At 42.9% G+C, this 71,234-nt stretch overlaps 4 protein-coding genes across 4 annotated transcripts in view; 2 read left to right on the forward strand and 2 right to left on the reverse strand.

Moving 5' to 3' along the window:
* Positions 1-21,224: 21,224 nt before the first annotated feature.
* Rnf113a (ring finger protein 113A) lies at positions 21,225-22,217 on the reverse strand. Its single transcript, XM_004673181.2, is given in 4 exon segments — positions 21,225-21,721; positions 21,723-21,843; positions 21,846-21,968; positions 21,971-22,217. Coding segments are annotated over 4 exon segments (786 nt in total). The 5' UTR covers positions 22,086-22,217; the 3' UTR covers positions 21,225-21,294.
* Ndufa1 (NADH:ubiquinone oxidoreductase subunit A1) lies at positions 21,404-25,182 on the forward strand. Its single transcript, XM_045139991.1, has 3 exons — positions 21,404-22,740; positions 23,391-23,480; positions 25,046-25,182. The coding sequence occupies exons 1-3, from the start codon at positions 22,639-22,641 to the stop codon at positions 25,064-25,066; spliced, it is 213 nt and encodes a 70-aa protein (XP_044995926.1). The 5' UTR covers positions 21,404-22,638; the 3' UTR covers positions 25,067-25,182.
* An 11,013-nt stretch (positions 25,183-36,195) lies between these two features.
* On the forward strand, positions 36,196-55,735 carry Akap14 (A-kinase anchoring protein 14). Its single transcript, XM_004672613.2, has 6 exons — positions 36,196-36,258; positions 44,469-45,652; positions 45,746-45,837; positions 50,925-51,104; positions 52,437-52,489; positions 55,615-55,735. The coding sequence occupies exons 2-6, from the start codon at positions 44,479-44,481 to the stop codon at positions 55,733-55,735; spliced, it is 1,620 nt and encodes a 539-aa protein (XP_004672670.2). The 5' UTR covers positions 36,196-36,258; positions 44,469-44,478.
* A 6,700-nt stretch (positions 55,736-62,435) lies between these two features.
* Positions 62,436-71,234, reverse strand: part of LOC101610412 (NFKB activating protein) — a 21,704-nt gene continuing 12,905 nt past the window's right edge. Inside the window, exons 6-9 of the mRNA XM_004672597.2 lie at positions 70,578-70,687; positions 70,409-70,484; positions 68,020-68,169; positions 62,436-62,740 (exon numbers count right to left, since the gene is read on the reverse strand). Coding sequence (XP_004672654.1) covers positions 62,566-62,740; positions 68,020-68,169; positions 70,409-70,484; positions 70,578-70,687 — 511 coding nt within the window. The 3' untranslated portion in view covers positions 62,436-62,565. The remainder of the gene's footprint in view (positions 62,741-68,019; positions 68,170-70,408; positions 70,485-70,577; positions 70,688-71,234) is intronic.

Consider the following 71,234-nt stretch of genomic DNA (forward strand, 5'->3'; position numbering starts at 1 on the left):
TATTTTGGTGGGGTTCTTTTCAAGGTAGAGTCTCACTCTAGCCCAGGCTGACTGGGAACTCACTCTGTAGTCTCAGACTGGCCTCAAACTGACAGTGATCTTCCTACTTCTTCCTCTCCAGTGCTGAGATTAAAGGCATGTGCTACCATGCCTGGTTGTGGGTCGTTTTTTTTTTAAAAAAAAAAAAACTTTAAATTTTTTTTAAAATTTTTATTTGAGAGAGAGAGAGAAAGAGAGGGAGAGAGAATGGGCATGCCAGGGCCTCCAGCCACTGCAAATGAACTCCAGGTTCATGTACCACCTTGTGCATCTGGCTTACGTGGGTCCTGGGGAATTGAACTGAGGTTATTTGGCTTTGCAGGTAAGCTCCTTAACTGCTAAGCAATTTCTCCAGCCCTGGCTTTGGGTATTTTTTCTACACACACACACACACACACACACACACACACACACACACACACGCACGCACACACACACACATGCACACACACACACACACACGCACGCATGCACATTTTCTCCACTCCTTTCTGGTCTCCAGTGTTTCTGATAAAAGTATCTTTTGGGGGCTGGAGAGATGGCTTAGCAGTTAAGCGCTTGCCTGTGAAGCCTAAGGACCCCGGTTCGAGTCTCGGTTCCCCAGGTCCCACGTTAGCCAGATGCACAAGGGGGCGCATGCATCTGGAGTTCGTTTGCAGAGGCTGGAAGCCCTGGCGCGCCCATTCTCTCTCTCCCCCTCTATCTGTCTTTCTCTCTGTGTCTGTCGCTCTCAAATAAATAAATAAATAATTTTAAAAAAAAAGTATCTTTTGGGCTGGAGGGATGGGTTAGCAGTTAAGCGCTTGCCTATGAAGCCTAAGAACCCCGGTTCAAGGCTCGATTCCCCAGGACCCACGTTAGCCAGATGCATAAGGGGGCACATGTGTCTGGAGTTTGTTTGCAGTGGCTGGAGGCCCTGGAGCGCCCATTCTCCCTCTCTCTGTATCTGCCTCTTTCTCTCTCTGTCTGTTACTCTCAAATAAATAAGTAAAATTTAAAAAGGATCTTTTAATCCTACTGAGGTTCTTTTATATTTTAAGTTGTTTTGGAGGTAGGGTTTCACTCTAGTCCAGGCTGACCTGGAATTTACTATGTAGTCTCACAGTGGCCCTGAACTCTCAGCAATCCTCCTACCTCTGCCTCCTAAGTGCTGGGATTAAAGGCGTGTACCACCATGTCTGGCTTATTTTAAAATATTTTATATTTTATTATTACCTTCAAGATTTTTTCCTTGTTCTTGGATTTCACCCCCCTTCCCCAGTACCAGGGATTGAATGGAGGGAGGGCCTCATGTATGCTCGGCAACACTCTATGGAAGGCTACTGACTGTGACAGTTTTATGTGACTATTGATCTACCAGGGCCTTGGCTTCTGACTTATTGTCCAACCAAGAGCCAAGGTAAGGATCTGTCAATATCAAAGACACCCCAAATTCCTGTATCACTACCTCCAAACTCCACCTCAGTCCAGCTCTACCTACATTATTTTGAAACAGATTGTTGGCTGGGTGTGATGGCACACTCCTTTGAAAAACAAAACAAGGACTGGAGAAATGGCTTAGCGGTTAAGGTGCTTGCCTGCAGAGTCTAAGGATCCATGTTTGACTCTCCAGATCCCACATAAACCAGACACACAAAAGGTGAGGAAAACACAAGGTCACACATGCCCACTAGGTGGCACAAGCATCTGGAGTTCGATTTCAGTGGCTGAGGCCCTGATGCACCAATTCTATCTCTCTGTCTCTCTCTAAAATAAAAAATAAACAAAACACCCAAGAATCCTATATTCGGCAAATCTTTTTTTTTTTTTTGGTTTTTCGAGGTAGGGTCTCACTCTGGTCCAGGCTGACCTGGAATTAACTCTGTAGTCTCAGGGTAGCCTTGAACTCATGGCGATCCTACCTCTGCCTCCCAAGTGCTGGGATTAAAGGCCCAGCTGTTATTCAGCAAATCTTTGTCTTTTATTTTTATTTAGAAACTTGATTTTTCTGTTTTAAAATATTTTATTATTTTTATGTATTTGAAAGAGAGGGACAGATAGAGAGAAAGGACATAGCAGGGCCTCTAGCCACTGTAAACAAACTCCATATGTGCCACCTTATGCATCTGGCTTTACATGGGTCCTGGGAATTGAACCTGGGTCCTTTGGCTTTGCAGGAAAGTGCCTTAACAACAGAGCCATTTTCTCCAACCCTTTATGACTTTTAGAAAGATCATTTAGAAATGAAGCAAAGGGGGCTGGAGAGGTGGGTCAGTGGTTAAGGCTTTTGCCTGCAATGCTTAACAACCCAGGTTTGATTCCCCAGTACCCATGTAGAGCCAGATGCACCAAGTGATGCATGTTTCTGGGGTTCATTTGCAGTGGCAAGAGGCCCTGGCCCATTCTGTCTCTCTCTCCTTGCAAATACATAAATTTTTTTTAAATAGTTTTTTTTTAAATATTTTTTGTTCATTTTTTATTTATTTATTTGAGAGCAACAGACACAGAGAGAAAGACAGATAGAGGGAGAGAGAGAGAATGGGCGCGCCAGGGCTTCCAGCCTCTGCAAACGAACTCCAGACGCGTGCGCCCCCTTGTGCATCTGGCTAATGTGGGACCTGGGGAACCGAGCCTCGAACCAGGGTCCATAGGCTTCATAGGCGAGTGCTTAACCGCTAAGCCATTTCTCCAGCCCCAAATACATAAATTTTTAAAAGATAATAGAAATGTATATTCCTCTTAATTTATTTTAAAATAATTGTATAAAATTACACATACATGGACTTAAGATCATAACTCAGTGGTAGATAAGTTCCCTAGCATATTTGGGACCTGGGGCTCCAGGTTCCATCAAAGCACCAAGAAAAAATAGGGGCTGGGGTGATGACTCAGCAGTTAAACACTCTTGCTTACAAAACCTCCTGCCCCAAGTTCGATTCCCAAGTACCCATGTAAAGACACACACACACACACACACACACACACACACACACACACACACACAGTAGCACATGTCTGAAGTTTGTTTATAGCAGGAAGAGGCCCAGGCCTACCAATAAACACACTCTCTCATCAATAAAAAAAATAATAATGCAAAGAAAATAGGGCTGGAGATGTGGCTTAGGTGTAGAAAACTTACTCAGCATGAAAGAGGCCATGTGTTTGAGCCCTTAAAGTTGGGGGATATGCTAGACAAGAGGAGAGGAACAGGATAATTCAATCAATAGTAAAACAAACTAAAATATATATGAGATCATAAGCTGCCATTAGAAAACTAGATTAAAACTTGAAATCCAGGTCTGGGGAAATGGCTTAGTGGTTAAGGTGTTTGCCTGCAAAGCCTAAAGACCCCTGTTCGATTCTCCAGGGTCCACATAAGCCAGATGTATAAGGGGGCACATGCATCTGGAGTTCGTTTGCAGTGGCTAGAGGCCCATTCTCTCTCTCTATCTACCTCTTTCTCTCTCTCAAATAAATAAATAAAATATTTTTAAAAACCGAAAGCTGGGCTACACGGTGATGCACCTTTATAACTCCAGCATTTGTGAAGCTGAGGCAAGAGGATGTTGAGTTCAAGGGTAGCCTGGACTACATAGTGAGACCCTGTCTCAATACATTAAAAAATAATGTGTGGGAGGTAACAAAATTATTAAGATTAAAATGGTACTTTTTTTTTTAGTTTTGGGGATTTTCATGATACAGGGTCTCATTCTATAGCTCAGGCTAGCCTAGAACTGTGAGTTCAAAACCAGCCTGGACTACAGAGTAAATCCCAGGTTAGCCTGGACTAGAGTGAGACCCTGCCTCTAAAAAGCCATTACTTAGAAGTTTCCTCATTTGACCAACTCCACCTAAATTTAGATGTGCAGAAGGGCTTTTTTGTTGTTGTTGTTATTGTTGTTTTTTCGATGTCGGGTTTCACTCTAGCCCAGGCTGACCCAGAACTAACTATGGAGTCTCAGGGTGGCCTTGAACTCATGGAGATCCTCCTACCTCTGCCTCCCAAGTGCTGGGATTAAGGGCATTTGCCACCATGCCTGGCCTAAACTGGCTTAGATATAACCCAGTTAAGCCACATGCATTATGTTACTTGATTGATGGGAAACCTTTTACAGATAACTAACATAGAAAAGGCAAATAATCTTGTAGAAGAAATTGAGTATATCCTGTATAATGTCTTTATTTTGCTGTTATAATTTTTTTTTTGTTTTTGTTTTTCAAGTTAGGGTCTCACTCTACCTCAGGCTGACCTGGAATTCACTATGTAGTCTCAGGGTGGCCTCGAGCTCACAGTGATCCTCTTACCTCTGCCTCCTGACTGCCGGGATTAAAGGCGTGCGCCACCACACCTGGCTTGCTGTCATACTTTTTTAAAAAAATATTTATTGGGGAGGCTGGAGAGATGGCTTAGTCATTAAGGTACTTGCTGGCAAACCAAAAGACCCAGGTTCGATTTCCCAGTACCCACTCCAAGCCAGATGCACAAGGTGGCGCCTGAGTCTGTAGTTTGCAGCAGCTAAAGGCCCTGGAGCGCCCATTCTGTCTAGCTGAACCTCTCTCTCTAATAAATAAATATTTTAATTTAAAAAATGATTTATTTGCACGTGTGGAGGGGGCATACCAGGGTCTCTTGCCACTGCAAGCAGAATACCAGATTCATGCACCACTTTTTGCTGGTGGCTGGGAAAATGAACCCAGCCCTGCTGAGTTTTGCAAGAAAGAGCCTTTTACCAATGAGCCATCTCCCCAGCCCCCTTCTCTCAACCACTGATTTTAAATTATTTTTTTCTTTTGAATGCTTATTTATTTACTTACTTATCTTTTGAGGCCAGATTTTCTTTTATTTGTAAATTTCTTTCTTATTTATGAGAGAAACAGAGAGAGAAAGAGAGAAAGAGAGAAAGAGAGAGAATGGGTATGCCAGGGACTCTAGCCACTGCAAACAAACTCCAGATGAATGCTTCACCTTATACATCTGGCTTTACGTGTGTACTGGGGAATCAAACCCGGGTTCTTAGGCTTTGCAGGCAAGTGCCTTAAACTACTGAGCCATTTCTCTAGCCTAAGACCAGGTTTTCTTTAATATCCAAACTGGTCTTGAATTCACTCTGTAGTCCAGGTGGGCCTTCAAATTATGAACCTACTGCCTCAGCCTGTCACTAAGTCACTGAGATTAAAGGGCTGTGCTACCAGTCCCCACTCACAACAGATTTTAATACCAAAAAATAATACTATTAGAAATTTAAAGGGGCCATTGTAAAATGATAACACATGCACCAATTCGCATCTACCTTTACATGGGTACTGGAGAGACTCAAACTCAGGTTGGCATCAGGCATATAAAACAATAATAGAACCCGGGCATGGTGGCACTCGCTTTTAATCCCAGCACTTGGGAGGCAGAGGTAGGAGGATTGTCATGAGTTCAAGGCCACCCTGAGACTCCATAGTGAATTCCAGGTCAGCCTGGGCTAGAATGAGACCCTACCTCGAAAATAAAAAAAAGATATATGTACCTATTATTAGAATACCAATACAAAGAAAGTAAAACCAGACAAATGAAGGGAGAATATTGGGGTCCGGTGAGATCATCTAAGGGGAAGGGATGGAGAATAGGAGGGGTGTGGGTGTTAAAAACGAGATAGGTTGCCAGGCGTGGTGGCACACGCCTTTAATCCGAACACTGGATAGGCAGAGATAGGAGGACCACCATGAGTTCAAGGCCACCCTGAGACTACATAGTAAATTCCAGGTCATCCTGGGCTGGAATGAAACTCTACCTCAAGAAAACAAAAAAACAAACAAAAAGAGTTTGTGCAGAAGTATCTTGTGTAGGTGTTGTGTAGGTGTTGGGCCCACAAGCCACAGATGGATTTTTTTTTTCAAAATAAATATTATTTAAAAACAATATCTAAATGTACTTAATTGTTTAAAAAATTCAGTGCTGCTGGGCCTCGTGGCATATGCCATTAATCCCACTGTCGCGCCCACCTCGCCAGCAAGGAAGACGCCACAATCAGGATTCTTCTGTACACACTTTATTGGGGACTGCCAAGCTGCTAGATGCGAAGACCGCGAACCAGGAAAGGCCACAGGTTATATAGGGTTCTTGACTGCATGTCCACTAATGATTGGTTACCAAAGGATATGTGACCGCCAGTGATTGGTTACGCCCTGGATACCTCATTAGCATCTGCCCACACCAGGTCGCTTGCGTAAGTGAACATGGGCACTGTGCTTATTTACTTCAACTGTGACCAAGAAGAAACCAGAAACCGGCGCCATCTTGTAATGGCGTCGGCACGGCTCCTTACATCCCACCACTCAGGAGGCAGAGATCTGAGGACAGCTGTGTGTTAGAGACCAGCTTGAGACTCCATAGTGAATTCCAGGTCACCCTGGGCTAGAGTGAGGCTCTATCTTGAAAAACAAAATGAAACAAATAAAATTAAATTAAAAGGCTACGACAGAGCTAGGCATGGTGGCATATGTCTTTAATCCCAGCACCTGGGAGGCAGAGGTAGGAGGATTGGGGTGAGTTTGAGGCCACTCTGAGACTACGTAGTGAATTCCAGGTCAGCCTGGGCTAGTGTGAGACCCTACCTTGAAAAACAAACAAAAAATAAGCACAAAAAAAAAAAGCCTAAGGCGGGCTGGAGAGATAGTTTAGCAGTTAAGGCACTTGCCTGCAAAGCCTAAGGACCCAGATTCAATTCCCCAGTACACATGTAAACCAAGTGTACAAGGTGGCACATCCATCTGGAATTCATTTGCAGTGATTGGAGGCTCTGGTGTGCCCATTCGCTCTCGATTTGTCTCCTCTTTTTCTCTGAAATAAATAAATAAAATGTGTTTTTAAAAAATACTTAAAAAAAGTTTATGGATGGGGAGGTACTAAGTCCTAGTGGGAAACTACTACTGTTGTCTGGCTAAATGGATATATTATGCCCAGCAAACTGTCCTCTAAACATATATCTATGCCCACATATTAATGCTACTCTCACTTTTAGTTAGAAAAGCTTATCTTTTCCGATGGTGATAACCACTGGAGTGACTCAGACTCACGAAAGTGTGAGAAGTGACACTGGCATGTTTAGTATTGAGACATCTCTATCACACCCTCCTAGGTTCAGGATCCATTGCTAAAGAGGTGGTAGAAACACTTTAAGAACCAAAGGTAGGAGTGGAGTACTTAGAAAGTTGTCATCCAGACTCAAAGTGACCTTGGTATTTCTGACCTCACAGTGGCTGACACTACCTACACAAGATCTTCATAACAGCAGGAAGAAAAATGACATCAAAATAGAAGAGAGACTAGTTGGTAAGAAGTAGAGATTCAGTGGAGGGGGGTATGCTAAGGTAAAAAAGAGGGTGTTGAAAGGGGTCTCACTATGTAACTCAGGCTTGCCTTGAACTTGTTATGTAGCTCAAGCTGGCCTTGAACTCATGATTCTCCTTCTTCAATCTTTTTTTTTTTTTTTTTTGGCTTTTTGAGGTAGGGTCTCACTCTAGTCCAGGCTGACCTGGAATTCACTATATAGTCTCAAGGTGGCCTCGAACTCACCATGATCCACCTACCTCTGCCTCCCAAGTGCTGGGATTAAAGGCGTGCACCACCATGCCCGGCTCCTTCTTCAATCTTTTACATGCTGGGTTTCTAAGTGTGTGCTACTGAGCCTGGCTGGATACCTCATTTTTTTTTTTTTTTCAGTTTTTCAAGTCGGGTCTTGCTCTAGTCCAGGCTGACCTGGAATTCACTATGTTGTCTCAGGCTGGCCTCAAACTCACAGTGATCCTCCTACATTTGCCTCCCAGGTGCTGGGATTAAAGGGGTGCACCTCCACGCCTGGCTGACATTTCCTTCTTTTGATGTTCATGTTTTGAATGCTAGTGTGCATATGCCATAGCACATGTATGGAGGTCAGAGGACCATCTTGGGTATCAGTCTGCACTTCTCCACTTAAAGCAGCATTCACCAGGCTGGCTGGCCCACAAACTTCTGGGGATTCTCCTGCTCTCTGCTTCCCATCTCTCTGTAAGTACACTGTAGGGACATTGGAATTCAAGGCGTTTACTACAGCATCCAGCTTTGTGCAGGTTCTGGGGTTCTGAACTTGAGTACTCACACCTGTGCAATAAGTTCTTCACTCACGGAGCCATCTCCCTATCCCCCATTATGACATTGTTATGAATATATACAATATACAAGTGCTGGAGAGATGGCTTAGCGGTTAAGCGCTTGCCTGTGAAGCCTAAGGACCCCGGTTCAAGGCTCGATTCCTCAGAACCCATGTTAGCCAGTTGCACAAGGGGGCGCAGGCATCTGGAGTTAGTTTGCAGTGGCTGGAAGCCCTGGTGCGCCCATTCTCTCTCTCTCTCTCTCCCCCTCTTTCTCTGTCGCTCTCAAATAAATAAATAAAAATAACCCCCCAAAATTTAAATATATACACACTATACATTGATCACACTCATCCCTCATTACTTTCTCTTGTCCCACTCCCACTCCTGTTGATCCACTTCTTCCCCCAAAGTCTTCCTCCTACTTTCATGTTTTTTTCTTGGGAGGGGGACACTGATAAGTTTAATTAGGATTATGTGTAGGAGTATGGGTGAGGAGTTATTTACAAGTACACAGGCAACTTACTACTGGCTAGTCCCCTGAACAAAGTCTTTCCTACAGCAAGCACTGTCTGCCAAAGGGTCCTTAGGAAGGGGTCGGCCTCATCAGCCCCTGCATTCTCCATGAGGGAATGTTTACAGGCCGAATCCTGTGCAGGTCTTATGCAGAAAATCACAGTGGCTGAGATTTCAAGAGTGCAATACTAATGTCCTGCCCGGAGGACAGTGTTCCACAACACACCAGCACTCAGTTTGAGGCCAGTCTGAGCTACAGAGTGAGTCCTGGGATAAAGCGAGACCTTACCTAAAGAAAAAAAAAAAAAGGCTCTTTTGGGCTGGAGAGATTGCTTAATGGTTAAGGCACTTGCCTGTGAAGCTGGAGGATCTAGGTTTGATTCCCCAGTACCGAAAGTGAGTTCCAAATCAGTCTGGGCTAGAGTGAGACCCTACCTTGAAAAAAAGTTTCATGTACGTGTGCATCTGGCTTTACATGTGTACTAGGGAATCGAACTTGTGTTGTTAGGCTTTGCAGGCCAACAACTGCTGAGCCATCTCTCAAGCCACCCCCCCTTTTTTTGAGGCAAGCCCAACAAAGTGGCCTTTTTTATGCAAGAGAGCAAGCGTGAGAAAGAGAGAGAGAGAGAGGGAGAGAATTGGCATGCCAGGGTCTCCAGCCACTGCAATCAAACTCCAGACATGTTCACCCCTTGTGCATGTGTGTGACCTTGTGTGCTTGCATTGCTTTGTGCGTCTGGCTTATATTAGATCTGGAGAGTTGAACTTGAGTCCTTAGGCTTTGTAGGCAAGCACCTTAACCTCTAAGCCATCACTCCCGTGCACCCCTTCCTGGAACTTACTCTGCAGCTAAGGCTGGCTTCAAACACATGGGATCCTCCTACCTCAGCCTCCTGAGTGCTAGGGTTAAAGGTGTACACCATCATACCTGGTATCCCAGCTAAAGTTTGTTTGTTTGTTTGTTTCAAGGTAGGGTCTCACTCTAGCCCAGGCTGACCTGGCACTCACTCTGTAGTCCCAGGGTGGCCTCGAGCTCATATTAATCCTCCCAGCTCTGCTTCCCAAGTGCTGGGATTAAAAGCGTGTGTTACCACAACAAGCCCAACCAAATTCTTGATTTTCCTGCCTCAACCTCCCGAGTTCTAGTTGGGCACTATGCCCAAATCAAGTTTTCATGTTTTGCGGGCTGGAGAAATGGTTTATTGGTAAAGGCACTTGCCTGCAAAGTCTAAGAGACCATGTTTAACTCTCCAGGTCCCATGTAAGCCAAATGCAAAAGGTGACACAATTGCACAAGGTTGCACACATGCGCAAGGTGGTGCACGTGTCTAGAGTTCCACTGCAGTGGCTGGAGGCCATGGTGTGCCAATTCTCTCTCTCTCCGTGTCTCCCTCTCTCTATCTCATAAAAATAAATAAATTTAAAGCCAGGCGTGATAGTGCACACCTTTAATCCCAGCACTTGGGAGGCAGAGTAGGAGGATCGCCGTGAGTTCAAGTCCACCCTGAGAATACATAGTGATTTCCAGGTCAGCCAGGGCCAGAATGAGACCCTACCTCAATGAACCTAAATAAATAAATAAATACATTTTTAAAAGCCCAGGCTGGAAAGATGGCTTAGTAGTTAAGGTCCTTGTCTGCAAAGCAAAAGAGCCCAGAATCAATTCCCCAGGACCCACATAAGCCAGATGCACAAAGTGTTGTATGTGTCTGGAGTTCCTTTGAAGCGGCTGGAGGCCCTGGCACACCCATTCTCTCTCTCCCTTTTTCTCTCTAATAAATAAATAAAAATAAAGTTAAATAAAATCCCTACAAATCAAGTGTTCATGTTTTTTGAAAAAAAAATTTATTTATTTGCAAACAGGGATTCAGAGAGAGAGAGAGAATGAATGGGCACCCCAGGGCCTCTAGCCACTTCAAACTCCAGATGCATGTGCCACATTGTGCATCTGGCTTTATGTGGGTACTGGAGAATTGCACACAGGTCGTTAGTCTTTGCAAGCAAGCTGCTTAACCACTGAGCCATTTCTCTAGCCCAAAAATTTCATTTTAAATAGGGTAATTTTATATTTGATTTTAAAATGCATTTATTTGCCAGACATGGAGGCACTTGTCTTTAATCCTAGCATTCAAGGCAGAGGTAGGAGGATTACTGTGAGTTCGAGGCTACCGTGAGACTACATAGTGAATTCTAGGTCAGCCTGGGCTAGAGTGAGACCCTACCTCAAAAAAACAAACAAACAGGGCTGGAGAGATGGCTTAGTGGTTAAGTGCTTGCCTGTGAAGCCTAAGGACCCCGGTTAGAGGCTCAATTCTCCAGGACCTATATTAGCCAGATGCACATGGGGGTGCACGCATCTGGAGTTCGTTTGCAGTGGCTGGAAGCCCTGGCGCGCCCATTCTCTCTCTCTTTCTCCCTCTCTCTCTCTGCCTCTTTCTCTGTCTGTCACTCTCAAATAAATAAATAAAAATGAACATTTTTTTATTAACATTTTCCATGATTATAAAATATATCCCATGGTAATTCCCTCCCTCCCCACCCCCACACTTTCCCGTTTGAAATTCCATTCTCCATCATATTACCTCCCCATTACAATCATTGTAATTACATATATACAATATCAACCTATTAAGTATCCTCCTCCCTTCCTTTCTCCACCCTTTATGTCTCCTTTTCAACTTACTGGCCTCTACTACTAAGTATTTTCATTCTCACGCAGAAGCCCAGTCATCTGTAGCTAGGATCCACATATGAGAGAGAACATGTGGCGCTTGGCTTTCTGGGCCTGGGTTACCTGACTTAGTATAATACTTTCCAGGTCCATCCATTTTTCTGCAAATTTCATAACTTAAAAATGAACATTTTTAAAAAAACAAACAAACAAACAAACAAAAAGGCTGGAGAGATGACTTAGCAGTTAAGGCACTTGCCTGCAAAGCCAAAAAATCCAGGTTCGATTCCCCAGGACCCATGTAAACCAAATGCATAAGGGGGTGCACATATCTGGAGTTTGTTTACAGCAGCTAGTGCACCCATATTCTCTCTCTTTCTCAAATAAATAAAGAAAAAAAATAAAAAAAAAACAAAAAAAATTGTGTGTGTGTGTGTGTGTGTGTGTGTGTGTGTGTGTATACCAGGGTTTCTTACCACTGAGATCGAATGTCTGTCTGGTTTATGTGGGTGGCTGGGGAATTGAACTCACCCAATGAGCCATCTCTCCAGCCCTTTATATGTGAATTTGACCTTATTAAAACAAAATTTCTAATAAAAGTTTAAACATAGAGTTTACCATATAACTTAGCATTTCTTTTTATAAAAAATATTGTTATTTATTTGTTTATTATTTTTTTCAAGCAGAGTGAGAGAGAGACAGACAGGCAGACAGAAGGGACACAGACAGAGAAAGATAATGGGCATGCCAGGGTCTCCAGCCACTGCAAACAAACTCCAGATTTATGTGCCACTTTGGGCATCTGGCTTTATGTGGGTACTGGGGAATTGAACCCAAGTCATCAGGCTTTGCAGGCAAGCACCTTAACTTCTAAGCCATCTCTCCAGCCCAGCATTTCTTTTTTAAAAAATATTTTATTTACTTGCCAGCAGAGAGTGGGGAAAGAAAGAAAAATGGAGAGAGTTTGGGTGTGCTAAGGTCTCTTTCTGCTGTAAACGAACTCTAGATGCATGTGCCACTCTGTACATCTGACTTAATGTGGGTACTGAGGAACTGGATCAAAGCCAGCGGGGTTTCCCAGCAAGTGCCTTTAACCAATGATCCATCTCCCCAACCCAAAATTTAGTGTTTCTACTCCCAAGTATCTCCCCAAGAGAAATAATGTCCACACAAAAACATATACACTGGGCTAGGGAGATGGCTCAGTGGTTAAAGGTGCTTGCTTGCAATGTCTGCCAGCCTGGGTTTAATTCCCCAGTACCTATGTAAACCCAGATTCACAAAGTGGTGCGTGCTTCTGGAATTTATTTGTAGCAGCAAGAGGCCCTGGCGTGCCCATGTACTCTCATTCTCTCTTGTGCTTGCAAATAAATAAATGCTTTTTACTTAAAAAATATTTCATTTGGTGTTGGAGAGATGGGTTAGCGGTTAAGGCACTTGCCTGCAAAGCCAAAGGACCTCGGTTCAATTCCTCAGTACCCACATAAACCCGATGCACAAAGTGGTGCATGCATCTAGAGTTCATTTGCAGTGACCGGAAGCTCTGGTGCACTCATTCATTCCCTCTCTCTCTCCCTCTCTCTCTCTCTCTCTCCCTCTTTTCCTCTCTCAAATAAATAACTAAAATATTAATATTTTAGTTATTTATGAGAGAAAGAGGCAGATAGAGGGAAAATAGGTGTGGCAGGACCTCCAGCCACTGCAAATGAACTCCAGATGTGTATGCCACCCTGTGCATCTGGGGAATTAAACCTTGTTCCTTAGGCTTCGCAGGCAAGTGCCTTAACCGCGAAGCCGTCTCTCCAGCCCATTTACTTTTTTTCCTTTTGGTTTGTTCGAGGGAGGGTCTCATTCTAGCCCAAACTGACTTGGAATTCACTATGTAGTCTCAGGGTGGTGTCAAGCTAGCTCACAGTGATCCTCCTACCTCTGCCTCCGGAGTGCTGGGATTAAAGGCATGCGCCACCACGCCAGGCCCACTTTTTACTTTTTAAAAGACACATAGGGCTGGAGAGATGGATTACGGTAAAGGCACTTGCCTACAAAGCTTCAGGACCTAGGTTCGATTCCCCAGTACCCACGTAAGCCAGATGCACATGCACATGAATTTTTTTTTCAAGGTAGGGTCTCACTCTAGCCCAGACTGACCTGGAACTCACTTTGGTTACTGGGGAATCAAACCTGGATCCTCCAGCTTCACAGGTAAGCGCCTTAACCATTAAGCAATCTCTCCGGCCCAAAAGAAACTTTTTTTTTTTTTTTTTTTTAGTTAGGGTCTCACTGTATCCCAGGACTCACTCCATAGCTCAGACTGGCCTCAAACTGAGTGCTGAGATTAAGGGCATGCACCACCATGCCTGGCTACATTGATTTTATTGACATGAAATATAAAAGTAAATATAATAGAAATAGAAAGAATGTTCTGGCTACCCAGAATCAGGGTTTGGGAGGAGATGAAATGGAGTGACTGCTAAAAGTACAGATTTCTTTCATGAGTTACTTTTCTTTAGATAGGGTCTCGTGTATCCCAGGTTGGCTTTGATTTCACTACATAGCCGAAGCTACCCTTGAACTCCAGGTCCTCCTGCCTCTTACCTTCCCTGTGCTGAGATTACTGGCATGTGTAACCATGCCCTATTCTTCTGTGGGTTAGGTTTTTTTTTTTTTTTTTTTTTTTTTTCCTGAGACAGGATCTTACCCTGTAGCTCATTCTGGCCAAAAAGTCCCTATTTAGCCCAGACAGGTTGGAAACTTGTGTCAATCCTCCTACGTCAGCTGAGTGTTGTTGGGATTACAGGTGTGAGCCACCATATCCAGCTTTTGATGTTTTTACTTAGTTTTTTACTTTTATTTTGGGTGGTGATGAAAATGTTCTGGAAGTAGACAGTGGCAATGGTTGTACAATCTTGTGATCATACTAAAACCCCACAGAAACATATAACTTTAAACTGGTGAATTATGTGGCATGTGAATATTTTCTTAATATAGCAATTCCAAAAATATAAATAAATAGGGGCTGAGAAGATGACAAAATGGTTAAGAGCCCTTGTTGCTTAAGCATGAGGGTCTCTCAGGCCAGAGATGCTGAGTTTGACTTCCTAGAACCCACAAAAATAGGTAGGTGTGGCTCCACATGCCTCTATCTGTAAACCCATTCTGTTGATGGGGGTGTCACTTATTGATAGCAGCTCCAGGTTGACGGAGACCCTGTTATAGGGAAATACCAAGTAGAGGGGTCCATAGGGATTTCCTGAGTGTGGTCAGTTTTCTGTTTGAGCTGGGTGGTGGTTATGCAGGTATTCCTATATGGTTATTATATAGTACAACGTTCTGTAGCATGCATTTTTCTTTTCTTTTCTTTTTTTTTTTTTTTGGTTTTTCGAGGTAGGGTCTCACTCTGGTCCAGGCTAACCTGGAATTAACTCTGTAGTCTCAGGGTGGCCTTGAACTCACGGCGATCCTCCTACCTCTGCCTCCCGAGTGCTGGGATTAAAGGCGTGCGCCACCACGCCTGGCTTGCATTTTTCTATAGTTGCATTTTCCCATATACCTGCCACCTGGTTGCTCAAATCAAGTCTTACAATCACTTGGACTCTTTTGTTGTTGTTGTTGTTTTCGGTTTTTGAGGTAGGGTCTCACTCTAGCCCAGGCTGACCTAAAATTCACTCTGCAGTCTCAGAGTGGCCTCGAACTCACGGCAATCCTCCTACCTCAGTACCTCAAGTGCTGGGATTAAAGGCATGTGCCACCATGCTCAGGAAGGACTCTTTTTTTTTTTAAATTCTACATCCATATAAAGTCTATTGTCAGTTCTGTTCTTCCTTTTCTTTTCTTTCTTTCTTTCCAGTGACTCGCTAGTCAGTCAGAGGGGTCTGGGATTCTCCATCCTCCTACCTCAGTCTCCAGTGCTAGGATTATGGGTGTGTGCCACAACTGGCTTTTATTCTATTTTTATTTTTTTTTATTTATTTATTTGAGAACGACAGACACAGAGAGAAAGACAGATAGAGGGAGAGAGAGAGAGAATGGGCGCGCCAGGGCTTCCAGCCTCTGCAAACGAACTCCAGATGCGTGCGCCCCCCTGTGCATCTGGCTAACGTGGGACCTGGGGAACCGAGCCTCGAACCGGGGTCCTTAGGCTTCACAGGCAAGCGCTTAACCGCTAAGCCATCTCTCCAGCCCTCTATTTTTAATTTTTATGTATTTTTTATTTGAGAGATAGAGAGGCAGAGAGAGAGAGAGAGAAAGAGAGAATGGGCATGCCAGGGCCTTCAACTGCTATAAATGAACTCCACACACATGAGCCATCTTATGCATCTGGCCTATGTGGGTCCTGGGGAATTGAACCTGAATCCTTTTTCTTTGCAGGCAAGTGCCTTAACCACTAAGCTATCTCTCCATCCCTAACTGTATTTTTTTAATTTTTAAGTTTATTTTTGTATTTTTATAATTAACAACTTCCATGATTGTAAACAATATATCATGGTAATTCCCTCCTTCCCCCTACTTTCCCCTTTGAAACTCCACTCTCCATCATATCCCCTCCCCCTCTCAATCAGTCTCTCTTTAATTGTGATGTCAAATGAAATTTAAAGTATACATTCTTCTTATACAACATCCTCTTTCCTATTTAGCTGTTTCTTCTCCTCTCTTGTTTCCCAAGTGATGCTTCCTCAATTGCCTTTTCCAGTAGATGTCTTATGTATCCGTCATATTTGTCATATCCTATTCTATCAAGAGAGCACATGTCTGTGAACTCCTCTGGACATACTAGACTAGACAAGTGTTTTTCCACTAAGCCACAGCCCCACACTCTGTGACTGGGTTAATTCAAGTCAGTATACACTTCTCATATTCATCACACTTATCAATGTTTAATAACTGGTTCTATGCGGTCAGGGTCTCTGTCTATTTCATTCATTGGTGTTAGCCCTTATAGTAAGCACAGTGCATGAGAGAGGGTACTCAAAGACAATCTTCAAGTGGACTAATGAGCATGAATATAAAAGAACACAATTTCTTTTTTCTTTCTTTCTTTCTTTTCTTTTTTTTTTTTTTTTTTTTTTGGTTTTTTCGAGGTAGGGTCTCACTCTAGCTCAGGCTGACCTGGAATTTACTATGTAGTCTGAGGGTGGCCTTGAACTCATGGTGATCCTCCTACTTCTGCCTCCCCAGAGCTGGGATTAAAGGTACGCACCACCACACCCAGTTTATAATTTTTTTTTTGTTAAAGATTACTTTACAGAGTGAATTCCAAAACCAAAGCAAACAACAAACAAACAGAAAAAAAACCACCACACTAAAAGATTGTATTCCTTCTCTTCTCCTCTAACATCTATTATCTCCCATCGCCTACAGAATACAGTTTAAAGCTCCTCATTTTGATTCAAGACTTTATTTCCAATCTCCCTTCTCCAACCTCTCTGGTCTTATTGTTTAATATGCACAAGGCTAGTCACTGAGGAGTTTCCAAACTAGTTGAGAAGACAGGTACTGAGAGTATCTTTAATAAGGCGTGGTCAACTCTATTAGTCTATGAGCCCAGTTTCAGATGGTGAATTATAAAATATTGTTGTTTTTTGCTGGGCATGGTTGCTCATAGAACCTTTTTAATTTTTTTTATTAACAACTTCCATGATTATAAAAAAAATTCCATGGTAATGCCCTCCCTCCCCCCACTTTCCCCTTTGAAACTCCATTCTCCATCACATACCCTCCCCCTCTCAATCAGTCTCTCTTTTATTTTGATGTCATCATCTTTTCCTCCTATTATGACGGTCTTATGTAGGTAGTGTCAGGCACTGTGAGGGCATGGATATCCAGGCCATTTTGTGTCGGGGGGGAGCACGTTGTAAGGAGTCCTACCCTTCCTTTGGCTCTTACATTCTTTCCACCACCTCTTCCGCAATGGACCCTGAGCCATGGAAGGTGAGATAGAGATATTGCAGTGCTGAGCACTCCTGTCACTTCTTTCCAGTATCATGATGCCTTCTGAGTCATCCCAAGGTCACTGTCATCTGAAAAGAGAAGATTCTCTACCAACAGTGAAAGTAGCATTAATATAAGGGTAGCTCATAGAACCTTTAACCCTAGCACTTGGGAGGAGAGGTAGGAGAATTGCTGTGAGTTCAAAGCCAGCCTGGAACTACAAAGTGAGACCATACATTAAAAAAAAAAAAAACAAAAAAACTCCAAGCCAGGCATGGTGGCACATGTCTTTAAGCCCAGAACTCAGGAGGCAGAGGTAGGAGGATCACATGAGTTCAAGGCCAGCCTGACACTACAGAGTAAATACCAGGTCAGTCTGAGCTAAAGTGAGATCCTATCTCGAAAAACAAAAACAACAACAACAAAAAAGTATTCTGAGTTGGAGAGATGGCTTAGCGGTTAAGCACTTTGCCTGTGAAGCCTCAGGACTCTGGTTGGAGGCTCGATTCCCCAGGACCCACTTTAGCCAGGTCCACAAGGGGGCGCACGTCTGGAGTTCATCTGCAGTGGCTAGAGGCCTTGGCACGCCCATTCTCTCCCTCTATCTGCCTCTTCCTCTCTCTGTCTGTCGCTCTCAAATAAATAAGTAAATAAATAATAAACAAAAAAATTTTAAAGTATTCTTAGGGCTTGACAAATGGCTTAGCGTTTAAGGTGTTTGCCTACAATGTCAAAGGACGCAGGCACCTAAGCCATATGCACAAGGGGGTACTTGTGTCTGGAGTTCATTTGTAGTCGCTGGAGGCCCTGACAGGCTCATTCTCTCTCTCTCCCTCTCTTTCTCTCTCTCTCTGCCTCTTTCTCTCTCGAGTAAATAAACAAATTAAAAAATATATTTTAAAAAGTATTCTTAGCCGGGGGTGGTGGTGCTTTTCATTCCAGTACTCAGGAAGCAGAGGTAGGAGGATCACTGTGAGTTCAAGGTCATCCTGGGACTACAGAGTGAGTACTAGGTCAGCCTGGGCTTGAGTGAGACCCTACCTCAAAAAACAAACAAAAAGGGTGGAGGGATGGCTTAGTGGTTAAGGCGTTTGCCTGCAAAGCCAAAGGACTCAGGTTCAATTCCCCAGGTCCCACGTTAGCCAGATGCACAAGGGGGCGCATGCATCTGGAGTTTGTTTTCAGTGGCTGGAGGCCCTGGTGTGCCCATTCTCTCTCTCTCTCTCCCCCTCTTTCTCTGTCAAATAAATTAATTAATTAAATAAAAATATTTATAAAAGTATCCCTTTGGTCTGGAGAGTTGGCTTAATGGTTAAGGTGCTTGTCTGTGAAGCCTGAGGTCCCAGGTTTGATTTCCCAGTAAGCTAGGAGTTCGTATACAGTACAGTGTCTGGAGGCCCTGGTGCACCCATTCTCTATCTGCTTCTTTTGTTATCTCTTTCTCTCTCTCAAATAAAAACATATTAGTTTTTTTTTTTTTAAGTGAGACATCTCTATTACACCCTCCAAAGTTCAGAGACCACTGCAGATGGGGCATGAAAGGAAGGAGTGGAGTGCTTTGCAATACTGTCTTCCATACACAAAGTGGCCACAACATTCATGACCTCACAGTGGCTGACCTTACCTACACAAGACTTGCATATCAGGTGGGAAAAACTGATGATATCAAAACAGAACAGGGACTAGTTGGAAAGGAAGGATTCAATGGACTGGAATTCTGGGGGGGGGGGTGTTGTGAAGGGATTATGAGCATGCTATATGTCTATATAAGTATGGAAATTGTCAATAAAGTTTTTAAAACATTCGTTTTTTTTTTTCATCTGCAAATTCGCAAGTTCAGTATAAATTTCAACACCTAGCTGGGCATGGTGGCGCACACCTTTAATACCAGCACTTGGGAGGAAGAGGTAGGAGTATCACTGTGAGTTTGAGGCCACTCTGAGACTACAGGAAAAAAAAAAAAAAAGGTGAATTCCAGGTCAACCAGAGCTAGAGTGAGCCTCTACCTCAAAAAACTGAAAGAAAAAAAAAATCAACATCTAACTCAATGGTTACTTGCCACATTTTAAGCATCCAAAAGCCACAAGAGTCTAGTATCTATCAAACTGGACAGCACAGTACATTTGCATCATCTGTGGAAGTGGGGGTTACTATAGGTGCTTCAAAGAGAAAAAGAACTATGCCCAAATAGAATAAGGGCCATTCTTTGTTTGTTTGTTTTTTGGTTTTTCGAGGTAGGGTCTCACTCTAGCCCAGGCTGACCTGGAATTCACTATGGAGTCTCAGGGTGGCCTCGAATTTATGGCAAGCCTCCTACCTCTGCCTTCCGAGGGCTGGGATTAAAGGCGTGTGCCACCACGCCCGGCAGAATAAGGGCCATTATTTTTTATTTATTTATTTATTTTTATTTTTTTTAAATTTTTATTAACATTTTCCATGATTATAAAATATATCCCATGGTAATTCCCTCCCTCCCCACCCCCACACTTTCCTATTTGAAATTCCATTCTCCATCATATTACCTCCCCATTACAATCATTGTAATTACATATATACAATATCAACCTATTAAGTATCCTCCTCCCTTCCTTTCTCTACCCTTTATGTCTCCTTTTTAACTTACTGGCCTCTGCTACTAAGTATTTTCATTCTCACGCAGAAGCCCAGTCATCTGTAGCTAGGATCCACATATGAGAGAGAACATGTGGCGCTTGGCTTTCTGGGCCTGGGTTACCTGACTTAGTATAATACTTTCCAGGTCCATCCATTTTTCTGCAAATTTCATAACTTCATTTTTCTTTACCACTGAGTAGAACTCCATTGTATAAATGTGCCACATCTTCATTATCCACTCATCTGTTGAGGGACATCTAGGCTGGTTCCATTTCCCAGCTATTATAAATTGAGCAGCAATAAACATGGTTGAGCATGTACTTCTAAGGAAATGAGATGAGTCTTTGGATATATGCCTAGGAGTGCTATAGCTGGGTCATATGGTAGATCAATCTCTAGCTGTTTTAGGAACCTCCACACTGTTTTCCACAATGGCTGGACCAGACTGCATTCCCACCAGCAGTACAGAAGGGTTCCTTTTTTTCCACATCCCCGCCAACATTTATGATCATTTGTTTTCATGATGGTGGCCAATCTGACAGGAGTGAGATGGAATCTCAATGTAGTTTTAATCTGCATTTCCCTGATGACTAGTGACGTAGAACATTTTTTTAGATGCTTATATGAAGGGCCATTCTTTATACATGTACCCAGTGGTGCTGGCTAGATGTCCCCTAACTCAATCCCACCTCCCTCAACAGCTTGGTATAGGTGTATTTTAAAATAGTACTGACTCCCAAGAGATAATGCACCAAAGTATTTGGTAAACTATTGAGTGATAGTGATATATAATAAATATGTTCAGTTCTTTCTTTCCTCACAGCTTTGGTGACTAGCTCTTGTCTTGAACTTCCCCCATTCGTGTAATTTATGCCACACTTCTAAAATATATATAGAAGTATTTACCTCAGGACTAAAACTCCAGATAATACCTACTTTGAAGCTTTTTTATTTTTTAATTTTCTTTCCTTTTTTTTCTTTTTCGAGGTAGGGTCTCACTCTAGCTCAGGCTGACCTGGAATTCATTATGTAGTCTCAGGGTGGCCTCGAACTCATGGCGATCCTCCTACCTCTGCCTCCAGAGTGCTGGGATTAAAGGCGTGAGCCACCACGCCTGGCAGCTTTTTAAAATTTTTATTGTTTGTTTTTTCGAAGCAGGGTTTCATTCTAGCCCAGGGTGACCTGGACTTCACCATGTATTCTCAGGGTGGCCTCAAACTCATGGTGTGAGTCCTACCTCTGCTCCAAATGCTGGAATTAAAGGTGTGCAACACCGCGTCCGTCTACTTTGAAACCTTTAATCCAGGGACCCACTTAAGCACCCACCTTCTCCCTCGCTTTCCTTAAAAAAGGATACAAGTTTCCAAAAATAAAATATTTATTGTGAAATTTAACAATTAAGGGAAACCTAAATAATGGGAATTGAACCCTCATCGGGGGTCTTCTGGGAAATCGGAAGTACCACCCTTTGCTTGATGTTTTCCCGGTTTAGTAATAAATTCTTTCGCTGAATTGAAGACGCCATTGGTCTGCTGGCCACAGATCCAGCAGCACCGGGTGGTGCGGAAATGCTGCAGTGCACAGCTCTCGCAGAAATAATGCCTGCACTTGGTGACAACTGGGTTTTGGAAGGTCTGGCGACAGATGAAACACTTGAATGGTATTTCCTCATCATCGCGTCCTATTTCGTAGTTTTCGTCCTCATAGACACCATAGCAACCCTCATCAAGCTCACGTTTGATCTGCCGCCCGTGCTTGTAATCTGAATGGTCATGGAGGAGGAACTTGCAGCTGTCTCCGAAGCCGCAGAAGCCAGTTTCCTCGTAGTCCTTACAGATGTCGGGCTGGTAATTCCAGTGCACGGAGATGCTCCGGTGCTCGGATGGGGCCCTTCCTCGCCATCCCGGAGGAGGCACTGCCCATCGATGTGTCCTTGGGCTTTATGCATCTCTGATAACTATTGATTCTCCGATAGATCTGTCATCCTCCTTGCCCCGCAGCTCCGGCTGGATCTTCTCGCTGCGCTCAAAGATGGCTCGTGTGTCACGCTCCTTCTCAGCGTCCAGTTCTTAGACAGCTGTCGCCCCCATGTCTTCTGGTCCTAGGGTTTCGCCCAGCGGGTGGACTTGTGGACCACGCTAAGATTCTCCTGATCCTTTTCTTCGCTACTCAAGCTGGCGTAGGTCTCCTGCTTTCTACCACTGTCACACGTCTGCTGCATTGTTGGATCGATGCGCACCCCCTTCTTCTGCAGTCCGACCAGTGCTGCCTTCGTCACTGCTGCTGCTGCTGCTGCTGTCTCCGGGCTCCGGGTCGCAGACCCGGCGGTTTCGGCGGCCGGCTGTGCCCCTCCCCTCCCCCCCCCCCCAGCCTGTTTGAAGAGGAAGGTGCACACCTGATCGGCCGACTGTCTCAGAGAAATGCCCTGCCATTTTAGGCAGTCGAGCTCCGAAACTGCAGCTGCGTGCTTGGTCGCTCGAACCCCTCCGGTCGGTCACCGCACTTAGTGCGCCCGGCTGTGAATCTACCCCAATCCCGAAAAGGAAAAAAAAAAAAAGCTGGTGAAAAAAAAATGGCAAGAAAGCTATAGCAAGCGTGAGCGTGAGTGCGGTCACTTTTGAGCCCTAGCGGACGCCGTAGCTTCCTCCCGAGACAAACATACGGGACACCGTTCCTCTCTTGTGCTGCCGCGGGGCTTACCGGGAAGGGAACGGAAACTGGGTCACCTTTAGGGAGCTTGAGGGTACGGTTTTGGTGTTTTTAACTGTGCGGAGATGTGGTTCGAGATTCTGCCGGGACTCAGCATCATGGGCCTGTGCTTGTTCATTCCCGGAGTGGCTACTACTTACATCCATAGGTTCTCCAATGGAGGCAAGGTAAGGCGGCTTTCCCGGCACTGGTCCGGCTCCAGACACCAGAGTTCCCTAAAAGGTTGTGATATCGGGAGACTGTTGGATCCGCTGCGGCTTCTGAGGTGGGAAATAAATAGACCCAGCCTTGCCCTCCTCTATGTGTTGCCTGAAAAGCGGGAATTTGTGTATTCTGCACTTTGCTTTAGCGAGAAACAACTATGTTCGGGCTGAGGAGTGGCAGAAAAGGCAGCAGCATTGGTTCTGCATCTGGCCAGGTATCGGTCCAAATTCTTAGGCAGAAGAGAGGTGTCCCCAATCCTAATAAACTGCCGAGCTCCTTTTTTTTTTTTTTTTTGTAGATTTTGGTTTTATTTTCTCACATCCACTTCTTTGTAGTCTTCTTTGTCCATACCCTTAATTACCAGCCCCTGATTTTTTTTTCCGAGGGTCTTCCTCTAGCCCAGACTGACCCGGAACTCACTCTGTAGCCCAGGTTGGCCTTGAACTCACAACTCAAGCCCTAACTCAGCCTCCTGAGCGCTGGGACTAAAGGCGTGCACCACCGCACCTGGCTGATGACATTTTTCCACTGTGCCACTTCTTCAAAGTCTTAAGATCCATCGTTTACTGAGTCGCTCATCTTGATAAACTTCAATTATTATTATTTTTTGAAGGAAAAAAGAATTGCCCGTATTAGATATCAGTGGGAGTTGATGGAACGAGACAGGCGTGTCTCTGGAGTCAATCGTTACTATGTGTCCAAGGTAAGAAGGTTAATACAAGTCATCTGCCAGGGTTAGTTAAAGTGGGTTCTAGCAGTGCTTCACCTAAGGTCATACAGTGAACATTTAATTTGCATTTTGTTGCTTACTAGTGAAGTGTGAAGCCTTTTATGTATATAATGTTTTGTATTGATTCTTTTATGGGTTGTTTGCCTCTTCTGGGACTTTGGTTTTTCATTTCTGAGGATCACTGGATCCAGGACCTCACTGGATCCAGGGCCTCAGGCATGCTTAAGCATGTGCTCAACCACTGAGCCACATCCCCAGCCCCCTTTTGCAACTTGTCTTCTTTACATATAGTATTTTTAAAATTATTGTTATTATTGTTTTTGGTTTTTGAAGGTAGGGTCTCACTCTAGCCTAGGCTATTCTGGAATTCACTATTTGGTCTCAGGGTGGCCTCGAACTCACAGCAATCCTCTTACCTCTGCCTCCTGATTACTGGGATTTAGTATTTACCTCATGTTGAGTGGTATTTTGTGAAATGGATTTTACTATCTTGTTCTCTGAATTATGTAGGTAGAGTGTTTTGTATAATTGTCAAGATGGTGGCTTGACAAGTTGCTTGACTTTAATTCCATTTGGGATATAAGAATGGCCTTTTCATATCAAGTAATAAGTTTCTTGCTGTCAGAAAATGGAGTGAACTGGGTATGGGGATGCATTCCTGTAATCCTAGCACTTGGAAAGTAGAGGCCGTAGGATTAGGAGTTCAAAGTCATTCTCAGCTATTTAGTAAGTTCCAGGTTAGTATGTAGTATGAGACCCTGTATCAGAATAAAAGAAAATGAAAAGTAGAAATCAAGGGCTGGAGAGATGGCTTAGCGGTTAAGTGCTTGCCTGTGAAGCCTAAGGTCCCTGGTTCAAGGCTTGATTCCCTAGGACACATGTTAGCCAGATGCACAAGGGGGCGCACATGTCTGGAGTTCGTTTGCAGTGGCTGGAAACCCAGGTGTGCCCATTCTCTCTGCCTCTTTCTCTCTCTGCCTGTCTCTCTCAAATAAATAAATAAAAATTTAAAAAATTAAATAAAAAAGTAGAAATAAATACAAGTTATTTCTGTGTGTGTGTGTGTATAAACATGTGTATGTAGATGAGTGCACTCGATGTACATTTGTTCAGAAGCCCGAGGAGGACATCATATGTCCTGTATTGCTCTTTGAGATAGACTCACACTTGGCCTGGAGCTGCTGTTCTTTTAGTTTGGCTGGTTGGTGAAACCCAGCAATTCTGTCTTCACTCTCCTTAACACTGGCATTACAGGCATGTATGGCCACACCTGGCTTCTTCCCTGGGTTTGGGAATTGAAAGTTTAGGTCCTCAAACTTGTATAAGTACTCTCACCCACTGAGCCATCACCTCAGCCCCTCAATTTATTCTTTACTGATTATCAAATTCAGTTGTATGTTGTTGCAATTAGAGAAATATGAAATGTGAAATTACTTGCTTTAATAGAATGCCATTCTTTTTGTGACACTGGAAATAAAATACATGGTACATGTTTAATGGGAACAGAATTCTTAAATTCTTTTAAAACTGTTTTTCAGGGCTTGGAGAACATTGATTAAGGAAGAATTTTCCTGATTGACGAAAACAGTGGTCATCTATTCCTGCTGGATGCAGTATATTATATAGCATGCAGTATATTATGTAATACCTAATAAAAATGAAAAAGAAAACTCAATGACATTTCTTTCTTTCTTTCTTTTTTTTGCTTGTCTTTTTGGTGAGGTGTGTGTGGTGTATGCATGTGTGTTCCACATGATGTGTATGTCCCATGTATGCCCAGGAGGCCAGAGAACATTGGATCTGTTGCTCTCCATCTTACTTCCTTCAGATAGAGTCTTTCACTAAAACTAGAGCTGCTGTTTTCAATCAGGCTGCCCAACCACCCAGCCCCGGTGATTCTTCTGTCTGTGTTCCCTACTAGGCTGATGTTACAGGTGTGCATGGCCACTCTCAGCAGTTTACATGGGTGCTGGGAAATTTAACTCAAGGTGAATCAGGCCTTCTCAGGTTCTCTTGCTTGCACAGTAAGCACTCTTACCTGCTGAGTCATCTTCCCAGCCCTGACATTTATCTTTCTTTTTTTTTTTTAATGTTTTATTACTGAGAGGGAGGGAAGGACAGATAGAATGGGTACAAAAATGAACTCCAGATGTATGTGCCATCTTGTGCATCCTGCCTTATGTGGGTACTGGGGAACCGAACCTGGGCCCTTAGGCTTCATTAGGGCTGGAGATATGACTTAGCAGTTAGGGCACTTGCCTATGAAGCCTAAGGACCCAGGTTCGATTCCCCAGTACCCACATAAGCCAGATGCACAAGATGGCCTATGTGTCTGGAGTTTGTTTGCAGTGGCTGAGGGCCCGGGCATGCCCATTTTCTCTCTCTCTGCCTCTTCCTCTCTCTCCCTCTAATAAATATTTTAAAAAATTTTAGAATATTTTTAAATGATAATTTTTTTCTGTCTCCAACTACTGCTAATATTTTTTTTTACAATTTTATTTATTTATTTGAGAGAAAGAGAGGAAAATAGAGAAAGAATGTGCACCAGAGCCTCTAGCCACTGCCAACAAACTCCAGGACATGTGCCACCTTGTGCATCTGGTTTATGGGGGTACTGGGGAATCAAACCTGAGACTTTGCACTTTGCAGGCAAACACATTAATTGCTAAGCCATCTCTCCAGCCCTAATATGTATGTGTGTGTGTATGTATAATTTTAATTTCCTATTGCAAACTTCCATAACTGTAAACAATATCCCATGGTAATTCTCTCCCTCTCCCCACTTACCGTTTGAAACTCCAGTCTCCATCACATCCGCTCCCCCTCTCAATCAGTCTCTCTTTTATTTTTTTTTAATTTTTTTTTTAAATTTATTTTTTATTTGAGAGTGACAGACAGAGAGAAAGACAGATAGAGGGAGAGAGAGAATGGGCGCGCCAGGGCTTCCAGCCACTGCAAACGAACTCCAGATGCGTGCGCCCCCTCGTGCATCTGGCTAACGTGGGACCTGGGGAACCGAGCCTCGAACCGGGGTCCTTAGGCGTCACAGGCAAGCGCTCAACCGCCAAGCCATCTCTCCAGCCCCTCTCTTTTATTTTGATGTCATCATCTTTCCTTCCTTTATGATGGTCTTATGAAGGTAGTGTCAGGCACTGTGAGGTCATGGATATCCAGGCCACTTTCTGTCGGGAGGAGCACATTGTAAGGAGTCCTACCCTTCCTTTGGCTCTTAAATTCTTTCAGCCACCTTTTCCATAATGGACCCTAAGCTTTGGAAGGTGTGATAGATTTTTTTTAGTGCTGAGCACTCCTCTTTCACTTTTTTTTTGGGGGGGGACAGGGTCTCACTCTAGCTCAGGCTGACTTGGAATTCACTCTGTACTCTCAGGGTAGCCTTGAACTCATGGCAATCCTACCTCTGCCTCCCGAGTGCTGGGATTAAAGGTGTGTGCCACCACACCCGGCTTTCTTCTGTCACCTCTCAGCACCATGGTGCTTTTTGAGTCATACTAAGGTCACTGCCATCTGAAAAGAGAAGCTTCTCTAATCAAAAGTGAGAGTAGCGTTAATATGTGGGTATGAATGTTAAGAAAAGTGCTTACTGGGCAGTTTGATAATCATAGCATATACATTTAGCCAGACAGCAGCAGATGTTACAGCCCTAGAGCTCATGACTACCCCTGTTTTACATTTTCAGTATCAGGGATGTATTTCCTCCCATGGAATGGGCCTCCAGTCCACTTGGAGGGCAGTTGGTTTTCACCATGACAGATGTGTCACTATTGTACCCGTTGGCTTATTTGGCCTGGCTGGCCAAATGTAAGGCTTGCAGTGTCCACTGTTGAGTATCTTCACTGGTGATTTCTCTTTCTCCCATTGAACTGCATGCAGAATGACTTCTTCCAGCTTTCTGTCGGCTGGTCTATATGGAGGAGGCTTTCAGCTCAGCTCCAGCAGGATTTCTCAGTGACTTTGCAGCCCAAGTATGTGGAGTCTTCAGCAATAGGGTCTTGCCATCTATTCCGGGTGGGATACCAAGGGCCTCAGCAATGGCCTGTCATGTTTTGGGGGTATCAAGGACTTCCCTGACCAAACAACTCACTGGAAGGTATCCCATCCGTTGCACTGAAAACTTTCTAGTCACAATCTATGGCTCCCAAATGTTCCATTGTGCAAAAAAGTAGGTTTCCATATGACTTATTTATATCCTCTTAGATTTTGGTTAGCCCTCCCTCCACTTTTCCTTTACTCAATCTCTTCCCCTGACCTCACTTAGGCCTTTTCACTCCCATTAATCTGTTCCTCTACTTACATATATACAATACCATCCTATTAATTCCCCCTCCCTCCCTTTTAGAGAACTGGTGTGCCAGGGCCTCAGCCACTGAAATTGAATTCAAGACAGGTGCGCCACCTACTGGGCATGTGCGACCTTGTGCTTGCCTTACCTTTGTGTGTCTGACCTACTGGGATCTGGAGAGTCAAACATGGATCCTTAAGCTTCACAGGCAAGCACCTTAACTGCTAAGCCATCTTTCCAGCCTCAGCCCTAAATATGGTTTTTAAAAAAATTATTTACAAGCAGAGAGAGAGACAAAGAGAGAATGGGCACACCAGGGCCTTTAGTCAGTACAAACAAGTTATAGATGCATGTGCCCCTTTGTGCATCTGGCTTTATGTGGGTACTAGGGAATTGAACTTGGGTCATTAGGTTTTGCAGGCAAGCACCTTAACTACTGAGCAATCTCTCCAGCCCTTCTTTCTTTTTATTTATTTATTTGAAAGAGAGAGAGGGAGAAAATGAAAAGGTATTTCAGGGTTTCCAGCCACTGCAAATGAACTCCAGATGTATGTGTCACCTTGTGCATCTGGTTTATGTAGGTACTGGGAAATCAAACCTGGGTGCTTAGGCTTTGTAGGCAAGCTCCTTAACAGCTTATCCATCTCTCCAGCCTCCCTTCTTTCTTTTTTAAAAATATTAATTGTAAGCAGAGAGAGAGAGAGAGAAATTTTCTGTGTGTGTGTGTGTAAGAGAGAGAGAGAGAGAGAGAGAGAGAGAGAGAGAGAGAGAGAGAGAGAGAGAGAATGGACATGCCAGGACCTTCTGCCACTGCAAATGAACTCCAGATGCATCCTACACTGTGTGCATCTGTTTACATGGGGACTGTGGAATTGAACCCAGGCCGTCAGACTTTGCAAATGAGCACCTTTTACACTGAGCCATCTCCCCAGCCTTGCATTGGCATCTGGTTTGTACACAGTTGGGAGGAAGGTGTCCTCTGCACTTCATGAGAGTTCAAAATGCCTCTTATCTGGAGAGCTCTGAATGCTAGACTATACAGAATTTGTATCTTTTTATTTTTTGAGGGCAAGCCCAACAGACTGGCCTTTTTTTTTTTTTTATGAGAGAGCAAGTGCTAGAGTGAGAGAGAGAGAGAGAGAATTGGCATGCCTGCAGCAACTGTAATCGAACTCTAGACGCATGTACCACCTTCTGTGCATGTACAACCTCGTGTGCTTGTGTCACCTTGTGCATCTGGCTTATGAGGGGTCTGGAGAGTAGAACATGGGTCCTTAGGCTTTGCAGGCAAGTGCCTTAACCACTAAGTCACCTCTCCAGCCCCAGAATTTTTATCTTGTTTTGATGCAGGAGGTAAAGTTTCAGCTCCTGCTTCAAAGAAATCCTTTTCTGGGCTGGAGAGATGGCTTAGCGGTTAAGCGCTTGCCTGTGAAGCCTAAGGACCGGTTCGAGGCTTGGTTCCCCAGGTCCCACGTTAGCCAGATGCACAAGGGGGCGCACGCGTCTGGAGTTCGTTTGCAGAGGCTGGAAGCCCTGGCGCGCCCATTCTCTCTCTCCCTCTATCTGTCTTTCTCTCTGTGTCTGTCGCTCTCAAATAAATAAATAAATAAAAATTTAAAAAAATAAAAAAAGAAATCCTTTTCTATTATTAAATATATTTTTATTTTTTTAAATTAATTAATTTATTTATTTGGTGTTTCAAGGTAGGGTCTCACTCTAGCCCAGGCTGACCTGGAATTCACTATGGAGTCTCACGGTGGCCTCAGTCTCATGGCAATCCTCCTACCTCTGTCTCCCGAGTGCTGGGATTAAAGGCGTGCGCCACCATACCCGGCTTATTATTTTATTTTTGAGATAGATAGAGAGAGAGAGAGAGAGAGAATAGGTACACGAGGGCCTTTTAGCCACTGTGAACAAACTCCAGACGCATGAGCCTCCTTGTGCACATGTGCGACATTGCACGTTTGCTCCGGGGCATCTGGATACTTGGGACCTGGAGATTAGAACACACATTCTTAGGTTTCACTGCCAAGTGCCTTAAACGCTAAGCCATCTCTCCAGCTCAAAACCTTTTTTCCCCCCTCATTTTCACGAGTGTGTTTCCATGAGTGCAGTGTGCATGCCTGTGTGTATGTGGGTAGGTAATGTGCATAGGTAATGTGAATATGGAAGCCAGAGGTTGTCATCAGGAGTCTTCCTGTATCATGTGACACCTTATTTTGAGACAGGGTCTCTCGCTGAACCCAGAGCTCACAGACTTGGCTATGCAAACTAGCCAGCCAGGGGAATCTTCATGTCCCTGTCTCTTGAGTGCGAGGGTTACAGGAAGGTACCACCATGCCTGGCATTTCATGTGGGTGCTGGGGATCTAAACTCAGGTCTTCATGTTTGTGCAGCAAATGATTTACCTATTGAGCCATTACCCAAGCCCTGAAGTATTTTTATTCTGCTGAGAAATCTCTCCTGGCTCTGCTCATGAAAGCATTTGACCAGCAAAGAATAACTCGTCACTTACTGCATGTTTTTCTTTGATAATTAAGACTCCTACTCCTGGGGCTGGGGAGACGGCACAGAAGTTAAGGCACTTTCTTTCCAAGCCCAGTATCCACATAAATCCAGATGCACAAAGTGGTGCATGTGTCTGCAGGCTGTGTGTTCATTTGCAGCAGCTAGAGGCCCTGGTGTTTCCTCTCTCTCTCTCTCTCCCTCTCAGTCCCAGAACTCAGGAGGCAGAGATAAGAGGTTCACTGGGAGTTGAGGCCAGCCTGAGGCTACATAGTGAATTCCAGGTTAGCCTGGGCTAGAGTGAGACCCTACCTCAAAATATTCCCCCAATAATACGCCCACTGATTTTTTCTTTTTGTTCTTTTGATCCCTAGTACATGCACACTATCTACCTCCATCTTCCACTATTTTTCTCATTTCCCTTCTCTCTTCTCTTTACCGCTGCCCCCTCCTCACCCTCATCTGTTAAAAGCTTGAAATAAAAGAAAAAGCATCCTAATCCTCACCTCCCACACTAGGTACCATGTGCTCCTCACATGGGACCCCAGGACTTCCACTTCCTTGCTGCTCACTACAGCTTGGTTAAAGGTGTTTGCTTGCAAAGCCGGCTAGCCTGGGTTCAATTCCCCAGTACCCACAGAAATCCAGATACACAAAGTGATACATGCATCTGGAGTTAGTTTGCAGTAGCAAGAGGCCCTGGTACACGTATTCTCTTCTTCTCAAATAAATAAAAATTATTTAAAATATTTATTTATTTGAGAGAGACAGAAAGAAGGAGGCGGGGGGAGAAAAAGAGAGAGAGAGAGAGAGAGAGAGAGAGAGAGAGTGTGTATGGGTATGTCAGGGCTTCCTGCCACTGCAAAGAAACTCCAGACATAAGTGCCACTTCATGCATCTCTGGTCTTCTGTGGAGGCTGAGGAATCAAACCCAGGCCATCAGACTTTACAATTAAACACCTTTAATGGTTGAGCCACCTCTTTAGTTCAATAAAAATATTATTTTATTTTATTTTTAATTTATTTATAAGCAGAGAGAGATAAAGAAAAGAGACAAACAATGACAATGGATGTGCCAGGGCCTCCAGCCTCTGCAAACAAACTCCAGATGCAGGCACTTTGCATCTGGCTTTACATGGGTACTAGAGAATCAAACCTGGGTTGTTAGGCTCTACAAGCAAGCATCTTAACCACTAAGCCATTAAGTTATTTCTCCAGGCACATATATATATATGATTTTTTGGGGGGGATTTCAAGGAAGGATTTCACTCTGGTCCAGGCTGATTTAAAATTCACTATGTAGTCTCAGGCTAGCCTCAAATTCACAGCAATCTTCCTGCTTTTGCCTACCAAGTGGAATTAAAGGCATATGCCACCATGCCTGGCTAATAAACATTTTTTAAAAAGACATCTGGACATCTGGGCCTGGTGGTTTATACCTTTAATCCCAGCACTTGGGAGGCAGAAATAGGGGATCGTTGTGAGTTCAAAGCCAGCCTGGGAATACAGAGTAAGTTCTATGTCAGTCTGGCCTAGAGGGAGACCCTACCTTGGATCCCCTCTGCATCCAAAAATTACATCTTGAGACTAGTCAAGCACATAACCTCGGCATTTTGAAATGAAAATGTAAAATCCTAGTCAGTAAAGTCAGATTGAGACAATTCTGGGTTTGAGGTTGGGGTAGTTTATATAACATTCTATGTGTGTCAGTTTATTCAGCTGTAGTATGAGGTACTGACACCTACACCTTGATGCAGTTGCAAAAAATAGATGACACAGTGACTGGCACATCATGAGGATGTCCAGTGCAGATGCTTTGAGGAATTTCACGTCACCATCCTCCTGGCACAGCTCAGAAGCTCATCTGCTGCTGGGGAGAAGCTATGCTTCACCTACCTGTCCTCTAAACACTTATGTTTATGCCCAAATACTAATGCTACTCTCACTTTTGGTTAGATAAACTTCTTTTTTCAGATGACAATGACCACTGGGGAAACTGAAAACTCACCAAAAGTGGGCTAGGGGGATTGCTCAGTGGTTAAAGTGCTTGCTTGCAAAAGCCTGATGGACTGGATGCCATTACCCAGTGCCCACGTAAAGCCAGATGTACCACATGGCACATGAATCTGGAGTTTGTTTGCAGTGGCAAGAGGCCCTGGTGTGCCCATTCTCATTCTCTCTCTCTCTCATTCTCTCTCTCTTCCTCCCTCCCCCTTGCAAATAAATAAAAAACAATTTAAAAAATTCACCAAAGGCCGGGCATGGTGGCACACGCCTTTAATCCCAGCACTTGGGAGGCAGAGGTAGAAGGAGTTTGAGGTGCTGTGAGTTCGAGGCCAGCCTGAGACTCCATAGTGAATTCCAGGTCAGCCTGGGCTAGAGTGAAACCCTACCTTGAAAAAACCAAAACAAAACTTCACCAAAGTGATGAGACAAAGTAACAGTGGAGTGTTCACCTCTAAGTGAGACATCTCTATAACACCCTCCAAGGCTCAGGGTCCCTTGCAGAAGAGGTGGGGGAAAGAATCTAAGAGCCAAAGGAAGGGTAGGACTGCTTACAATGCTGTCTTCCAGACACAAAGTGGCCTTGATATTCAGTGCCTAATACTACCCACATAAGACCTTCATAATAGGAAGGAAAAATGATATCAGGGCTGGAGAAATGGTTCAGCAGTTTAAGGTGCTTTCTTGCAAAGCTTGATGGCCTGAGTTTGATTCCCTAGTACCCACATAAAGCCAGATGCACAAAGTGGCACATCTGTCTGGAGTTTGTTTGCAGTGGCTGGAGGCCATGGTGCATCCATTTTCTCTCTCCCTCCCTCTCTCCTTCCCTCTCTCTCTCTCAAATAAATAAGTAAAATATTAAAATTTATGACATTAATATAGAAAAGAGGCTCTCTTCCCTCTGGATGTGACCCTCAGTGTGTGTGTATGAGTGTGTGTGTGTTTCTCTCTAGCTCTTATCCTGTATTGCTGAACACCTCTGAGATTGCATTGTTTTTGTTTTTGTTTTTGTTTTTGAGGTAGGGTCTCACTGTAGTCCATGCTGACTTGGAATTCACTCTGTAGTCTCAGGGTGGCCTCAAACTCACAGTGATCCTCCTACCTCTGCCTCCTGAGCACTGGATTAAAGGCGTGCGCCACGGCGCCCAGCTGCATTGTTTTTGATCTAAACTTTTCCACTTGTTTCTGCTTTATAGTTTGGGGTAACTTCTCACTTTAATTTCATGTATAATTTTTCTCTGACCTCCGAATCTACCAGGTGGATGCTTTCATCAACTCGAAACCTTGCTACTTGTGTACTAACTCTAAATTCAGGGTAGCTATGTGTGTAGCTATTTCCTCTCTGAATCTCTTGGTCTTCTTTGATACTTGACCTCTCAATATTTTTCCTGAGCCTCACCTTTTGTCCTCTTAACTGCCATGTGTGTTTCTCTCAGGTTTCCCTATGCAAGCTCCAAGATTCTGCTTTTCACATACCAGCAGATTTACCCTTATTTCTCTTTAAAAACCTCAGCTTCTGTAGACCAGCTGACAGAAAGCTGGAAAAAGCCACACTGTATGCAGCTCAATGGGAGAGAGAAATCACCAGTGAAGATACCCAACAATGGACGTTGCAAGCCTTGTATTTGGCCAGCCAGGCCAAATGAGCCAATGGGTGCAATAGTGGCACATCTGTCATGGTGGAAACCAGCTGCCCTCTAATTGGACTGTAGGCCTACTCCATGGGAGGGAATACATCCCTGACACTGAAAACCTACAACAAGGGTAGTCATGAGCCCTAGGGATATAACATCTATTGCTGTCTGGCTATAAGTATAAACTATGCTCACCAAACTGCCCACTAAGCACCTCTCTTAATGTTCACACCCATATATTAATGCTACTCTCTTCTGGTTAGAGAAACTTCTCTTTTCAGATAGCAGTGACCTGGGAATGACTCGGTAGGCACCATGGTGCTGAGAAGAAGTGACAGAGGAGTGCTCAGCACTGAAATATCTCAATCACACTTTCCAAGGCTCAGGGTCTAATGCGGAAGAGGTGGCAGAAAGAATGTAAGAGCCAAAGGAAGGGTAGAACTCCTTACAACGTGCTCCTCCAGACACAAAATGGCCTGGAGATCCATGACCGCACAGTGCATGACACTACCTACACAAGACCACTATGAAAAGAAGAAAAGATGATGACATCAAAATAAAAGAGGGACTGATTGAGATGGGGAGGGGATATGATGGAGAATGGAGTTTCAAAGGGAAAAGTGGGGGGAAGGAGGGAATTACCATGGGGTATTGTTACAATTATGGAAGTTGTCAATAAATACATTAAAATGGGCTGAAGAGATTGCCTAGTGGTTAAGCCCTTGCCTGTGAAGCCTAAGGACCCAGGTTCGATTCCCCAGGACCCACGTTAGCCAGATGCACAAGGGGCGCATGCGTCTGGAGTTCATTTGCAGAGGCTGGAGGTCCTGGCGCGCCCTTTCATTCTCTCTCTCTGCCTCTTTCTCTGTCTGTCTGTCACTACCAAATAAATAAATAAAAATAAAAACAAGCAAAAAAAACCCATTAAAAATACCTCAGCTTCCCTCGATCCATGTGCTTGCAGCACTATACCAGCTTTTCCCCAAAGACCTGCTTTCCACGTGCTTACAACTCTGTTCCAGTCCTTTTCTTTCTTTTTTTTTTTTTCTTTTGGCTTTTCGAGGTAGGGTCTCACTCTAGCCCAGGCTGACCTGGAATTCACTATGGAGTCTCAGGGTGGCCTCGAACTCACGGCGATCCTCCTACCTCTGCCGCCTGAGTGCTGGGATTAAAGGTGTGTGCCACCACGCCCGGCTTTGTTCCAGTCCTTTTCTAAAGGCCTCAATGTCTCTTAAATGAACCTTATTAACTATACAGTGTTTCCACATGACAGCACATTTTCTAAACCCCAAAATTTGTGATTTCTCCTTAATAAATTTAATAATTCATAATCTAAAAAATTAGAAGACATTCTAACTGGAGTTCAGTTAAGGGTGGATTTGGGACGGGGAAAGAGGAATGATAGAAGGGAATCATCATGGATTATTGTCTATACTTACGGAAGTTGTAAAAACAGGTTTTTTGGGGGGAGGGGAAGGTTCGAAGTAGGGTCTCACTCTAGCCCAGGCTGACCTGGAATTCACTCTGTAGTCTCAGGCTGGCCTTGAACTCACAGTGATCCTTCGACCTCTGCCTCCTGAGTGCTGGGATTAAAGGTGTGCACCACCATGCCTGGCTTCTCTCTCTTTCTTTTTCTCTTTCTCTCTCTCCCTCTCTCTCTTTCTTTTTTTAAAAATTTATTTATTTGAGAGCGACAGACACAGAGAGAAAGACAGAGGGAGAGAGAGAGAATGGGCGCGCCAGGGCTTCCAGCCTCTGCAAACGAACTCCAGACGCGTGCGCCCCCTTGTGCATCTGGCTAACGTGGGACCTGGGGAACCGAGCCTCGAACCGGGGTCCTTAGGCTTCACAGGCAAGCACTTAACCGCTAAGCCATCTCTCCAGCCCCTCTTTCTTCCTTCCTTCCTTCCTTCCTTCCTTCCTTCCTTCCTTCCTTCCTTCCTTCCTTCCTTCCTTCCTTCCTTCCTTCCTTCCTTCCTTCCTCCCTCCCTCCCTCCCTCCCTTCCTCTCCCTCCCTCCCTCTCTCTCTTTCTTTCTTTCTTTCTTTCTTAAAGAAGCTGGGCTTGGTTCCTGCAGCCTAGTTCTGTTACTGAGGTCACATGGTAGCTGGGATTAGCCCTCCCCATCCTTCTCTCCTCTCCCACTTCCTTCTCATTAACAGCAGGCTTTGCTTCCCATTATTGAATGGGCGTTGCTCTGGCAACAGCTGTAAACACTCTGTCCTAGTAACCTTGGGGCAAAGCAGGCAAGAGAAGGCTAAGGCTTCACCAGCTACCATCTGCTACTGCTCCAGAGATCTGCTCATTAGGTATATTGGGCTTTCTTAGGGATGAAAGAGTCCTCAAAATGGACCTTTAATGGTTCCCTCTATTCTTCACTGAGACCCCAAACTTGACCATGCCTCCATCTTTCTCTTTCTACCCATTTTGCCCACCTGACCTCTTACTAGGAAAGGGAGGGAAGACCAAGTACTAGGAGAAGCTATTGGAAAGAATGAAGTGTGTTTATACATGTGTGAAGACCAAAAATACTGTCCTTCCCTCTGATACAGAAACTTGGGGTGTCTTTGAGATCAACAGAGCCTCTCCTGACTCTTGGTGGGGTTTTGACCCAGGAGTTAGAGAGCTGGATGGTCACGGTCACACAAAACTTCTACTGAGTCTGTGGTCTTCAAGTTCTTTTTTTAGGAATTCAGGGAATGAAATCCACAGATGGGAAAGGGTGAAGTTTAGAAGTTTTAAAAGAAGGCAAAGCTCCTGTAAAATAAAAAGGGGTCTCCAGAAATGGGAAAACCATTAAAGGTTACTGCCTTGGAGTTACTAAGGCTTTACTAGATGGGGCTGACATGGTTGCCATGTCATATGTGTAGACATTTTGCAGACATTATGCCTGGTTTCCAGGGAAGGAGGCCTTTAGGAAAAAACAGACAAGGAAGACCTGATTCCCCCTTAAAGGTACTTGGATATTTTCTCCCATTAGTTTACTATTGGAGGCTCTGCTAACCCTAAACTTCCTGGCCAATTTATGTATTCTCTTTTATATATTTTATTTATGAGAGAGAGAGAGATAGATAGAGAGAGAGAGAGAGAGGGAGAGGGAGAGGGAGAGGGAGAGGGAGAGGGAGAGGGAGAGGGAGAGGGAGAGGGAGCGCTAGGGCCTCTAGTCATTGCAAATGAACTCCAGATGTATACACCACCATGTGCATCTGGCTTGAATGGGTTCTGGGGAATTGAACCTGGTCTTTAGGCTTTCCAGCAAACAACTTAACTACTAAGCCATCTATCCAGCCCTGGTAGCCAATTTCTATCTCCTCCATTTGTCCATCCTTTTCTTCATTCTATCCTTTTCTTCCCTCATTTCCTCCCTTCCTTCCTTCCTTTGCTTCTTCCTCTCTTCCTTCTTCTTCTTTTAAGACAGGGGTCTCATGTAGTGTAATTTGGCCTGGAAGTTCTGTTATTATTATTATTATTTGGTTTTTCGAGGTAGGGCCTTGCTCTGGCTAGGGTTGACCTGGGATTCACTATGTAATTTCTGGGTGGCTTCAAATTTACAGCGATCCTCCTACCTCTGCCTCCCAGGTGCTGGGATTAAAGGCGTGTGCCACCATACCCAGCAGCTGGCCTGGAAGTTCTATGTAGGTAATAATGTCCTTGAAATTCTGGTCTTTCTTTCTCTACCTGCTAAGTGTGCCTCTGTGCTTGTATTGAAAACTGTTTCTGGGCTGGAGAGATGGCTTAGCGGTTAAGGTGCTTGCCTGAGAAGCATAAGGACACAGGTTTGACTCCCCAGAACCTACATAAGCCTGACACACAAGGTCACGCATGTGCACAAGGTGTCACATGTGTCTGGAGTTTGACTGTACTGGTTAGAAGAGGAAAAACAAAAACACAAAAATCTCGGAGTTTCTTTCTGGGCCCCAGTGGGGTTAACTTTTCCTGGAGAGCCACAAATAAATGTCTGTTCACTCCAAACAAGGCACCAACCAGAGCATAATTACACCAAAGTCCAACTTGGTGAACCAGTGAGTTTATTGGGGTTACTTACTGAAGACCCCCAGGCAGCTCTTCAGGTGGGAAAATCGCCTCTCCCCTGCAGTTGTTTACTGGGGTTTTTTGTTGTTGTTTTTTAAACTGGGGTACGGACAGAGGCCTTGTGAATCTTGTAAGTTTCAAGATCTTCATGAGACTTAATGAGTTGTTTACTTTCTAAGTCTCAAGAACTTTACTCCTCCCTACAGGAGGGAAAGCTTCAATTCTGAGCAAGTTGCTATCCAACAGCGCCCCCCCCCCTCGCGCTGCACCGTCCCACCTGTTGGAATACAAGTCTCCCTGAAAAGGCCATAAAATAGTCCTGTTACGTATTGACCCCCACCTGATTTTGCTTGGTATTAGAGGCCACATTTTCTTTCTTTTTTTAAAATTTATTTATTTGACAGAGAAAGAAGGGGAGAGAATAGGCACGTCAGGGCCTCCAGCCATGGTAAATGAACTCCAGATGTGTGTGCCCCCTTGTGCATCTGGCTAACGTGGGTCCTGGGGAATCGAACCTGGGTCCTTTGGCCTTGCAGGCAAATGCCTTAACCGCTAAGCCATCCCTCCAGCCCAAGAGGCCACATTTTCTTAACAGGCAGTTTGCCAAAAGCTAAATCTCCAACTGGGGCCATTCCATGAAGGATTAAGATGCCGTGTGGCGAGTTAACAAAAATACTAAATACAACATTTTATAAAAATATTTCGTAAGGTTGTCTCTAACAACAGAGCTGTTAGATTGCTTTGGCAAAAGGAGCATAGCCTGAGAGCCAGAGAAAGGCAGCTTCTTAGTGTGAAAGGCCTTCAGACCCCCATGACTGGCCACCCTTTAGCTCTTTCCTACTCTGGACTGGACAGGCTAGGAAGACACTATTTCCTCCAGACAATTGTTCCATTTTCCAACTGTAGCAAAAGGCAGCTGAGGAATATCAAGGTTTAAATGAGTATCCTTCTATATTAAAACATGAATGTTTAAAGGGTATGAAGATTATGCATGAATCAGTGACCAGGAAATTGGGTTGCCTTTGTGCAGTATCCACCATCCCCTGGGACCAGTTATGGTATTGAGGAAGGAATCAGAGGGTTGCCATTCATGAAAGAGGCTGACAGAAAGAGAATGTGCATGTTGTGGACCCCAGATGAAAATTTGAGAGTAAGCTCTCTATGGGGCCAGACTGTTTTGGTTTGTAGCCTGGTCTCCATATGGTAGCAAGAGTCCCTCTGTTTATATATGACTCAGGGTTCTCATAGAAAACCGTTAGTATACTAAAATTATGTAATCTAGGGCTAGAGAGATGGCTTAGCAGTTAAGGCACTTGCCTGCAAAGCCTAAAGATCCAGGTTCTATTCCCCAGTACCCACATAAGCCAGATGCACAAGGTGGCTCATGTGTCTGGAGTTGGTTTGCAGTGGCTGGAGCCTCTGGCATACCCATTCTCTCTTTCTCTCACTCAAAAATAAAATAAAAATTATATACATATATATATATATGTATGTATATATATATTTTTTCTGTAACTTAGTCAAGGGAATACATACAGAAGTGTGGATGGAGGGCGGGCGGGGGAGGGAAATTCAGCTTGCTGAGTCTAAGTAGGAGTTCAGCATAGGGGGAGTTGAGGGGAAGAATGACTTACCCTTATAAGACTAAAAAGCTGTGTGAGACAGCAGCCCTAAGAAGCTAAAGGGTTCTTCAGGCAGCCAGCCACAGGCTACCCTGAAGGGGAGAGCCACCAGATCCTTTACATCTCACCTTCCTGTTGGCATGCTTTTCCTCGTGTGTGGGACCTCCTGGACACTAGAAGGCACTAGAGAGCCAGCTCATGTCTGTCTTCCATCAAAGTGGGAAATATGAGAGAGTAGGTCTGGAAAGGTAAAGGGATTGTCCAGGTATGAACTCATAGGGTTGTGGTAGTTTTAACTTTTTTTAAATTTTTTTTTTTTTTTTTTTTTTTTTTTTTTTTTTTTTTTTAGAGAGAGGGTCTTTGCTGTAGTCCAGCCTAACCTGAAATTCACTATGTACTCTCAGGGTGGCCTTGTACTCATGGCAACCCTCCTTCCTCCTACTTCTGCCTCCCAAGTGCTGGGATAAAAGCTGTGCACTACCACGCCAGGCTGGGTTGTGGCAGTTAAATGTAGCAAATTGAATACTTACAAATTGGGCACTTTTTTTTTTTTTTTTACCTTAAAATGAAGAGGATTTGTAAGTGTGCTGGAAGAAAGTGATTTCTCAGAAGTGAAGAGTCTGAAGCATTAGCAAGGAAAGAGAATTCCAGACTCAAGGGAAAAGATGTAAAATAAAATATGCAGACTCCTGGTTCTGTGATGAACACATATTCACATCCCTGAGAAGCCCAACATTCACATTCTCCATAGATGTTGAAGATATTTGCAAAAATTTAGCTGTCATTTATGATAAAAATCGTATTAGAACAAGAACAGATGAATGTTTCCCTGAAAAACAAAGACAAGTTCTCACCATGCAAAACTAGGCTGGCCTCAAGCTCATAAGTATATGCCACTGAGCCAGGTTCAAATATCTTACCTCCATCCCTCCCTTCCTCTCTTTCTTTCTTTCTCTTTTCTTTCCCTTCTGCCCCCTTCCTTCTTTCATTTTATGTAGCCCAGACCGACCCTCATACTTGCTAGTAGGTGAAGATGATCTTTTGTCCATGCATTTTTTTTATCTTTTGACAATTTTTATTAACATTTTCCATTATTATAAAAAATATCCCATGGTAATGCCCTCCCCACCCCCACTTTCCCCTTTGAAATTCCATTCTCCATCATATCCCCTCCCCATCTCAATCAGTCTTTTATTTTGATGTCATGGTCTTTTCCTCCTCTTATGATGGTCTTGTGTAGGTAGTGTCAGCCACTATGAGGTCATGGATATCCAGGCCATTTTATGTCTGGAGGGAGCATGTTGTAAGGAGTCCTACCCTTCCTTTGGCTCTTACATTCTTTACGCCACCTCTTCCGCATTAGGCCCTGATCCTTGGAAGGTGTGATCGAGATGTTACTCAGTACTCCAGTCACTTCTTTCCAACACTATGATACCTTCTGAGTCATCCCAAAGTCACTGCCATCTGAAGAGAGAAGATTCTCTACCCAAAGTGATAGTAGCGTTAATATAAGGGCATGAATATTAAGAGAAGTGCTTACTGGGCAGTTTGATAAGCATAGTATATACACTTATCCAGACATCAGCAGATGTCACACCCTTAGGGCTCATGACTACCCGTTTTAAGTTTTCAGTATCAGGGATGTATTTCTGCCCCTCCCCCTCCGCATAGAGTGGGCCTCCAGTCCAACTGGAGGGCAGTTGGTTTCCACCATGACAGACCTGCCACTATTGCACCTGTTGGCTCATTTGGCCTGGCTGGCCAATTATAAGGCTTGCAGTGTCCACTGTTGAATATCTTCACTGGTGGTATCTCTTTCTCCCATTGAACTGCATGTACAATGGCTTCTTCCAGCTTTCTGTCAGCTGGTCTACATGGAGGAGGTTATCAGCTCAGTTCCAACAGGATTTTTCAGTGGCCTTGCAGCCCAAGTATGTGGAGTCTTCAGCCATGGGATCTTACCATCAATTCCTGGTGGGAAACCAAGGGCCTCGGCAATGGCCTATACTGTTTTGGGGGCATCAGGAACCTCCCTGGCCAACAACTCACTGGAGGTATCCCATCCCGAGATAGGGTCTTTTGATGAACCTAGACCTCACTGGTTCAGCTATTCTAGATATGCAGTGAGTACCCGGGATTTCCTCTCTCTGACACCACAGCCAGGTGTGGTGTGGTTGCAGGTGTGACTGGCCATGTTCAAATGCTTTCTGCTTGTTTTTGAGATGAGAGTCTGTCTTGGTCAGGGTTCTCTAGAGGAACAGAACCGATAGAATGAATTACATTATAAAGGAATGTATTGGATTAGTTTATGGCAGTCCAAGAGCAGTTGCAGGTAGTTCAAGAGCAGTTGCAGGCCCAAGAATCAAGGAACCTGGTAGCTGCTCAGTCCACAAGGCTAGATGCCTCAGCAGTCCCAATCCAGCACCGAAGGCCTGGAGTTTTCCTGACAAGCGGCTGGTCTTCAATCTACACGGGTCTTCAGTCCACACTGGAAGGCACCAAGCAGCTCTGGTAGCCAAGTGGAAGTAAGGGGCTCTTTTCCCCCAGAGCTTCCTTATATAAAGTCCCCCTCTGAGTGGGACTGCCCACTCTGGGGGAAGTGCTCACTCTGGGGGATGGACTTCCTCCTTCAGTTAATTCTTCCTGGAAACAACTTCGGAGACCCACCCAAAAGGGATGTCTGTGGATTACTAAACAGATCAAGTTGACAACACCTTAACCATCAGTCTTACTATGGATCCCAGACTGTTCTTGAACTTCCTGCACCATTCCTGCCTCAGCCTTCTGAGTGCTGGGATTACAGACATGGGCCACCACACCCAGCCTTCCTATGGTTTATTTATATTTTTGTTTCTCTTTTTGGAAGAGTAAAGAAGGAAAGTTTTAGTGAGAAATGAAACAGTTCCTTGTCACAGGAAGGGGTAACAAAAGGAATTGCCCTTCTGTACCTTTTTTGTGTATATTATGTGTGGTGTGGATGTGTCCATAAGGTGTATGCACATGTATGTATATGTCCTCTGTGCATGCATGCAGAGGCCAAAGGAGGATGTTGAATAAACTTCTCTATAGCTATTCCACACTATTTCTTTGAGACAGTATCTCTTACTGAAACTAGAGCTCACCATTTTATAGCTAGACTGGCTAACTAGCAAGTTCCAGTGATCCTCCTATCTCTGTATCCCTCAGTTGGATTTACAGGTGCATACAGCCATGTCTGGCTTTTAAAATTTTTTTTTAACTTTTTTTTGTCTATTATTTATTTATTGATTTATTTGAGAGCGACAGACACAGAGAGAAAGACAGATAGAGGGAGAGAGAGAGAATGGGCGCGCCAGGGCCTCTGCAAACGAACTCCAGACGCGTGCGTCCCCTTGTGCATCTGGCTAACGTGGGACCTGGGGAACCGAGCCTCGAACCGGGGTCCTTAGGCTTCACAGGCAAGCGCTTAACCGCTACGCCATCTCTCCAGCCCTTTAATTTGTTTTTTCAAGGTAGGGTCTCACTCTAGCCCAGACTGACCTGGAATTCACTATGGAGTCTCAGGCTGGCCTTGAACTCGCAGTGATCCTCCTACCTCTGCCTCCCCAGTGCTGGGATTAAAGGTGTACACCACCACTCCCAGCATTCCACTACATTTCAAGTTCCCATAGTTTGGATTATGTGGAAATCCTTGGTTTTTAGAATATATCTGTAAGGAAAGTGTAAGAAAAAACCAAAATAGAACACTGGACTTGATCTCTACAGACAGACTGTTTATTTAGAGAAACAGCGAGGGGCAGCAACCTTCTCATGGGATGAAGTCTGAAGCACTGGGCCAGGTTGGAGTGCAAGGTTATAAAGAGGACCCTAAGAAAAACATATTAGACCAACTGAAGGTCCAAGGAAGTAGATCAGGAACTATAGTTATTTGTGTCTTTACTAAGGATAAGTTTTTTAAAGCAAAATTGTTTAGGGATGATATCCCACCAGACAGTTTCTGTTCCCTCAAGGTTTTCTGAGCTAAGGGAAATTTATCAATTGGGAGTAGACAAGCCTGTCAAGACCACATGTTTCTAAGGTTTCTTTATTCCCTGCTGGTTGTAGGGATAATTATTAACTCTTTAGTGCCCTGTAATTTTCAGGGAAGGCTATTAGCCATTCACTATCTCAACAACCAGATATAAAGGGTGTTTAGTGAGATCTGACTTCTACCCTTACCTCTTAATCTCCCAAGGCAAACACTGTTGCCTGAATCTTGTGATTCAAAAGACAGTCTGTATTTATCATGAATTTGTGGTATGCAACTACACACACACAAGGTAACTTTTTTTCCCCCGAAGTAGGGTCTCGCTCTAGCTCAGGCTGACCTGGAATTCATTATGTACTCTCAGGGTGGCCTTGAACTCACGGCTATCCTCCTACTTCTGCCGCCTGAGTGTTGGGATTAAAGACACGAGTCACCATGTCTGGCTCAGGGTAACTTTTTTTTTTTTAGCACATGTATATGTGTTTGGTGTGCAGGCATGTTTGCATGTGTGTGGTTATACATATGCAGGTACATATGTATGTGGAAGGCAGAGGTTTACATTAGGTATCTTCCTTGAATACTCATCACCTTATTTACTAAGTCAAGATCTCACTTGATCCAAGAACTTGCTGACTTGGCTAGTCTAGCTCACCACATTGCTCCAAGGATCCCTTGTCTCTGCCTCCCAAGTATTATGATTATAGGTGGGCTTTCACAGCCACCCAACACTTATACAAGTGCTGGAGATCCAAATACATGTTCTCACTATCACGCAGTAAGTGCTTTGCTAGCTGAGCCATCTTCCCAGTTTCCCAGAGTAACTTTTTGAGGTTTGTATTTTTTTTTAATTTCTATTTAGGCAAAGGAAAATGAATAACAAAAATAAGACCCCACAGCAGAAGCCAAACATTGTGGAGAACACTAATAATGCCAAGAAGACAAGAACAGATGTCCAAGATAACAAAAATGTAGCAGATCCAAAAGATAAGAGGCCTGTGACAGATCCAAAAGACAAGAAGCCTGTGACAGATCAACAAGCCAAGACACCATTTACAGATCCAAAAAACAAGAAGCCTGTGACAGATCCAAAAGCCAAGACGCCCGTGACAGATCCAAAGTCCAAGACACCCGTGATGGATTCAAAAGCCAAGACACCCGTGACAGACCCAAAGGCCAAGACACCTGTGACAGACCCAAAAGCCAAGATACCCGTGGCAGACCCGAAGGACAAGACGCCCGTGACAGACCCTCAGGCCAAGACAGCAGCGGCAGACCCTCAGGCCAAGACACCCGTGACAGACCCTCAGGCCAAGACACCAGCGACAGACCCTCAGGCCAAGACACCAGCGACAGACCCTCAGGCCAAGACACCCGTGACAGATCCAAAAGACAAGCCTAGGGCAAGTGTAACAGATCCAGAAGACAAGAAGCTTGTTTCAATTATAAAAGATCCAAAACACAAGAAGCATCTGACCAAAAGAAGAACAAAAAAGAGCGTGACATTTTCGCCTGATACAAAAGAAGGTCCAGCTGTGAGAGATACAAAGGAAAAGGGTATTGTAATCACAGTGCCAGAGGAAAAGGATATTGTGACTACAGTACCAAAGCTAACAGCAAAGAAATCCACGACTATCACAACGATCATGCCATTTAGGATGGACACACCAGATGTGAGCCCTGTGCCCGATGCGAAAGACCAGGTTGTGGCCGCACCTGAAAAAGACACAGAAGACACCAGTAGTGTGCCATCTGAAACAGAAATAAGACAAGTGATTTTTTGGCCACGTGCAGAACCAAGAGAGATTACCATAGAGCTAAGAGGCAAGATTTTTGTGTTCGATTCAAGAAACACGATACTTCTCAAACATCTGAGAGAGGAAAAAGCCAAGGCCGAGGCTGAGGAAAAAGAAAAGAATGCCAAAGAAGAGGCGAAAAGGAAGGCTACACCACCCGTGACTGTGGTAGAACCAAAAGATAGTGTGGCTCAGTTAGCTGAGACTGTAGTTGAAAACGCTGTCACTACTGCTGTTCAGATTGTGGAAGGTAGTAGTTCTATTTGGTTACCTACAGAATTGTCTTATGTAACACCACACCAGCAGGCAAGTAACATATTCTTTATTTTTTTTTTTTTTACAGAGCTTAAAAACCCCATCAAGAAATTCAGGTGGATCACTCATGGGGATTTCACAGTAGAAAAGTGCCGTAAACAAATTGAAGATTTTTTTTTGGTAAGTGGCCTGACCAGTGCAGTTTGGTACACACAGGCAGCAAACAATAACAAAGATTCTCCACTGATCAAGTTTGAGGTTGGCCAGGTGTGGTGGTAATTTTTTTTTTTTCAAGGTAGCCCAGGCTGACCTGGAATTCACTATGGAGTCTCAGGGTGGCCTCGAACTCATGGCAATCCTCCTATCTCTGCCTCCCGAGTGCTGGGATTAAAGGCATGCGCCACCACGCCTGGCTGGTGGTAAATATTTTTAATCCTAGCACTCGGGAGGCAGAGGTGGGAGGATTGCTGTGAGTTTGAGGCCACCCTGTGACTACAGAGGGAGTTCTAGGTCAGCCTGGGCTAGAGTGATACCCTACCTCAAATCATCCCTGCTCAAAAAAGTTTGAGGTCATGATATAAAAGGTAACTCTAAGAAGTAAATATATATTTATATATTTATTTTTTAGAGAGAGGGAGAGCAATAGTGAGAGTGTGAGAGCAAGAGAGAGAGAATTGGCCAGGGCCTCAGCCACTATAATTGAACTCCAGACGCTTATACCACCTAGTGTGCATGTGCAACCTTGTTCTTGTATCACCTTTGTGTGTCTGGATTACATGGGTCCTTGGTCTTTGCCGGCAAGTGCCTTAACTTCTAAGTCATCTCTCCAGCCCGAATATATATGTATATATAATTTATTTATTTATTAGAGAGAGAGAGAGAGAGAGAAATAGAGAATGAGAATGGGCGTACCAGAACCTCCTGCCACTGCAAACAAACTCCACGTACATGCATCATTTTGTGCACCTGGCTTTACATGGGTACAAGAGAATCAAACCACAGGCCATCAGGTTTTGCAAGTACCTTTAACTGTTGAGCAATCTCTTAAGCACAGTAAAATCATTTTTATCTTAGTTCTAAAGTCTAGAAGAGGAAGTCTTTGCAGAGGAAAAACACAACCATATTGCTGTATTTGTATCATCCTAATCTTAAATTTCCTTAGGAAAAGATTTCTACTTTGGTACTTTGTCTATGTTGGTGCATTCAATGGGGCACCTGGTGGTCTAAGGAGAGAAGCTTCTTCAAAATAGTTTTTCTCTAGCAATTTTTAGTATGGTCATGTTACCAGAGAGAATGTGGATGGATTAAGTGTCTTTTTAAAATTTGTTTGAGAGAGAGACAGAGAATGGATGCGCCAGGGCCTCTAGCCACATCAAACAAACTTCAGATGCATGCACCACCTTGTGAAGCTGGCTGACATGGGCACTGGAGAATGAAACTGAGTCCTTAGGCTTCACAGAAAGCGCCTTATCTGCTAAGCCGTCTCTCTAGCCCTTACGTGCCCTTTATTCCAAACACTGCCAGCTTGGGTTTGATTCTCCATGACCCATGTAAAGACAAAGGCACTAGTGGTACATGCATCTGGAGTTTATTTGCAATGGCATGAGGCCCTGGTGCTGGGTGTACCCATAAGCTCTCTTAGCCTCTCACAAAAGTAAATATTCTTGGGCTGGAGAGATGGCTTAGCGGTTAAGCGCTTGCCTGTGAAGCCTAAGGACCCCGGTTCGAGGCTCGGTTCCCCAGGTCCCACGTTAGCCAGATGCACAAGGGGGCGCACGCGTCTGGAGTTCGTTTGCAGAGGCTGGAAGCCCTGGCGCGCCCATTCTCTCTCTCTCTCTCTCTTTACCTATCTGCCTCTTTCTCTCTGTGTCACTCTCAAATAAATAAATAAAAAAAAATGAACAAAAAAAATTTAAAAAAAGTAAATATTCTTTTAAAAAGACAATTAAGAGGCAAGCCTGGGCTACATGCAACCTTGCCTAAAAGTCACCTCTTGTTTTAATTCCGACTATGAGAGGTCTTAAATGACACAGTGAAACAGTCTCACTGTCTTGGACAGGTAGCAGGTCCTGAAGGTTTTGGAGCTGAGGTGGTAGGTTTGAAGCCATGGTTTAGGAAAGGAATTCTGGCTTCAATGTGGGGATAGTATGGAAAAGTGAAGTTGAGGACACTGAAGTCTATATAGGAGCCAGATGCCTGAGTCCAGGCAAGCATCAAAGAAGCTGAAGTAGTGGCACTGGGATTGGAGAAGAGTGGAGAGAAGGGAGACATTGGAATAGAACACACACAAATGAAGATTTGTACAATATATATTAATTAGGAAGGATCGAAGGACTGACTTAATGACTTTTGGGGGTGTGTATGTATGTGAGTGTGGCCATGTATACATACCACAGATGGTGGGGGGATGTCAAAGGACAGCTTTCAGGTATTAATTCTCATCTTTCACCTTGTTTGAAGCAGGGTCTCTTCCTATTCACCATTTCTCTGCTTACCAGGTTAGATGGACTGTGAGTTTATAGGAAATTCTCTTGTATCTGCCTCCCATCACACCATAGATATGCTAGCATTACAGAAGTCGCCCATGACTTATGGCCTTTATGTGGGGTCTGGGGATTCAAAGTCAGGTACTTATGCAACAAGTACTTTATCCACTGAGCCATCTCCCCAGACCAGCAGATGTTGGACTGGAATTGCTATGTAGCTGATGACCCTGAACTCCTGATCTTGCCTGCACTTCTCAAGGCCCCAACATACCCAGCTTTGAGTGTTCATTCATACTTTCAAAAATATAATTAACCCTAGTTGTACATTCCCACCCCAACTTCAAGAATAGGTTCAAAGATGATTCTCTAAGGTCTTCTGTTTCAAGATTCCACCAGTAAGACATGGGCTTTGAGCCAGGTTGTGGTGGTGCATGCCTGTAATCCCAGCATTTGAGAGGCACAGTCATAGGCAGAAGGGATTATAAATTGGAGGCCAGCCTGGATTACAATGAAAGATTTTATCTTAAAGAAACAAAAAGAGCCTGGTGTGGTGGCACATGCCTTTAATCCTAGCACTTGGGAGGCAGAAGTAGGAGGATCACTGAGTTTGAGGCCAGCCTAAGACTACATAGTGAGTTCCTCCTGGTCATCCTGAGCTAGAGTAAAGACCATACCTAAAAAAAAAAAAAAAAAAAAAAAAAAAAAAAAAAAAAAAAAGGGCTGGAGAAATGGCTTAGCGGTTAAGTGCTTGCCTGTGAAGCCTAAGGACCCCAGTTCGAGGCTCGGTTCCCCAGGTTCCACATTAGCCAGATGCACAAGGGGGCGCACGCATCTGGAGTTCGTTTGCAGTGGCTGGAAGCCCTGGCTCGCCCATTCTCTCTCTCTCCCTCTATCTGTCTTTCTCTGTGTCCGTCGCTCTCAAATAAATAAATGAAAAATGAACAAAAAATATTTTTAAAAAAAGACCTGCGCTGGGCTGGAAATCAAACCCCCAGCCTAAATGCATACTAGGCCAAGTACTGTATCCTTAAGTTACATCTGTAGCCTGAAATTATTCCTTTTCGAGGGATGTGTGTAATCCTGTTACCTTACCCATTCCTCTTCTGACATCATTTATTTATTAGAGAGAGACAGAGAGGAAATAAACATAAACAGAGGGAGAGAATGAGAATGGGTATGTGAGGGCTCCCGCCACCGCAAACAAATTCCAGACACATGTGCCACTTTGTGCATCTGGCTTTACATGGGTACTGGGGAACTGAACCCAGGCCATTAGTTTTTTTTATTTACTTTTATTTTTTATAATTAACAACTTCTATGATTGTAAACAATATCCCATGGTAATTCTCTCCCTCCCCCCACTTTCCCCTTTGAAACTCCACTCTCCGTCGTATCCCCTCCTCCTCTCAATCAGTCTTTTATTTTGATGTCATGATCCTTTCCTCCTATTATGATGGTCTTGTGTAGGTAGTGTCAGGCATTGTGAGGTCATGGATATCCTGGCCAATTTGTGTCTGGAGGAGCATGTTGTAAGGAGTCCTACCCTTCCTTTAGCTCTTACATTCTTTCCGCCACCTCTACCATAACGGACCCTGAGCCTTGGAAGATGTGATAGAGATGTTGTAGTGCTGAGCACTCTTCTGTCACTTCTCAGCACTGTGATGCCTTCTGAGTCATCCCAAGGTCACTGTCATCTGAAAAGAGAAGGCTCTCTAACAAAAAAGTGAGAGTAGCATTAATATATGGGTATCAACATTAAGAGAAGCACTTACTGGGCACTTTGGTGAGCATAGTATATACGTTTAGCCAGACAGCAGCAGACATTACACCCCTAGGGCTCATGACAACCCCTGTTGTAGGTTTTCAGTATCAGGGATGTATTCCCTCCCAGGGAGCAGACCTCCAGTCATATTAAGAGGGCAGTTGGTTTTCTCCAGATGCATCACTATTCCACCTGTTGGCTCATTTGGTCTGTTTGGCCAAATATAAGGCTTACAGTGTCCACTGGGCCATCAGGTTTTGCAAGCAAGTGTGTTTAAGTGCTGAGCCATCTCTTCAGCCCTTGACCTTATTTTTTTTAAAATTTTATTTATTTATTTTTTTTATGAGAGACAGAATGAGAGAGAATTGGTGTGCCAGGGCTTTACCCACTGATCTCCATGTGATCTCCAGATGCATGTGCCACCTTATGCATCTGGTTTAAGTGGGTTCTGGGGAGTTGAACCTGGGTCCTTAGGCTTCACAGGCAAGTGCCTTAACCACTAAGCCATCTCTCCAGCCCCTTGACCTTATTTTATTAACCCTTGATGAGTACAAATGAAGTAAGTCCAATGTTACAAATAGTTGAAATCAAGTTCACTACCTTTTAATCATCCCTATAGGTCTCTTATGGAAGAATAAGCAGAATACATGTTCCAATCACTATTTTCCAATTAGCTACAGAGCATGGGACAGTGTGTTGTATATGGCTGTTGTGTATATACACACACACATGGTGGTTCCTCCACAGCCCAAAGCTCATCTCAAGTGAGCTTGACATTCTGGGTTTGTTTGATTTTCATTCCACTGTGTGGCTAATTGGGACTTGGCAGTAGTTTGAATTGCAGTAAAAACTGTCAGGATTTCAAAATAGGGATCTAACCCTGACTGGTAGGCATTACTCTTGTTGAAAGCACTTGAATAGAAGTCTGCTGTTTTGTTTTTGTTTTTTTTTTTTTTTTTTTTCTGTGAGAGCTCTGTGAGAGCTTTTTTCCTTTTTTTTCCTTTTTTTTTATGAAACAGTGTTTTGGATATAAAAAACGCTGGGTGCACTCCGCACATCTTATGGAGAGAAGAGACGTATCTCACTCCTTCTACTACATCTATCTTGTGTCCTGGAGTGGTGCCACTGCTGTGAGACCCCTGTCACGAGTCAGTGCTAATGCCTATGTCACTGTCAAGTTCAACAAACGCAAACCTCCGGTAAGCTCTTCCTTTTGTGCTCTTCAGTGAGGAAAAAAGAAAGGGGCAGTGTGTGATGGTTCATGACTATAATCCCAGTTATTGGGAGTCTGATCACCCTGAGCTCAATGCCAGCCTGGTCTACATAGTGAGTTTAGGATAGATTGGGCAACAGAGTGAGGCTCTGTTTCAAAAGAACAAAACCAGAAAAATGTATTTGTTGAGTGTGGAGTTACACTTGCAGCCCCAACCCTGAGGAGGGAGGCTGTGGTGCTCACTTATGTTCAGGAATTCAACACCAATGTAGGTAACATAGCAAATCCCTGTTAAAAATATTTTCAGGGTCTGGAGAGATGGGTTAGTGGTTAAGGCACTTCACCTGCAAAGCCAAAGGACCCAGGTTTGACTCCCCAGGACCCATGTAAGCCAGATGTACAATGTGGCACACACATCTGGAGTTTGTTTGCAATGGCTAGAGGCCCTGGCATGTGCCCATTCGCTCTCTCTCTCTCTACCTGCCTATTTTTTTGTATCTCTCTCTCTCTCAAATTAATAAATAAAAATTAAAATATTAAAAAATATTTTCAGGGCTGGACAAATATTTTAGTGGTTAAGGCGCTTGCCTACAAAGCCGAAGGACTGAGGTTCGATTCCCCAGTACTCATGTAAGCCATATGCACAAGGTGGTGCATGCATCTAAAGTTCATTTGCAGCAACTGGAAGCCCTGGCATTCCCGTATTCTCTCTCTCAAATATATACATAAAAATAAATTTATAGGGCTGGAGAGATGGCTTAGCGGTTAAGCGCTTGCCTGTGAAGCCTAAGGACCCCGTTTGGAGGCTCGGTTCCCCAGGTCCCACGTTAGCCAGATGCACAAGGGGGCGCACGCGTCTGGAGTTCGTTTGCAGAGGCTGGAAGCCCTGGCGTGCCCATTCTCTCTCTCTCCCTCTATCTGTCTTTCTCTCTGTCTCTGTCGCTCTCAAATAAATAAAAAATTAAAAAAAATAAATTTATAAAAATGTTTTTAAACTTTGTTCATCCATACTATTTCCTTCTGATGCCATTCCTAAGAGGTAGGTATTGGCACCTGAATAAACCATTAAAAAGTCAATTTTAAAAAACTGGTAAAACAACCCCCCCGAAAAAAAAAAACCACGCAAATAAAACAGGCAAAAGGCTTATTCATGCCAGATTGTCTCCAATTTTGTGGTTTAAAGTGGCAAACATTCCCAATTCCGATGGAAAGTGAATTCTGGAAATTCGGTTGTATACCTATGGCTAAGTGCAGCACGGGAAGGACTTAAGCATGGGTATGACTGGTCTAAGATAACCATTGTTTTTACTTCTCTTAGGCTATGCCAGTTAAAGTCTTTTGTGTCTTTGAGACTTCAGACATCCTTCAAAGGTAATAAATATTTGGCAACTTACTTTGAAAGAGCTGGAAAAGACATATTCTAAGAACTCAGGAGGCTCACCACCATGTAGTCTCTGTCACTGAGTCTTTAGGCCACTGACCCCACAGTACGGGATAAATGTAGGATTCTGCCATTGTTCTAAAAACTTCTTTTTCTATGTGGTTTTTCAGTAATTTAGAAACAAGAGGATTAGTTGATGGAGCAGGGTGGGGAAAAGTGATCATGTATGCTGTTGTTACAAAGTTCAAAGCTTTTCTTGTGATGCTGGGGATTGAACCCAGGGCCTTGCAAATGCTAGGCGAGTACTCTACCACTAAGCTACTACATCTCAAAAGCCCTCTACAGTAAACTTCAAAATCACTCAGAATTAACTGATATTCAATAATTCCTTTTATGCTGGGCATGCCTTTGGGAGGCTGAGGCAGGAGGAATGGCTGTCCAGTTCCACACTAGCCTGGGCTGCAGAGTGAGACCCTCTTTCAACCTCTCCTCCCACAAACGAATCATACTTAAATCACAATGGCTTAGCCCATGTATAACAAAGCCTCTTATTGCATAGTAACTCTCTTAATGACATTTTACACAGGCCTAAAGAATTGTAAAACATATAGATGGAGGTTGAATAGATGGTTTTGTGATTAAGGTACTTTCCTGTGAAGCCTAAGGACCCAGGTAAAATTTCCCAGTAGCCATCTAAGCCAGATGCATGAGGTGGCACATGTGTCTTGAGTTCGTTTGCAGTGGCTAGAGGCCCTGGTGTGCCCATTCCTCCCCTATCTCTATTAAGTAAATAAAGAAAAATATTTTTTTTAAAAAAAGGGCTAGAGAAATGGCTTAGTGGTTAAGACATTTGCCTGTGAAGCCTAACGACCCAGGTTTAATTCTCCAGTACCCACATAAGCCATGTGTACAAGGTAGCACATGAGTCTGGCATTCATTTGCAGTGGCTAGAGGCCCTGGCAAGCCCATTCTCTATCTGCCTCTTTCTCTCTCTCTCAAATAAATAAATAAAACAATAAAAGTTTCTTATAAAAAATGAATACAGGCTGGGCATGGTGGCACATGCCTTTAATCTCAAAACTTGGGAGGCAGAGGTTAGAGGCTTCTGTAGCAGACAGCTTCAGGTTCACTGAGATGAACTTCTAGACCAGGCACATTTATGGAGGAAGGGATATTTATTGAAAGTTACAGATCCAGGGGAAGTTTCATAATGGTACAAGAAGCTGGCCTGCTTTCACAGGGCTAAGCAGACAGAGAAGCACAAGCCAAAAGCCACACAGCACAGCACACTTCAGGAACTCCAGCTAGGCACACTTTGCATATCTTTTGATTGAAATCTGAAACCCACCTCCAGCCAGGTGGCTGCAGATGCAAACTACAAACTAATAAAAAATTGAATATATTGGGGGCCATCTATTCGAACCACCACATTCTGCCCCTGGCCCCCAATACATTTATAACCACCACACATTGTAAATTGTATTCAGTTCAATTTCAAAGGTCCTCATGGTCTTGACCAATTTAAGATAGTAAGTCCTGTAAAATCAAACAAGTTAAACACTTCCAACATATAAAGGCACAGAATAAACATTTTCAACTGTTTTAATGCACAGCAAGGAGAGACTAAAACAGTGCAAACTCAACCACCAGCAAACAAACATCAAACTTCTGCAGTTCAAGTTCAATATAACCAGACTGCCAGTCTCCAGAGTTTCCAATTTGCCCCTCCAGCTGGGCAGAGTAGCCAGGCAACACTTCCATCCTAGGCCAACCGTGCGTTCTGTGGTAGCCCTTGCACAGTCCTGGTATATCCAAAACATCTTCAGGTCTTCATGCAAACCATGGTCCATCTTCCAAAGGCTCTTTCAGCCTATCAGGGCATCAGGCCCTGCCTCATGCCGCATCTCAGCAGTGGCTCCTGAAACTGTGTGCAATTCACAACCACTCCTCATATTTTTCATACTTCTGAAACCAATAACAAGTGTGCAGGACACAGCCATATTCTTAATTCACAGACAAAATAAATCATAGCCTTGAAAAGCAGGTTCCTTTTCCAGTCAACTCTTTCAAAAGAGTTTGCATTTCTCTGAGTCTTTCTTCAGGCATCCTTTCCATTGTTTTACTGTAAAGGAGTCAGGCCATCTTCTTTAAGATTGCTAATGTGTTTGACAATAGCAGGTTCAGTAACTTAATACCAGTTTCAGTGCCTGTAATTTTAACTTGCTTAAGGTTTTCCAGTTTAAAAATCTTAAATCTCTCAGTCCAATTATCTTTAGCCAAGCACATCACATCAGTCCATTACAAACTTAACCTTGATTAAAGTCTCTGGGACTGGGCAACCAGCCCATATGCCAGTAGCTCAGTTCCAACAAAATTCTCTGCAATCTTTCCTTCCCCTTAGAAAGTTCATAAGCCAAGCCTTGAAGTTCAATACTGTCTGTACTTAGCATTCTCAAACTCTCATCAGAATAGTCCATAAAACTTGACTTACCACTCCAGAAGGCATCTTCAGTTACAAGTACCAAGTCCATGCCTATTCCCCCAAAACAAAAGTTCCAAAAGACCAACATCCACATGGAATGTTCATCTCAGCCCACTCCTCGGTACCAACTTCTGTAGCAGACAGCTTCAGGTTCACTGAGATAAACTTCCAGACCAGGCACAGTTATGGAGGAAGGGATTTATTGAAGCTTATAGATCCAGGGTAAGTTCCATAATGGCAGAAGCAGCTTTGGGTATCTTTAGATTGAAATCTGAAACCTACCACCACAACTTAAGATGCAAACTACAAACTAATAAAATACTGAATATATTGGGGGCCATCTATTCAAACCACCACACTGGGCATGATGGCACATGCCTTTAATCCCAACACTCAGAAGGCAGAGGTCGGATCACTGTTAGTTCAAGCCCACCCTGAAATGACATAGTGAATGCCAGGTCAGCCAGGGCTACAGTGAAACACTACCTCAAAAAAACAAAACAAACAAAAAGAACACAGATGGAACCTTAGCTACTCTCTTGCTTACTGGGAATGTAACACAGAAGGAATCATTCTATCAATGTTTTCTTTGATTGTAAAAGCTTTTTGTATTTTTTTCTCCTTCTTCTATAGACCAGAAAATCTTGCCTTTCAAGACCAATGGGTGAAGGAAACTACTGGAACCAAAAATATTTTGTTGGACTCCATCCCTGTTAAACCTGTGTCATTCTTGCGTGACTTTGACAATGATTAAAGTATATTAAAATGTAAAACAGCAATAAGATCACACAATATTGTGGCACACAATACTACTGGGTGTTTTTTTTTTTTTTTGCATTTATTCTTTTTTCCTTCTTCAATTTCCATCACATTAGCAGAGTAACCAGTAAGTTGTTTTTATATCCTAAAGGATTTTCCCCATCACTATGTCATCATTTTAGAGACTTACAAGTACAGAGCTGAGTTTGGAATCACTAAAGTTCACCTATCATACCAAACTCAAGCTGCCACTTGGCTGCTTGCTCCCTGGTACACCAGTCTCCAGCCTAGACATATATTTTATGGGCATGCTCGGGAATAAAATAGCAATGGTCTTACAGATCATAATAACAAATCAGAAAGATTCTCCTATTCACAGACCCTTTCATTTACTGTAAAGTAAGCCCCACTGACAGAGGATGGGAGGGCAATGGAATAGGGATGGGTTTGAAGACTACCCTTACTTATTTCTGGTCTTGGTCCCATGATCAAACCATATCCTCAGTTATTACTATCTTTTCCATGAGACGCCCTTGCTGGTCTGCAAAATTTTAAAACACTACAGACAAAATTTATATTACACTCTGAATGATCACTTACAAGGATATACAAGGAACACAGAATACCAATGACAATTATGTGGTAGGACTGCAAGTATTTTTTTTTTCTATTTTTACTGTTACATTTGTTCAAAGAATAGCAAAGGAGGGAAAACCCTAAAAGCAATCATAAGCAACTAATAAGTTTCCTTAGATAACAGAAAGATATTCAAAATACAATAGCTTTACCACTTGACTAAGGCTTTAGGTGGCTAACCGGTTTGAAGCAGAAACACTCATAAGTGGAAATGAAATACTTTTAGACCTTTGATTCTTCCCTCATCTTCCTTAAAAGAATATGCTGCTGAAATTATTTATTTGAGAGAGAGAAAGAGGTAGGGAGGGAGAGAGGGAGGAAGTGGGGGGGAGAGAGAGAAAGCACCTCCAGCCACTGCAAAAGAACTTCAGATGCATGCTCCACCTTGTGCATCTGGCTTATGTGGGTGTGTATCTGGCTTATATGGGTCCTGGAGAATCGAACCAGGATCCTTTGGCTTTGCAGGCAAACGCCTTAACCGCTAAGCCATCTCTCCAGCTCTGAAACTACTTTTTGCAGATCTTTCCAAATAAGCCCTGATGAAAGGATAAGAATATGAAATAAATTAATTCCTTTTACTTCATTTACCTTATTGCTCTGTGGAGGAGATAAGAGAATCAAAGAAAGTTACAGTGTTTATTTACTGTTTTATTCACTGTTGCAATTAACCTTGTTGATGGCACAAAGCACCTGACCAAAAGCAGCTGGTGAGAGGAAAGGGTTTATTTTGGTTTACAGTCTCAAGGGGAAACTCCATGATGGCAGGGGAAGAAGTAGCATGAGCAGAAGCTGGACATCACCTCTACCACAACAGGGGAAAAAGTACAGCAGGAGAGTGAGCTGAGTTCTGGCAAGGGCCAGCTGTAACATCTCTAAACCTGCCCCTCAAAACATACCTCCTCCAACAAGGCTTCAATTCCCAAATTACCACCTGGGGACCTAGCATTCAGAATACATGAGTTTATGGGTGATACCTAATTCAAGCCACCACATTTTGCCTCTGGTCCCCATGAACTCATGACCAACCATGATATAAAATGTAATACATTCAACTCCAACTTTAAAAGTCTCCATAGTTGTTACCAAAACCAACCCTGATCAAACATCCCCATAGCCCAAGGTCTCTTAACCACTGGCCTAAAAACTAAAATAACATAATGGCACAGAGTAAGCATTCACAGTGCAAACGATGACATTGAGTATACAAGGAAAAATTGAACCAATGCAAGATCTAAAACAAGCAGAGCAAACATCAAATCCTGTAGCTCCAACATCTTTAACCAGTGACACTATGAGTTTCCAATTCTGCCTTCCAGCTAGGCTATTTACAGCCTAGGGAACAATCTATCCAGAGAAAGCAGCTCTCCTTGCAGCTGTTCCATAGTCTTGACATCTCCTGAGGTCTCCACTGATTCCATGGTTCATCCACATGGCTCCAATGGGTCTCCAAGCAGGCATTCCAACAAGCCTGCCTCGAATCACTCAGTGGCCATTTCCAAAAACCAACGGCCCTCTCTTTCCTGCATCTGTTATACATCCATAGTATCAGGTGAACTAGCAAATTTGTTAATGAGGAGGGGAGGATAAATCTGACTTTGAAGAGCAGGACACTCCTTCAGCATTCAGGCCTCCTATTTTCAAAAAAAGTCAGCATTCTTTCTGCTTTCCCAGTATAGAACAGCTGATCCAATCTCAGTGGTGGTAATCTCTCAAATAATGTAAGCTAAAAAGGCAGTGTCTTCAGTCTGAAACTTTCATTTCTTTTTGTGTTATATCCATCTGCTCACACCAGTCTGTTTCTATGCAATGCAACCCTGCACAAGTTCTAAGGCACAGGAAGATGCAGTAAGCCTCTCACAAAAACTGATTCTAGGCCAGTGTGAACAAAGTTCTTTCTTCCCCTCACAAGCCAAGCCCAAACAGTTCTTTCTGTTAAGATTTTTCAGCTCTGATCAGATTAGTCCACCAAACTCTGCCTTCAGCATTGCAAAGCATCTCTTAGGCCAAAGTTTCAAATCCTTTCACATTCTTCCTGCAAATCAGTTCCAAAATGTCAAAAGCCATATGTTATGTTTCTAACAGCAATGACCCCACTCCACTGACACCAATTTTCTGTTGCAGTTATCTACTCATTGTTGACATAAAGCACTTGACCAAAAGCAGAAGAAAACATGGCATGAACAGAGGCTAAACATCATATCCTCCACAGCAGGTGAACACAGCAGCATGGGAGTGAGCCAAACAATGGCAAGGGGAAACTGGCTATAATACCCATAAGACCATTTCCAACAACAGACCTTCTCCTGCAAGTCTCCAATTCCCAATTGCTATCAGCTTGAGACCTAGCACTCAGAATATATGAATTTATGTGGAGACAACTAATTCAAACCACCACAATCACAAGATCACTGGATTTAAACTACATTGTCTATGAAAAATAAAAGAACATGTCTATCCATCTCTATGAATCAGTAGCAAAAGACAATATCCTTATAGAATAAAATTGTTAAATGGAGATTATAAATTTTACATTTGTGGTGGTTTGAATAAGATTTTCATCATAACCTCATGTGTTCTAATGCTTTGTCCTCAGCTGGTGCCAATTTGGGAGATGCAGTCTTCCTAGGTGCATTGCTGGGGGTGGACCCCTTGAGGCTTATTAGCCCCTAGGTTACCAGTTAGTCATCTCACTCTCCTGCTGCTGTGGCAGAGGTGAGATCCAGGCTCTCCTCATGCCATGCTATCCCCTGACATCATGGAGTTTCTCCTGGAAATTGTAAGCCAAATAAAAACTTTCCTCCCATCATCTGATTTTGTTCAGGAGCTTTATCCCACCAACATAAAGGCAAGTACAACATTTTAATATACAAGGACATGCATGGGTTAATGAGACTCACAAGGTTGGCACCCAGTTTCCTGTAAAGTTTCAATACAGACTTATTAGGACTTATTAGACAATACAGACTTATTAGGTTGGGCATTATAGATACAATAAAATCATTTCAAGTTCAGGGGACAGATGCTCCTATATTCTGACTACTATTTACTTCAGCAGATGCAGATTAAAAACAGACATGTTCCTAGAACATACATTAAATAGAAAAACTTGTTCTATACTTTGAAATATAGGTGTCATATTTAAATCTCTTGAGGAAAGCTGAACATGATTCTCATGCCCTTGGGAGGTGGAGGTAGGAGGATCAGGAGTTCAAAGCCAGCCTCCACTACATATCAAGTTTGGGGCCAGCCTGGTCTATATGAGACTCTTTGTCAACAAAAGTACAAACCAGCAAGGTGTGGTGGTACATACTTTTAATCCCAGCACTCAGGAGGCAGAGATAGGAGGATCACTGAGCTTGAGGCCAATCTGGGACTACAGAGTGAGTTCCAGGTTAGCCTGGAGTTGAGTGAGTCTCTATTTTGGAAAAAACAAAAATAATAAATAAATACAAAAATAAAACCAAGGCTAGACCCCCAGGCCCCTCAAGCACTGGGCCTAACCACCATGCCAGCCACTGTGCTACAGACCAGACAGAAGCAGGACCTGAGGGAAGACACATTGCACTTCACCAGGGCCCCAGCTGAAACCATAGAGGATTTGGGGAAATGAACAAGAATGCTGCTTTCTCAGTGAACCTGATAGTAGCACAAAGGTGAAGGAGATAGATACTGAGGACACTCAACACCTACCAAAACAGAGATCCAGAGGCTCCTAAGAGCCCATCACTGAAGTAGACTTAAAACACACCCAACATGGCTCAGGGAATTTTGCATAAGGGGGGCAGAAATATTGTTAGAGCCACAAATGGGACATTATGCACAGAAACATTGCCTCTTCCCCATAACTGACGGCTTCCCTGACAATGCACGACCCACAGTCCCCATGGGGATGACCTGCATCCCCAACAAGGAGGATCCCTTTGGACGGGGGGCAGGGATGAGGGAAAGCATGGTACCAACATGTGCTGTTTACATACTGAGTATGACCATAACTAATAAAAACAAGATTTTTAAAAAGTAGGCAAGTAGCTGGAAACCACTAAAAAAGAAAGAAAGAAAAGAAAACCAAACCAAACCAAAAGAAAACTTGAAGAAAAACAATTTTAGGACAGGAGAGATGGCTTAATGGTTAAGGCTCTTGACTATAAAGCCAAAGGACCCAGGTTCAAGTCCCTAGGACCCATATATGCCAGATGCACAAGGTGGTGCATGCATCTGGAGTTTATTTGTAGTGGCTGGAGGCCCTGGCAAGCTCATTTTCTCTCTCTCTGTCTCAAATTAATAAAAATAAAATATTTTTAAAAAGAAAAACAATTTTAAACATAATATTACAAGGCAAGAAGATACTTTATAATATAGTTAGAATTTTCTTATCACCCATCTAAATTTATTCCATATATATAATAGTAATGGACTTGGGAGGATCATGAGTTTGAGGCTAGCCTGGGCTACATGGACCCTGTTGAAAAACAAATAAAAGCAATCCAAGCCTTCCATCTTTAACTAAAGCAACTAAAACCTCCATTGCCACTCCTTCAAATCACATGGCTTAAAAATAACAAAATAAGGGAAGGAAATAGATCATGATCTCACAATTCCATAATGTGCCCTTCTCAAAAAAATGATAATATGAGGAATGTTTCTATAAAGGATTCATAAAAAGGTAAAAGGCTTTATGTTTAGGATATAATCTGATTATATATAGGACAGAGTTAAAATATTTAGTATCATTTTAGCTTCATCCTTATGAAATAACTAAGCACAGTACTGATTTATATTTCTCCTTATCAATATTCTTGATCATATTTCACCCTATTTTTAGATATTATTTAATTATAGCTTAGCTAGAATGGCATAATAAACTTCCTAAGACGTTGTATTTAAAATTGTTTATGCACTGCTGAGGATCTCAGGGCCTCATGTGTGCTAAGCATGTTTTACCTCTGAGCTATACCCCAGACCTTAATGTATTATTTTAAATAACTTATAAAGAATTTAAAACTCTAATGCTCACACTTTCAATTCCACATATTTGTGAGTTAGTTTGCCTTTTGATTTACTTTCTTTTGAGAGTACAAATATGGACTTAAACAAAAAATATTTCCAGAGCAGACTATATATTATATTAAACAAGTCAGTTTTCAAATTCCATATTTGCTTTTTTTTTTTGGTTTTTCGAGGTAGGGTTTCACTCTAGCCCAAGCTGACCTGGAATTCACTATGGAGTCTCAGGGTGGCCTCGAACTCATGGCAATCCTCCTACCCCTGCCTCCCGAGTGCTGGGATTAAAGGCGTGCACCACCACGCCCGGCTTCATATTTGCTTTTTATAGCAACATCATTTTGTTAAAAAAAGGAACCAACTATGTAGTTGCTAGCAAACCTAATTATCCCACACTCAATACATAGAAATGATAATTTCCAAGTTCAGTTGAGGTGGGGTGGGCACTACATACAGCCAATAGTAGTTGCACCCAATTTTGATGTGAGATTTAATTTCTCATCTTGCTGACACTTTCTGTCCATGCCACCTCCCCTAATACAGGATTACATTCATAATTTTTAAAATCAGGAAGTTATGCTCAATCTAAATAACCCAAATAATTTACCAGTTATAGCAATAAGCATTCTTTTATGGAAGAGCTAAAAGAATAAAAATAGAAGGCACAGTAATACTGCAAAGTTTTCTCAGAGTGTAATAAAGTTTTTGGTTAGGTGTTGCAAAATACAGCTGTAATATCATCTCTTGCCAGGTGGAGGAAGATCAGGAGTTCAAATCCATCCTCCCGACAGGGAGTCCTAGGCCAGCCTAGGCTACATGAGACAATGTATTAAAACAAACATCCTTTATGTGTGCATGTCTGAAACACAGGATTTCTTTTCACTATGGAGTCTCAGGGCGGCCTGGAACTCACAGAGATCCTCCTACCTCTGCTTCCTGAGTGCAGGGATTAAAGGCATGCGCCACCACGTCCGGCTTTTTTTTTTTTTTTTTTTTTTTTGGTTTTTTTGAGGTAGGGTCTTTCTCTATCCCAGGCTGACCTGGAATTCACTCTGTAGTCTCAGGGTGGCCTCAAACTCACAGCGATCCTCCTACCTCTGCCTCCAGAGTGCTGGAATTAAAGGTGTGCGCCACCACACCAGGTTCTTTTTTGTTTTTAAAAATGTCTGCTGAAAAGTCTGAAAGTCCTCATTTGTCATCCTTCCCTTTGGTCTTTCTGTATACCATCTCTCGAAAGCTGGCCAGAATCTTGTTCTCTCTCTTTCGTCTCTCTTCTTGGTTAAAGGATGCGAGGGCTCTCTTCTCATCTGCACTATAGATCTGGTTCTCTTTTCGTAGTCGCACAGCCTCCATTCGGCGATGCCTGGAGACAATGTCATTTGTGGATTAATTATAGCATATTTCTCAGTAATTATTTCATAGTATGTCCTCATTTAAAAGGTGACACAGTAATTAGAAATGGGTTAAATTATCAAAAGATCATGTGATCTATCTGTTGATGTTCTTTGATTCATTTCTAGTACTCAAATAATGACATTTCATGTGCTGTCAACAGAGAATACTACTATTAAGTTCAAGTATGAAAGAGTAAGTCTGCCTTACTTATTTTCAATAAAACAACCAAAAATGAGTAATATTAAACTTCTTTAGAACAGGCAACCTATAGAATAGGAGAAAATATTTGCCAGATATACATCTGACAGAGAATTAACATCCAGGATATACACGCTCAAAAAACTAAATAAGAGATTAAACACCCTAATCAAAAAATGGTGCTATGGAACTGAACAGAGAGTTCTCAAAAGAAGAAATGCAGATGGCCTATAAACATTTACAAACATGTTCTACATCTTTAGCCACCAGTGAAATGCATATTAAAACTACTTTGAGATTCTATCCAACTCCTGTCAGAATGGTTAGCATCAAGAAAACAAACGATAATAAATGCTGGCAAGGATATGGAAAAAGAGGAACCCTTCTACACTGTTGGTAGGAATGTAAACCGGTACAGACATTGTGGAAATTGGCATGAAAGTTCCTGAGGCAGCTAAGAAGAGTTACTATATGACCCATCTAACTCCTTGACATATATCCTCAGGACTCTACTCACTGTCTTAGAGCTACTTGCTCATCAAATGTTTACTGCTGCTCTATTCACATTAGCTAGGAAATGGAACCAACCTAGATGTCCTTCAAATAATAAATGGATAATAAAGATGTAGTATTATTATAAAATGGAGTTCTATTCAGCTGTAAAGAAAAATGAAATTTGTAGGGAAATGGATGGATCTGGAAAGGATTATAATAAGTGAGGGAACCCAGGCCCAGAAAGTCAAATGCTGCATGCTCTCCCTCATATATAGATCCTAGCTACAAATGTTTAGATTTGTATGTGAGTTGTAGTAAAAGTCAGTAGTAGAGGCCCGGAGGTTAGAAAGGGGATATGAAGGAGGGAGAAGAGGAGAGGTATTAAGGGAATGGTGCTGTAAATATGTAAGTAGAGGTACAGACTATGGGGGTAAAATGGCTTAAGTGGGGTCAGTGGAAGGGATTGAAAGGTAGGAGGGTTAACCAAAATTTAGGCTGTTATGAATAAGCCATATGGAAACCTATATCTTTGAATAATGATCCACCCAGATGCCATAGATTGTTACAAGAAAAAATTCAATGCCAGGGATGGGATACCTTCCAGTGAGTGGTCTTTGATGCCCCCAAATAATACAGACCATTGCCAAGGTTCTTGATTGCCCACCAGAACTAGATGCTAAAATCCTATTGCTGATGACTCCACATGCTTGGGCAGCAGATCACTGAGAAATCAAGCTGGAGCTGAGCTGGATGCCCACTTCCTGTTGAATAGCTATCAGAAAGCTAGAAAGAACTATCTTCCATACAGCCCTTTGGGAGAGAAAAGTCATCAATGGTATTAAACAGCAGTAGACCCTGAAAGCCCTGAGAGTGGCCAGCCAGGCTAACTGTGCCAGCTGGTGCAACAGTGGCAAGTCTGTTTCACAATTTGCTAGTACTTTTTTTTAAATCAATTGTGTATATTCTAAGAATCTCAGATTGGAATTTCCTTATTTTATAGTGTACTTTTCTTAATATTTTATTCACTTGAGGGGTGGGCAGATAGAGAAAGAGAATGGGTATGCCAAAGCCTCTAGCCACTGCAAATGAACTCCAGACACATGTTCTTCCAAGTGCATCTGGCTTGCATGGATACTGGGGAATCAAAAAAAAAAAAAAAAGTCCTTTGACTTTGCAGGCAACAGGCTTAATCACTAAGCCACTTCTCCAGTCCTTAAGGTGCCTTTTGATAAACAAAACTTCTTACTTTTAACCTAGGTAAGCTTATTACTGTTACTTTATGGATCATACATTTCTTTCTTTAGAAAACATTTTTTTTTAAGTCTAAGATCTAAAAGATATCTGTCTTCAAAGAGGCAACCTACAGAATGGGAGAAAACCTTTGCCAGCTATACATCTGATAGAAGATTAATATCTAGGATATACAAAGAACACTAAAAATTAAATAATAAATCAAACTCCCAATTAAAAAATGGGCTATAGAACTAAGTAGAGTTTTCTCAAAAGAAGAAATACAGATGGCATATAAGCATCTAATGTTCTATATCCCTAGTCATCAGGGACAGACAGACTAACCTTACTCCTGTCAGACTGGCTACCATCATGAAAACAAATGACCATAAATGCTGGCAAGGATGTGGAAAAAGAACCCTTCTACACTGTTGGAGGGAATCCAATCTGATCCAGCCATTGTGGAAATCAGTGTGGAGGTACCTGAGACAGCTAAAAATAGATCCACCTTATGACCCAGCTATACCACTCCTAAAGACTCTTCTCACTACCTTAGAGTTACTTGCTCAACCATGTTCATTGCCGCTCTATTCACAATAGCTAGGAAATGGAACCAGCCTAGATGTCCCTCAACTGATGAGTGAATAATGAAGATGTGGCACATTTACACACAATGGAGTTCTACTCAGTGGTACAGAAAAATGAAGTTATGAAATTTGCAGGAAAATGGATGGATCTGGAAAGGATTATACTAAGTGAGGTAACCCAGGCCCAGAAAGCTAAGCGTCGCATGTTCACCCTCATATGTGGATCCTAGCTACAGATGATTGGGCTTCTGTGTGAGAAGGAAAAAACTCAGTAGCAGAGGCCAATAAGTTAAAAAGGAGACATAAAGGGAAGAGAAAGGAAGGGAGGTGGGTACTTAATACATTGGTATTGTATATATGTAAGTAGAAGAATAGATTAAAGGGGGTGAAAAGGCCCAAAGTGAGGTCAGGAGAAGAGACTGAGTAAAGGAAAGGTGGAGGGAGGGCTAATCAAAATCTAAGAGGATGCAAATAAATCATATGGAATCCTCCAGTTTCTGACAATGGAACACTCTGGAGCCATAGATCGTTGTTACAAAATTTTCAGTGTCAGGGATGGGATACCTTCAGTGAGTTGTTGGCCAGGGAGGTCCTTGATGCCCCCAAAACATTATAGGCCATTGCTGAGGCCCTTGGTTTCCCACCAGGAATAGATGGTAAGACCCTATTGCTGAAGACTCCACATACTTGGGCTGCAAGGCCACTGAGAAATCCTGCTGGAACTGAGCAGATAACCTCCTCCATGTAAACCAGCTGACAGAAAGCTGGAAGAAGCCATTCTTCATGTAGTTCAATGGGAGAAAGAGATACCACCAGTGAAGATACTCAACAGTGAACACTGCAAGCCTTATAATTGGCCAGCTAGTCCAAAAGAGCCAACGGGTGCAATAGTGGCATGTCTGCTGCTATCTGGCTAAATATATATACTATGCTTATCAAACTGCCCAGTAAGCACTTCTCTTAATATTTATACCCTTATATTAACGCTACTCTCACTTTGGGTAGAGAATCTTCTCTATTCAGATGGCAGTGACTTTGGGATGACTCAGAAGGCATCGTAGTGCTGGAAAGTAGTGACTGGAGTACTGAGTAACATCTCGATCGCACCTTCCAAAGCTCAGGGTCTAATGTGGAAGAGGTGGTGGAAAGAATGTAAGAGCCAAAGGAAGGGTAGGACTCTGTACAACGTGCTCCCTCCAGACATAAAATGGCCTGGATATCCATGACCTCACAGTGCCTGACGCTACCTACACAAGACCATCATAAGAGAAGGAGAAGACCATGACATCAAAATAAAAGAGAGACTGATTGGGATGGGGAGGGGATATGATGGAGAATGGAATTTCAAAGGGGAAAGTGGGGGGGGTATTACCATGGGATGCTTTTTATAATCATGGAAAATATTAATAAAAATTGAGGAAAAAAAGACTCCTAAATCCTTCACATCCTGACACTATTGTACATGGTTTATTTTCATTTAATTCCATTTTCTTTTCTTTTTGTTTTTTCAAGGTACTGTCTCACTCTAGGCCACCATGACCTGGAATTCACTATGTAGTCTTAGGGTGGCCTTGAACTCATGGCAGATTCTCCTACTTCTGCCTCCTGAGTGCTGGGATTAAAGGCATGTGCCAACATGTTCAGCTTAATTACATTTTCTCATTATCTGTTATATAAAAACACAACTGATTTTTGTCTATTAACTCTATATACAATTATCTGTTAAAATCCTTCTATATTTATGTCATCTAAAGATGCTTTGGAACCTTGTATGTAAGCAATCATAATAATCACAGCAGTGTTGCATTCTCTTTTACAACTGGTATGCCTCTAGTGCTAATTCCTTATCTTCCTGTGCTTATCCTCAAAATGGTATTTCAAATACTGGTCCTCAGAATTCCAAGATTCTACAGGTGCTTCAGGGGTTCAGCAATTATTTGCTTCTAGTGCCATTTTAAAATAGTTATCTAGCCGGGTATGGTGGCACATGCCTTTAATCCCAGCACTCCGGAAGCAGAGGTGGAGGATCTCTGTGAGTTCAAGGCCACCCTGAGACTCCATAGTGAATTCCAGGTCAGCCTGGGCTAGAGCGAAACCCTACCTTGAAAAACAAAAACAAAAAATAGTTGTCTACTTTAATAAGAAGTTTGTAGTTGTACAGAATCTAAAATTTAGTTTTAGTACTGTTTCCCTTACTCTCCTGTTCCTTTAGGTACTTTCTTCCTCTATCCTAACTATATTTCCCCATGATGAACTTGACAGTTTTCATTATCCTCTCCTGACATTCATTCAGAGAAATTCCTGTCCCCTGGGAATACTCAAGAAGCATTACCTTGCAAAAATACTTCCCTATCTAGAAAAAAGCCATATTCCTCATAGGTCTATGATACACATAGCTGAACTTAACAGGAAACCTTTTTATGTATATACATAAAAATATATCCATCCTCTGGTGAATGAAATATCTGTACCAAAATATGAGCTAGGAAAGTAATTGAGAACTACTGATACAGATTCTTTGAATTTAGAGATATAGATGATCTTGAGACTAAGGTTTCTACTTACTTAGAATTTTATCTAAGTATGTTTATTCCAATAAAACCACATTTAAGCAATATTAAGCTTTCTGTTTGTGAATAGTCACGTAAAGAAAATAAATCACCAAGATATAATTCTAGTAGCAAGAAAGAAGGAAAAGGTCTAGTCATGGAAATTGAGCTCAATGCCAAGGACATACCTGCTACCACTCATTACATAACCCGAACATTCAAATGATGCAATTTCTTCACTTGTCAAGCCAATTTCACCTCTTCGTGGAATACGCTTTCCAGCTTTTACATATTCAGCCATAGCTGCACCTTCACCAGGTAACAGAGCATGGCCATAGCTACAAAGTAATTTAGAATTCAGGAAAGGTTCATTAAAACATTTCAACATGTAAAGTTCAATGTCTAAAGAGAAAAAAAAAAAAAGCACTTTTTTTTTTTTTTTTTTTTTTTAGTGGTAGGAATAACAGTATTAAGTAGTAGTGTACCTAATGTGATTTAACTCTACTATGTGAACATTGCACTGTGACCTGTATTACTAACCCAGAAATTCAGAAATAACTTGGAAGAACTAAAGAAGTAATGTTAGCCAGTATAGAGTCACAACTTCAAATTTTGGGTTAATTAATCCTTATAGGTATTGCCATTATTGCTTCTGCTTCTAGCACATTCCTTTAAAAAAAATTCAGGGCTGGAGAAATGGCTTAGTGGTTAAGGTGCTTGCCTGCAAAGTCAAAGGACCACGGTTCAATTCCCCAGGACCCATGTAAGCCAGATGCACAATGTGGCGCATGTATCTGGAGTTTGGAGTTCATTTGCAGTGGCTGGAGGCCCTGGCACACATTCTCTCACTCTTTCTATGTCTATTTGCTTCTCTCTCTCTCTCTCTCTCTCTCTCAAAAAAAAAAAAAAGAAAACTTCAAAGAAGCCAGGCATGGTGGCACACGCCTTTAATCCCAGCACTTGTGAGGCAGAGGTACAGGAATCGTCATGAGTTTGAGGCCACCCTGAGATTACTTAGTGAATTCCAGGTCAACCTGGGCTAGAAGAAGACCCTACCTTGAACCCCCTCCATAAAAAAAAAAATTCAGTGAAATATTGTCAATATATTTTTGAACTTGTAACTAATAATACTGCTATGCAATAAAAATTATCTATTACTTTTGATCCAACAAGACTTTAAAAGCAGTTCAGTGAAGGTTTCTTACATACCTATTACACATAAAGCTTAAAGTACCAAAATGACCTCTGTCCCTATGGGATTTACATATTAATGAGGATAAAGCTGTACTTTATACATTTCAAAAACAGGAGTGAGCCGGGCATGGTGGCACATGCCTTTAATCCCAGCACTTGGAGGACTTAGGAGGATCGCTGTGAGGTTGAGGCCACCCTGAGACTCCATATTGAATTCCAGGTCAGCTTTGGCTAGAGTGAGACCCTACCTGGAAAAATAAAAAATAAAAAAAAATAGAGCCGGGCAGGGTGGCGCACGCCTTTAATCCCAGCACTCGGGAGGCAGAGGTAGGAGGATCACCGTGAATTCGAGGCCACCCTGAAACTACATAGTGAATTCCAGGTCAGACTAACCTAGAGTGAGACACTACCTTGAAAAACCAAAAAAAAAAAAACATGAGTGGTTGGACACACCTGTAATCCCAGCACTCATGAGGTAGAGGCAGGCGATCAGGAGTATAAGGCCAGCATGGGCTACATGAAACATTGTTGTTTTCCTTTTTTTTCTTAATATAAAATACATAGCATAAAAAATAGAAAAATGCTCTGAGGATTAAAAAAAGGGTAGAAATCACAAGTACGAGGCAGGTATGGTGGCTCACGCCTTTAATATCAGCACTTGGTAGGCAGAGGTAGAAAGATTGCTGTGAGTTCAAGGCTATCATGAGACTACATAGTGAATTCCAGGTCAGGCTGGGCTACAGTGAGACCCTACCTCACCTCGAAAAACCAAACCAAACCAAAAAAAAAAAAAAAAAAGAAAAAGAAAAAGAAAGGAAGAAAGAAATCACAAGTACTTGAAGCGAAACACTGGGAACCAACATTTGTTGCTTCCTTTGCAAAAACATTTTAAAGTTAAGGATTTTTGTTTTAAATTTATTTATTTGCAAGCAGAGAGAGAAAGTAGAGAGGGAGGGAAAGACAGAGAGTATGAATGGGTGCATTAGGGCCTCCAGCCACTACAAAGGAATTCCAGATGCATATGCCACATTGTGCATGTGGCTTTACATCGGTATTGGGGAACTGAACCCTGGTCATTAGGCTTTGCAGGCAAGTGCCTTAACCACTGAATCATCTCTCCAGCCCTTGTTTTGTTTATGGGACAGTGTCACATGTAGCTCACCTCAGACTCATGATGTAGATGAGGATGACCTTGAACTCTTGATACTGCCTCAGTATCCCAAGTGCTGGGATTGCAGCCTTGACATATTGTACTCATCTAGATATTATAAATACACTGCTACTGGGTTGACAATATATAGCTCAGTAGTATGACACTTTGCCTAGTATGTGCATGGTCCTGGGGGTCAATATTCAGCACTGAAAAAACACATTATAACTTACTTCAAAGGCTTATCATCCTGGGAGGCAAGTGTTTTTGGAGCCTCTGGGCCAATTATATCTGAAGGTTCTTCAGCCTCTGCATGAAAGATATTCAAAAATACATTCATAGTTTGACTACTCTCTTACTTTAATGATTTATGTGTTTAATTAGTCAATTGAAAGAACCTACTTGATCGATCCTTCCAGGGATTCTCTAGAAATTCTTCTTGGGATTCTTTAGAGCTTGAATCACTGGATTCTTTTCTGTTCTTCTTAGACTTCTTTTTTTTATATTTCTTCCTATAGGGATTAAAATTTGATACAAATTCATCAAATGGTCCCCTGCTAAAGGACATCTTAACTTTCCAAGGCAAATAATATTAATTCCTAGCTATTTAAACTTGCTAGAGAATTCTATTTTTTTAATTTTTATTAACATTTTCCATGATTATAAAAAATATCCCATGGTAATTCCCTCCCTCCCCCCCACTTTACCCTTTGAAATTCCAAAGAATTCTATTTAAAAAAAAAATCTCATGAAAAAACTCATAGTTACCCAAACATATTTAACTCCTAAAAACTCACTAAAAAAATCCTTCTCCCTGTAGCCCAGCTAACTGAAAGCTGGAAAAAGCTGCACTGTGTGCAGTCTTATAGGAGACAGAAGTCATCAGCAGTGAAAACAGTGGACACTGAACCTGAAGTTTGGCTAGACAGGCCCAATGACTAAATGAGTACAATAGTGGCATGTCTGCTCTGGGGAAAACCAACTACTCTCTAATTGGACTAAAGGTCCACTCTATGGGAGGGAATATATACCTGGTACTGAAAACCTAATCAAAAGTAT

This window comes from Jaculus jaculus, chromosome X, assembly GCF_020740685.1.
Source record: "Jaculus jaculus isolate mJacJac1 chromosome X, mJacJac1.mat.Y.cur, whole genome shotgun sequence".
NCBI classification, from domain to species: domain Eukaryota; kingdom Metazoa; phylum Chordata; class Mammalia; order Rodentia; family Dipodidae; genus Jaculus; species Jaculus jaculus.

Coding starts and splice junctions, on each gene's coding strand:
- Ndufa1 (XM_045139991.1), top strand. CDS start 22,639: ATGTGGTTCGAGATTCTGCCGGGACTCAGCATCATGGGCCTGTGCTTG. Junction 22,741..23,390: donor GGTTCTCCAATGGAGGCAAG/GTAAGGCGGCTT, acceptor TATTTTTTGAAG/GAAAAAAGAATTGCCCGTAT. Junction 23,481..25,045: donor ATCGTTACTATGTGTCCAAG/GTAAGAAGGTTA, acceptor ACTGTTTTTCAG/GGCTTGGAGAACATTGATTA.
- Akap14 (XM_004672613.2), top strand. CDS start 44,479: ATGAATAACAAAAATAAGACCCCACAGCAGAAGCCAAACATTGTGGAG. Junction 45,838..50,924: donor AAATTGAAGATTTTTTTTTG/GTAAGTGGCCTG, acceptor TTTATGAAACAG/TGTTTTGGATATAAAAAACG. Junction 51,105..52,436: donor TCAACAAACGCAAACCTCCG/GTAAGCTCTTCC, acceptor TACTTCTCTTAG/GCTATGCCAGTTAAAGTCTT.